General features: G+C 42.9%; 1 long non-coding RNA gene across 2 annotated transcripts; it reads right to left on the bottom strand.

Annotated features, from left to right (window-relative positions):
• Positions 1-15,619: 15,619 nt before the first annotated feature.
• On the bottom strand, positions 15,620-62,707 carry LOC125915157 (uncharacterized). Of its 2 annotated transcripts, none has more exons than XR_007455586.1 (5): positions 62,478-62,707; positions 43,884-44,014; positions 19,306-19,461; positions 16,015-16,159; positions 15,620-15,694 (listed from the first exon to the last, which is right to left on the bottom strand). It is a non-coding gene; the product is annotated as an uncharacterized LOC125915157 (long non-coding RNA). The 2 variants fall into 2 exon arrangements; XR_007455584.1 differs by lacking the exon at positions 15,620-15,694 and adding an exon at positions 15,703-15,890.
• Between the last annotated feature and the right edge of the window lie 9,382 nt (positions 62,708-72,089).

The raw sequence follows: 72,089 nt of genomic DNA, 5'->3' as shown, positions 1-72,089 counted from the left end.
CTGAACAAAAATAAAATAAAACACATCAAATTTATGGGATGCAGCTAAAGCAATGCTTAGAGATTTACAGCATTAAATGCTTATATTTAAAAGAAAGAGGGGCGCCTGGGTGGCGCAGTCGGTTAAGCGTCCGACTTCAGCCAGGTCACGATTTCGCGGTCCGTGAGTTCGAGCCCCACGTCAGGCTCTGGGCTGATGGCTCAGAGCCTGGAGCCTGTTTCCGATTCTGTGTCTCCCTCTCTCTCTGACCCTCCCCCGTTCATGCTCTGTCTCTCTCTGTCCCAAAAATAAAATAAAAAAAAAATAAAAAATAAAAGAAAGAAATGTCTCATATTAACAACATAGATCTTTAACCTTAGCAAAACTAAAGGAAAAGGGGAAAATAAAGCCAAAGCAAGTGAAAGGAAAGGGACAATGATGATGAGGGCAGAAATCAATGAAATTAAAAACAGAAAAATAGAGAAATCAATGAAAACAAAAGTTGGTTCTTAGAAAATATCAATAAAATTGACAAACCTATGGCCAGGCTCTGAAAGAAATGGAAAAGACACAAATCACCATTATTAGGAATGAAAGAGAGGTTATCAGCACAGACCACACAGCCATTAAAAGTTTAATGAGGGAAGACGGTGAACAACTCTATACACATAAATTCAACCATTTAGATGAAATTGTTTAATTCCTTAAAAGCCACAGACTACTAAACTTACCCAAGAAAAAATAGATAACCTGAATAGCCCTGCCTATAAGAAGCTTAAATTATAGTTTAAAACCTCTGAAAAGGAAAATCCCAATCCTAGAAAGTTTCTCTGTAAATTCTACCAAATATTTAGAGAAGATTCTATACAAATTCTTCCAGAGAACAGAAGACGATAGAGCCCTTCTCAACTTATTTTGTAAGGCCAACATTACCTTGATGCCAAAATCAGGAAAAGATAATACAAGACACCAGAGAGCAATACCCCTCATGAATATAGATACAGAAATCCTCATCAAAATATTAACAAATCGAGTTTGGTAATATATAAAAAAGAATTATACACCGTAACCAATGCAGTTTATCCCAGGAATGCAAAGCTGGTTCAACATTTGAATATCAGTCATTATGATATTTCATATTAACAAATCAAAGAAGAAAAATCAAATGATCAATTGATACAGAAAAAGCATTTAAAAAAATTCAACATCCTTCTGTGATAAAAAAAAACTCATTAAACTATAAATAGAAGAGAACTTTCTTAACCTGCTAAAGGGCATCCACAAAAAAAACTTACAGCTTACATCATATTTAATGGTAAACAAAAGAATGTATGTTTTCATTCTAAGATTGACGACAAGAAAATGTTCATTCACATGACTCTGATTCAACATCACACTGGAAATCCTATCCCAACTAATAAGACTAAAAACAAAAAAGTCATAGAGATTGGAAGGGAAGAAATGAAACTGCCTCCATTTGTGGATAGCATGATTGCACAGAAAATCCAAAAGGAATCTATAAAAACAAAATCTAGAATAAATAAGTGAGTTTAGCAAGGTCATAAGATTCAAGGGCAACATATTAAAAAATCAACTGCATTTCTATGTTCCAGAAATGAGCAATCAGAAACTGAAATATTACAAAATGATATATAGCTCTCAAAAAAGAAAGTAGCTAAGTAGATATAAATCTAACAAAGATGTATGTAGGATATGCATGCTGAGATCTACAAAACACTAGTGAATGAAGAACTAAAGACTGGAGATACATACTGTGTTCATGGAATGGAAGAGTCAGCATAATTAGAGATCATTTCTCTCACAAACTTATCTAGACATCCAATCTAATTCCAATCAAAATCCCAGTAGGAACTGTAGATATAAACAGATTAATTCTAAAATTTATATAGAAATGCAAAGGAGCTAGAGTAGTCAAAACAAATTTTTTCTTAAAAAAAGAACTAAGTTGGAGAATTCATACTCTGCAAGGTTAAGATTTATTATAAAGTTACAGTAATCAAGAGGGTATCATATTTATTGACCAAAGGATAGACACAGAGATCAAGAAAACAGAATGGAGAGTCTAATGGTAGAACTAATCAAATACAGTCCATTGGTCTTTGACAAAGTTGCAAAGGCGATTCAGTGAAAAACAGGAGAGTATTTTCAATGGTGTAGGAATAATTGAACATCCCTATACCAAAAGAAAGAAAGAAAGAATTAATGAATAAAAAAAGAGGAAGGAAGGGTAGAAGGAAGAGAGGGCATTGGCATATACCTCATACCTTATACAAAAATTAACTGAAAATGGACCACATGTCTAAATGTAAAATATAAAACTATAAAACTTTTTAAAAGAATATATAGGAGAAACATTTTATGACCTTGGGTTAGGCAAAGAGATCCTACACTTGACACCAAAAGCACAATCCAAAAAATAAAACAAAAAAAGATAGATTGGACTCCATGGAAATTAAAAAACTTTTCTTCTGCAGAAGACACTGTTCAGAGAATGAAAAGAAAGGTACAGACTGAAATAAAATATTTACAAATTACGTAAGTCTTTGTACCCAGAATATATAAAGAACTTGCAAAACTCAACAAAAGAAAATGACAACTCAGTTAAAAAGAGGGCAAAATATTTAGACAGATGCTTCACAAGAAATATGTGGATGGCCAACAAGCACATAAACAGAAATGCAAACTAAAACCACAATGCAATACCACTAGACTTCTAGTAGAATAGTCTAAAAATCAAAACAAAACAAAATAAACAAAACTCACTGATAATACCAAGTGCCACCAGGGATGTGTAGCAAATGGAACTCTTAAACATTGCTGGTAGGAATGCAAAGTGGTGCAGCCACTCTGGAAAATAGTTTGGCAGTTTCTTATAAACATATACTTACCATATGACACGGCAATCCTATCCCTAGGTATTTACCCTACAGAAATAAAAGCTTGTTTCAGACAAAATCTTATATATGAATATTTATAGCAGCTTTATTTGTAACTATTCCCAAATTGTAAATAAGCTACGTATTCTTCAATGGATGAATGAATAAAGACACACTGGTACATCCAAAACATGGAATACTATTCAGCAACAAAAAGAACAAGCTATTGATACATGCAATTATGTGGCTCTCACAGGCATTATCCTGAAAGAAACTAGTCCCAGAGACTGCATATCATGATGCCATTTACCTGATATGTATGTGAGAAAGCAAAACATAGGGATGGGGATGGGTCAGTGGTTACCAAGGATAAGACAGGGTGAAGATATTACCACTGCATGGAGGAATTTCTGGGTGATAAAAATGTTTGGTATATTTTTTTAAAGATTGTTTTTAATGCTTATTTATTGTTGAGAGAGGCAGAGTGCAAGCGGGGGAGGGGCAGAGAGAGAGAAAGATACAGAATCTGAAGCAGACTCCATCAAGCTCTGAGCTGTCAGCACAGAGCCAGACGCAGGGCTTGAACTCATGAACCGTGACATCATGACCTGAGCTTAGGTCAGATGCTTAACGACTGAGCCACCTAGGTGCTCCAAAATGTTCTGTACCTAGATGGTAGTGATGTCTATGTGCTAAAACTCATAGGACTGTACCCTCAGAAAAGGGAGATTGGGTTTACTGTATGCAAATTTTTACAAAGATAAGCCATTGGCTCCAGTCTTCCCACCACACTGCACTGTGTCTCTTAAGGTGGGCAGGCAACACTCGGAGCAACTCATAGCAAAGGGCTGGTCCTTCACAACTTCACTTCATAGAATATAATGCAGAACTGTTTGATTTTGCCTCCCAGAACAATTAATTACAACCGTATCTTTAATAGAGGAAATCTCGCTTTTCCATTTCGAGTGTTCTGGGTGGTGAGGCCATTAATTCTGGCCACGAGAATGTTACTTTTCTGTGTCCTGCCTATTTCTAAGTCTTGTTCTGCTACTCCTTTTCAATTAGGCCACTCCTGGTTACAAGTAATAGCCTTCTGAAAAGAATATGGAGATTTTATTATCTCACATGACCAGCCCTTCAGAGACTTAGCAGTACGAGGATTGGTTAGTCTTGTGAACACATGTCTATAATCAGGGATCTGCCATCTGGGAAAAAGGTGATGGAAGAGATTGTCCAGGCTTTGCACAACCCAGAGTGCCTGCTGCACCTCCCTTCTCTTCCACCCTCCCTAATAGCCTTCTAAATAAATTGCCCTTTGTTGGAGGTACCCAGCGTCTGTTTCTGAGGCTTGTAACAAGGAATCTCAGGTGATGTGCTGGCCTGATGCAACCCTGTACTACCACTGGAATATGAACCCCCAGAGGTCAGGGGCTGATCATTATATTTCCAGCATTGCCTGGCATAAAGTAGTGATCAATAATTTGATGGTCAACGACCAGCCAAGAAAATGACTAGAATGTAGAACGTAGAGCATAGGCTGCATGAGGGAACATATTTTTGTTTTGTTCACTGCTGAATTCCCAGTGCCCAGAAAAGGGCCTAGCACATGGCTAGCACTCCATAAATGTTTGTTGGGTCAGTGAATGAATTTCTGGAGAAAGTGGCCATGGTCCTGCACTGAAGTCTAGAAACATAACTATAAAGAAGCCAAGCAAATAAGATCTGACTTCCCAGGGATATTTGGGACACACAAATAATTAGCCTTAGGAGCTTACTTCTAACAACCACTCTCAAAAACAGAGAACAGGAGTCTGAGAATCCAAGGGCAAACCAGGCCACTTTCCATAGCATCGATCTGCCCTTTCTTATTGCCATCTGCTGCCTTCAGGATGCTCCTCGGGAAGAAAAGAAGAAACCAAATAAAATTAAAGTTGTTGCCAGATGCTCCCAGCAGAAGTAACATCTTGGGTGAAAATCCCCCAGGCCCATTGATACAATAATTGTTGCTGGGAGGTTGGAGAAGTTAGGATGAGGCAGATATAAAACATGTGTTGTTCCAGAGTCAGTCTCAGGGAGAAAGGATTGAGGATCCCAATTAGAGGTCATAGCTCGGAATATTGGCATAGTGCCTCGCCTGTCAGAAATGGCTTAGGTGACACCATCTGCCCTTCCTCACTCTGCCTTTTGGGTTTTCGAAGGACGGAACCTGTGATTCTCAAATTCCTTTTTGATAAGCCTGTCATGCAAGCTAGTTACATCCTAGATTTCCCACATCAAGATTTAGCTTGTTTTAAACTTTGGGTCAAGTTTTTCTGTAGTTTTTAACATGTTGTTTATAATGGGTAAAATCTCCTCACCTTTGAGTGCTTGCTTCCAGATAAAGAGGAGGTTAGAAAAATTGGGGAAAATCCAAATATTTGGAGCTTTGATTTTATTTTTGTATTGGCATCAATACCCTGGTTGTGATATTATTGCAAGATGTTACCATTGGAGAAACTAAGTGTACATATAACCTCTGAATGATTTCTTACAGCTTCATGTAAATCTACAATGATGTCAACAACAATTAAAATTAAGAAAAAAGAAAAACTTGGACCCAATAGCCTCCTTTCATACTGAGGGTCTACTAGGACACTGGCAGGTTGTGTGTGTGTGTGTATGTATGTATATATATTATATATAAATATGTATATAATATATATATAATATATTATATATAATATATTCATATATATACTCATATATGTATTCATATGTATGTGTGTGTATATATATGTGTGTATGTATGTATATATGAATATATATAATATATTATATATAATATATTCATATATATACTCACACATATACTCATATGTATTCACACATACATAATATATATATATGAAGAAGGGAAGAAAAAGGAAGTCTTTGACAGCTATCAGAGCATCCTTGAGCTGAAGACTCATACTCCAGGACTAATGTTTCACCTGTCAGCTCTGTGGCCCCTCCAGAGTTCTCCAAAGGGATATCAGTTGTTTTATCTGCTCAACAACATTTCCATCCTACAACTGCAACTGCTTCTACTGACGAATTTCCCCTTTCTTGCTCCACATGCTTCAGAGGGGCTGTCAATCACACTGCTTTCCCCATGGGCTAGGGAATGGGCATATGACATAGGCCTGGCTAATCATAGTCCCCCTCCCCACAAACAGCAATCAATGCCCAAGGTTGGATTCATGACCAGAGCTGGGCCAATCACAGACCATCATAGATTTCTTTTTCTTCCAATAGTGGCTGAAGAAGCACTATTTCTTTTAACAGTTGCTGAGTTACGTGATGTTAAACCTAAGTAAGGTAATGTCTACTCTTCATGAACTTTAAGAACAGAGTCCATCAGTGGTTGAGCAGACTGAGGCCAATGCATACAGAAAATTCAAGAATGAGAGAGCCAGGGAGAGATACAGACAGACAGAGAATGAGAAAAACTTTACCTGACCCTCTGGAACTCACCCTCTGGGCTCCAGTACAGACTTTGTGCTGGAGTCATCTTGAGTTGTGTTTCTGTCACTAACCCATAGCTTAACCTTTTGTGAACTAGGCCTATGAACTTCAACTTCCAGCTCATGTCCCTGGGAAGTGGATCACAGTGAAAGCCCTCCAATTCTTCCTTAAGACCCTGATACTGAAAATAGAGGCGTGTTTCTAGCAGTGACAAATCATTAGTTCCATGGATGATAAATGGGATGAGACAGCAGAAGAGCCATGCTTGGCCAAGTTGCAGCAACCAGCTCTCCCATACATGCGGGTCCTGAGCTGAGATCTTTGCAGTCCCTCTGCTGAAGTGGCTGGCTATTCCAAAAGATTAATATTGTTTACATGAGCTATTAGTCTAGATGCAGGAAAATATGAGCCAGGGAGAGGAAAGACTATGATGTAAACAACTTCATTTCTATCGCAGGATACAGGTACTGCTTTGGACACTCAATTCAGAATAGGTGCAAATACCCACTAGGTGCTGGACAAAATTCTGCACAATGTGGGAATAGAAAGATGAGCAAGACCGAGGTCTTTTTCCATGAACTTGTGCTGTTTGGGAAAATGAACACCATCTTGTTTAGGTATATTCCATGATAGATGTGGTACAATGAGGTTGCCAGCAGGGCAACCAGAATTTCTGGAATCAGAATTTCTGGGTTCAAAATCCCAGCCTGGCCTGAACTATGAGCATCCAGGAGCCAGAGGTAGAGATCAGCTGTATTTCTTTAGCAAGTGGTCTAGCTTCTGGTCTTGGTGTCTCAGTTTCTTCTCAGCAAAGTGAGGGTCACAATAGTGCCTATATCAGGGTTGTAGTGAGGACTGAATCAGATAATGCATGTGAAATTCCCAGTAGGTATCACATGCTTAGTAAGTTTTATCTGTATTGTCATCATTACCATCCTTATCACCAATCATTATTACTATCATTATCACCAGTACTACAGTGAGGACTTTGGAATAAGCCATGAAGGAAATCAAAGTTCTATAGGAATAAGAAGAAAAGAGCTTAATTGGAGATCCAGAGAGACTTTCTGGAACAGATGGCACTTGAGCTGAAGATAGCCGTGCTTGAGGGCAACCTAACCTGGTAAGCTTGCACACACACACACACACACACACACACACACACACACTTCTTAACCCAATTTAAGTTGGGTTTTCTGTCACTTGCAAGTCTTGATGACACAAATGGCAGCAGAGCCACCAGCTCATATGTCCAAGAAAACCCTGTCTCAGACCCTTGGAGATCAAAGAGCTTTAGTCCCTAGGAACTTGTCTTTTCTGCTTATTCAACAAGTATTTATTGAGCCCCTATGAAAGGTGCCGGGAATTTTTTTTAATCTCCAAAATCCTAAGTATGATTGATATACTGGTTGTCAGGGTAATCAAAAAGGGGACTTTGAGGATGTGAATTGTAAGTGAGACCCGAGGAAGTGGAGAAATGCACAGTGATCAAGTGGGACAAGAACATGTTGAGAAGCTTGGGTTCTAGATTCTGGCTCTAGCAGTCTCCAGCTGCATGATCTTCTCAGGCAGGCACCTTGGACTCTCTGACCTTCAGTTCTTCTACTTTTACAATGAGGATATGAATATCTGTACTGCTGAAGCCACCTGGTTGTTGCCAAAACAAACAAACAAACAAAAGATACTTTGAATGTTAAAAGCAATATATACTTGGATGAGAGAAAATCATTTTATAGGTTGATATGAGGCCCTTTAGCTTCTGACCAAGACAGAGGAACAGAAAAAAGATTTATCCTCCCTCCTTAAACAACTAAAACACCACACAAAATATATGGTAAAATGGTTTCTAGACATGTGTTAGAGTTGATGCAGGATTCCTGAAGAAGGGGGAAACAAATAGAGTGAGTCCTTCAATTCTGCCAGCTTACTGTCTGAATTGAGTTTCCAGAGTGCAGTGCAGAGAGGGACATCCCAGGCAGAGCCTGGTGGTGTCTCTGAGTTGAAAAGATGTAACTGGAAGTTTGAAGAGGCCAAAGGAACTGAGTTTTCAGGGTAGAGTACCACAGAGGGGAGATTTATACAGAGAGGTCTCTGTAGAGAGAGAGACAGAGAGAGAGAGAGAATATCCAAGGCTGGTAAAAGAACCATTGGAAATGAAAAGGCAGAATAATTCCTAGAGCTCAGACAGCACCGGGAATAGCTCACATTCCCAAAATCCAGAATAGAGAAATCTCATGATACACAAGGGATCAGGTAGAGTACTCAGAAAGGCATTGCCTCAGTAAGGTCAAATTAGTTCTGTACTAAAGACTGGTGTGATCCAGCCTAACAAAGCTTAAATCAAGTCTTAACAGGATCAAACTGTTTACAAGTAACTTAAATGAGCCTGAGAACAAATTTCAAGAACATTTAAAGGAATATAAAAAATCCAGCACATGAGGTAAAATTCACAATGATACTCAGCAAGAATGGTTAAACATGCAAAGAGTAAGGAAAATACAACTAATAATGAAAAGAAAAATTAACCAACAAAAACAGACCAAGAAATGATGCAGATAATGTAAATGGTAGACAAGGACATTAAAATATCTACTGTAAATATACTCCATACGTTCAAGAAGATAGAAGAAAGTCCAAACATATTAAGGACAGACATGAAAAATAGAAAAAGACCAAAATTGAACTTCTAGAGATGAAAAATACAATGTTTGAGAGAAAAAATTTTTTCTGGAGGGAATTAAATTGACATGAAGGAGATGAGGTGTACCCTAATTTAGGGTAGTTTGTAAAAGTGGAATCAAAGCATACGGGGCATGGAAGGTGAGAATTAAAGATTCAGAGCAGCTGCCAGAATGTACTGGGTCTTTTTGAAAATTATTTAAAAGTTCCTTAACTAGAGGGACTATCATAAAGAAGACTGTTTTTCAATACTACCCAAAGCTATCTACACATTCAATGCAATCCCAATCAAAATTGCACCAGCATTCTTCTCGAAACTAGGACAAGAAATCCTAAAATTCATATGGAACCAAAAAAGGCCCCGAATAGCCAAAGTAGTTTTGAAGAAGAAGACCAAAGCAGGAGGCATCACATTCCCAGACTTTAGCCTCTACTACAAAGCTGTCATCATCAAGACAGCATGGTATTGGCACAAAAACAGACACATAGACCAATGGAATAGAATAGAAACCCCAGAACTAGACCCACAAACGTATGGCCAACTAATCTTTGACAAAGCAGGAAAGAATATCCAATGGAAAAAAGACAGTCTCTTTAACAAATGGTGCTGGGAGAACTGAACAGCAACATGCAGAAGATTGAAACGAGACCACTTTCTCACACCATTCACAAAAATAAGCTCAAAATGGATAAAGGCCTGAATGTGAGACAGGAAGCCATCAAAACCCTAGAGGGGAAAGCAGGAAAAGACCTCTTTGACCTCAGCCGTAGCAATTTCTTACTTGACACATCCGCAAAGGCAAGGGAATTAAAAGCAAAAATGAACTACTGGGACCTCATGAAGATAAAAAACTTCCGCACAGCAAAGGAAACATTCAACAAAACTAAAAGGCGACCAATGGAATGGGAAAAGATATTTGCAAATGACATATCGGACAAAGGGCTACTATCCAAAATCTATAAAGAGCACACCAAACTCCACACCCGAAAAACAAATAACCCAGTGAAGAAATGGGCAGAAAACATTAATAGACACTTCTCTAAAGAAGACATCCAGATGGCCAACAGGCACATGAAAAGATGCTCAACGTCACTCCTCATCAGGGAAATACAAATCAAAACCACACTCAGATATCACCTCACGCCAGTCAGAGTGGCCAAAATGAACAAATCAGGAGACTATAGATGCTGGAGAGGATGTGGAGAAACGGGAACCCTCTTGCACTGTTGGTGGGAATGCAAATTGGTGCAGCCACTCTGGAAAACAGTGTGGAGGTTCCTCAAAAAATTAAAAATAGACCTACCCTATGACCCAGCAATAGCACTGCTAGGTATTTACCCAAGGGATACAGGAGTACTGATGCATAGGGGCACTTGTACCCCAATGTTTATAGCAGTACTCTCAACAATAGCCAAATTATGGAAAGAGCCTAAATGTCCATCAACTGATGAATGGATAAAGAAATTGTGGTTTATGTACACAATGGGGTACTAAGTGGCAATGAGAAAGAATGAAATATGGCCTTTTGTAGCAACATGGATGGAACTGGAGAGTGTGGTGCTAAGTGAAATAAGCCATACAGAGAAAGACAGATACCATATGGTTTCACTCTTATGTGGATCCTGAGAAACTTAACAGAAACCCATGGGGGAGGGGAAGGAAAAAAAAAGAGATTAGAGTGGAAGAGAGCCAAAACATAAGAGACTCTTAAAAACTGAGAATAAACTGAGTGTTGATGGGGGTGGAAGGGAGGGGAGGGTGGATGATGGGTATTGAGGAGGGCACCTGTTGGGGTGAACACTGGGTGTTGTATGGAAACCAATTTGACAATAAACTTCATATATTAAAAAAAATACTGTTTTTTATTTAATTTAAAGCTTATTTATTTATGTATTTGAAAGAGAGAGAGAGAGTGTGTGTGAAAGTATGAGTGGGGGAGGCGCAGAGACAGAGGGAGACAGATAATCCCAAGCAGGCTCCATACTGTCAGTGTGGAGTCTGACACAGGCTTCGAACTCATGAACTGTGAGAAGATGACCTGAGCTGAAATCAAGAGTTGGATGCTTAATAGACTGAGCCACCCAGGGGCCTAGGATTATTTTTTAAGGGTATTCTTTTATTAGGGCTGATACAACTCTGTGTTAGGGCTACCCAGCGTGGTGAGCAGAGCATCAGCTACATTTTGGTCCCACATGCCCATCAACCAGGTCACTATCTGTACAGCCACGGTACACACAATGGCCCAGTCTAAATCAGTGCAGATAAAAGAGAAAGAATACCACAGGCATCATGGACCAGTGCTTCCTTAAAGACCCATAAACTGAGCACAATTCCAACTCTGCTTGAGAGCTCTTTTACCTGCTTCTAAAAATCAGCAGAAAACCTACCAACTGCCCCTTCCTCTCTCTCTGCCTTCCTCCATCACTATCTGAATTCTCCTCTGCCTCTCACTGTTCCATATTCTGGGAGTTGATTTCATATTGGTCAACAACAATTATATGCACCAGCCCTCTGATGCACATAAGACATTAATGAAGGGGGCTTCCCAGTGTCTTGGTTAATCAGTGTGTGGCATCCCACACAGAGGCCACTCTCAAGATTTAAATGCTGGAACAACGTATCCAGGAAATGTCTTGATCCAGATCCCATTCTGACCAGACTCTATATAGAGTTAAAAAATTGTAAGTAGAAAAATCTTTGACCTGTTACTGGGCCAGTCAGCAACAGCAGCAAGGGGTTGTTTAGATCTTCCCTGAGAATCTACTCCACATTTGCCAAGAAGATGCCCTCGTTCCGATTCCATGCAGCCTAAGAACCCCAGGGAATATTTAGAACCCTGGAGACAGAAACAATATAAAGACAGTCATTTCTCTCTGAAACAACAATTTGTATTTTCATATCTTTGATACACAGTCTAATACTCAAATCAATAGGCCAATGGAGATTCACCCAGTGCAAGTTTAATAAGGAAAATAGTTTTTAAAAAGGGGGGGAGAGATTGGGAAAGCAAGAGAGATATTACCTGCAGGTGTGTTCGATTGTGAGGGTGGGGTTGTCAGTGCTTTCTTCTTTCCCTAGTGTAATGAAATAGAGAAGATAAACCTCTGAGTTGATTATGATCAGACAGAAATGGGAGCTTCTGGCTGTTTTCTGCTCCCTATCACCCTTCCTACGCTTGCCTCAATCAATACAACAAGTTTTATCTTCTCTGATGAAAACTCAACTTTCTGGCTGTTTTTTGTTTTTGTTGTTGTTGTTTTTGGGTGGGTTTTTTTGTTTTGGTTTGGTTTGGTTTTTTGTTTTTGTTTTTGTTTTTGTTTTTGTTTTGTTTTGTTTTGTTTTGTTTTGTTTGCAATTTAGGTTTCTTCATGCTTGGTCTGGGTTTGCAGTCAGGCATGCAGCTTCTAAATCCAAGGCATGAGTTTTGGAAGCCCCCAGCAAAGGCCTATTCCAGAAGGTGGGTAGGCAAAATTGATTTTTAAAAAAAGTCCATAAAACAGGGTTAAGAAGGCCCAGAGAGGCTGGGCAGCAGATAGAAGCTTGCTCTTGAAGACCCCTTTCCTTATCCCATGGCTGTCTTCTCCTTGATGTGTTATGATTCCCTGGTTGTTAAGGTCAAACTCAGTTCACCAACACAATGGTTTCTGGCTCCTTTAAGAATAAGAAGTGTGACCATGAAGCTCCCATATCAGTGTTTGATTGGAGCAATTACCTTCCAGGCTATATCTGTTCAATAAATATTCACTGAATGCCTATTGTGTACCAAGTACTTTTCTAGGCCCTGGGGATACAGCAGTAAACAATATAGACTAGCTCATGGAGCTTATATTCTAGTAGTTTATATTTTATTGTCTATATAAACACATAAATGAACAAGTTAATAAGATAATATCATATAGTGAACATGATATAAGGAAAATATTTAAAGGGGTACTAGAAATTGGAAAAGTACTTCTTTAAAAAAAGGTGGAGAACTTGAGCTAAGGTCTGAATGAAATGAAGGAGCCAGTTATGTAAATATCCGGGGGAAAGGTCTTTCAGGTAGTTAAAAACTGCAAATACAAAGGCCCTGTGGTAGAAACAAGCTTGGTCAGAAGAATAAAGAATTTCTGTATAGCCAGAGTATAGCATGGAGAGAGTTGTATGAGATAGTTTAAAATTTAGTCAAAATAAAGATCATCTAGAAACTTGTGGACTTTTATAAAAAGTTGTGATGGGAAATACTCTGATTTATGTTTTGGAAATATCTTTTGGCTGCTGCATGGATAATGGGCTGTTAGGGGTGGGGTGGCATGGAAGAATGAAAGTAGGGAAAACAGGGGCACCTGGGTGGCTCAGCTGGTTGGGCATCCAACTCTTGATTTCAGCTTAGGTCATGATCTCAGGGTCATCAGATCGAACCCCACATTGGGCTCTGCAGTGGTCATGTAGCCTACTTAACATTCTCTCTCTTTCCCTCTGCCCCTCTCCCCCACTCATGCTCTCTGTTTCTCTAAAAGTAAAAAAAAAAAAAAAATTAAAAGCAGAGAAAACAATTAGAAGGCTAAGGCTGTAGCCTAAACAAGGGACAATGAACAGTTGATCCAGGGTAGTAGTAGCAGAGAGAGAGAACTGGATAGAAGTGGGGAATATTCTGGAGGTAGTGTTGATGCAACTATTTAATGCATTACTATGTAGGGAGAAATACAAAGAAAAAATTCAGAGATGACCCTTAGGTTTTGACTTAAGCATCTGGTTGATTGGATGTTTGCCCACTCCTGAGTTAGGAAGACAGGAGACAATCTAAGAGTCCTGTCTTGGATGTCTAATTTTTGGGATCCTTATTTGACATCCAAGAAGAGAGGTCAGGAAGGTATTTGGATATAGGGGCCAAGAGCTCAGCTGTGGGGATTTAAATTCTCTGGACCAGCCTTTCTAACCATCAAGCTGTGGATTTCACTCTTGCAATCACCTCATTGTTCATTTATTCAACAAGCATTCATTGAGTGTCTACTGTGCTAAAGGATCTATGCTCTGTGAGTTAAGATGAAGAAAATAAGACTTGAGGCATGACCCTGCCAATAAGGACAGGACAGTCAACTCTGGATCCTTGATATATAATGGGACACTCTGAATTTTGTTTTTCTTGATGAATGGCCATCTCATTCAATATTAGTGTTCTACTCATTTATTCCAGGAATTTCCCATTTTGGGATCCCAGAAACTCATTTAGAAAGGAATCTCAGAGTTATTACTCAAATGTCCTCCAGGTGTATTCTTACATCAGATTTGAGTACCTCCAGTGATGTGCCACTCAACTACTATGCTCTTTGAAAAATTCTTTTTTTTACTGTTATTACCCTCATTTTAATTTTTTTAATATGAAATCTACTGTCAAATTTGTTTCCATACAACACCCAGTGCTCATCCCAACAGGTGCCCTCCTCAATACCCATCACCCACCTTCCCCTCCCTCCCACCCCCCATCAACCTTCAGTTTGTTCTCAGTTTTTAAGAGTCTCTTATGTTTTGGCTCCCTCCCTCTCTAACCTCTTTTTTTTCCTTCCCTTCCCCCATGGTCTTCTGTTAAGTTTCTCAGGATCCACATAAGAGTGAAAACATATGGTATCTGTCTTTCTCTGTATGACTTATTTCACTTAGCATAACACTCTCCAGTTCCATCTATGTTGCTACAAAAAGGCCATATCCATTCTTTCTCATTGCCACATAGTATTCCATTATGTATATAAACCACAATTTCTTTATCCACTCATCAGCTGATGGACATTTAGGCTCTTTCCTATGATCCAGCAATATAGCACTGGTAGGAATTTACCCAAGGGATACAGGAGTGCTGATGCATAGGGGCACTTGTACCCCAATGTTTATAGCAGCACTTTCAACAATAGGTCTTTGAAAAATTCTGATAAGTCTTTGGAATTGGGCTTCTCAGGGAGCAACAGAAAGCATGGGGTCAAACTACCAAAATTTATAGTTACATGGTAAATCTTCTTTGAGCTGCCGGAGGGCCTCTAAGGGTAGTGTGGAGGGTTTACAGATGGGTTCCAGACTTCCCCAGGAACTTAAGTGTTTTCATGTCTAGCCAGCCCACACTTAGAAGCTGAAGTATTTCTGGAAGAAGATAACACAGGCAGAATGCATAGCTTTATTTTGGAGATAATTGAGCTCATGTTCCCAGGTATCTGCAGAGATAGGTCTTGGTTAAAATTTATTACCCCCCTGAGACTGACAGAGCCACACACAAAACCCACAAGCTTTATTTATGGACTTTCTTCCATGGTCAGAGAGGAAATAGTAAAATCCCCTCTCCTCCCATTTAGAGAAGTCAATCCTTGGTACCTCCATCTTTGACTCTGCCAGGGCCTGTGTCCACCCACCCACAGATGTTAGCTGCTCTCTCACCCCCTCAACCTCCACCTCCACCTGCTGTCATGTCTCAGCTCTCCTGAGTCACCCAAGCTTTAATTTGGGCTAATCTCCACTCCTGACTCAGGTAGGTGTGGTGGTGATAAATCAAAATGAGGACACAAGCTGTCAGTAACAAAATAGGAGAGACTTGTCAGTCTAATCAACTTTATTAGCAGCGAGTCACAGGAAAGTCTCCGGCAGCTTTTTCTCCTCTTTTCCTTAATTCTTCCCTTTAACTTCCATGAAGCTGCCAGCAAAGCAGATGCAACCAAGTTAGAGCTGAATTAGCAAAGAGGAGGTGGGGGCAGGGGAAGCTTCATGTGGCTCTCCAATGGGTGGCCATAAATACCACTGTGACCAGGGAAGCCTGGTTTTCTCAGGTGGTATTCTGAGGGTCTTCTCCCCCTGTGAATGGGGAAATTGTAGAGCCTTAGAGAACCTGTCTGGAGGTGGATGGGATGGAAAGACTCTATTAAAATTAACTTTTTGCTTCGGGAAAGATCTTTAACAAACTCTCCCCAAATAAGAGGAAGACAACATGTGATAGAGAGAAGTGGCTTTTAATACCTGGTGGCTTTGCAGCCTTAGTTCTAGACTTTGCAGAGGCCATGTTTCTTGCCTTGGGGTCTCAGACCTGTGTCTTTAAGATGTGTCTTCCTTTTTTTGCTTTAGTAGCTTGAGTGGGCTTCTGTTTCTTACAACCATGGCAATCCTAATTAAGAGAGTATATTAAAGCACAGCATTTTGAAACATGAATATGCCAAACAAGTCTGCAAACTGGATTTTCTCTGAGCCTCAGAGTTGTACATCCAGCTGCCTGGTGGACTCACCCCACGGGGTCTTCCAGGCCCCTCAACTCAACAGCAGTCCTATTGTAAACATGGGAGGTAGAGCTAAAGGCCTTAACCACATTCTATGCTGTATCGCCTTTTTATATTTCAGATTATAAACAACACTTCACAGAAATTCCTTTCAAAGGCTCTTTGGGACATGTGCAAGGGCTTCTCTGGGATAGGTGCTAAGGGCTAGATTTGCCACTTCTATCTTCCTTACCTGTCATGCAGCCCAAGGAAACCATGAGCCTGCCTTCTCACTGGCAGTAGCCAGGGTCTTGCCTTCCAAACTCATTTCCTCTGTTAGTCTTCCTGGTGCCTCTCTCCTTCAGACCCACTCCCCTCCTGCCTATACCACTGTACCACTGTGACTGACCACTTCCTTATTGCCTGACCACCCCCCCTCCAAGCTCAGGCTTGGCCCCTTCTGATCCACCTCTACCCTCTGCTAAAGAGACCCACTGAGAATGGAAACATAATGGGGTTGTCCACTGCCTATCCACAGGCTGCCCAGTGCTCTAAGGGTAAGTGCAAGGCCTTTGTGATCCAAGTCAGCTCCCCAACCCAGATCATTTCCCTGTCACTTCTGCCATTAGCTCTCTAGAAACAGAGAACTGGATATAGTTCTCCACTCATTTCCAAACCACTATATTTTGACTCCTTGCTTTTGCACATGCTGTGTCTTCTGTTTGGAGCACTCTTGCCCTATCTTGGATTAATCCCTCCTCCTTCTTTAAGATGAGAGCACCAGCTCAGGTGTCCCTCCTATCTCTCTGGAGGTATGTGCTTCCCCTCTAGTGCTGTCCTTCCTACCTGTGTACCTGTTCTACCACCAGACTGAGTTCTGTGAGGTGAACACTTGGTTTCAGCCACCTCTGTGCCTGAAGAGCATAAGACAGCTCTATCCCACTCTTAGCCCATCCTTTGGAGGGATTAGGCTTTACTTCCCAACTCCAACAGGTTGCCATGCGACCCAGGCTAAAGTCAGTCAGTGGAATTGGGAATCAGGCCCAGAACTTTTGTTCAAACTATTGGGGAAGAAAGGCTCTCTTTTCAGCTGCACTTGTATGAAAGGATATAAAGCTGGTGAATCTGCAGCCATCTGGCCACCCTTGGGAATTTACCCATGTGAGAATGGAAGTCAAGAGAAGGAAAGAATAAACACTGGGTCCAAATAGCTTCATTTGAGCTCCTAGATCCAGTCATGCATACTCCACTGGACTTTCCATTTCTCAAAATCAATATATTACTTTTCACTTTAAGCTTGCTTGAATTGTTCTCTGTCACTTGCAACTGAAGGAGTCCACTGGTCATGCCAATAAAGAGCATGTATGCCTCATACTTTTGTGTAGTCCCTCCTACACTGAATAGGCTGTGACAAATAGGATACTGTAGATGTGACTATTTGTCACATCCAAGGCTAAGCCAGAAAGAGCCCTATAGTTTTCACCTCACTGCCTCTTAGATGGCACCCATGGGGGTGGGGGGGATGCCAGACACCGTACTGCGAGGGCACTCAATAGTCTTGTGGGCCAGCCCATGTGGAAAAGAACTGAGACTTCACACCAAATTGCCCACCATGTAAGAGAGACACCTTGAAACCAGGTTATTTCAGCATTGGTCAAGCCTTAAAAAGATTGCAACCTCAGGAGAGACCTCAGGCCGGCACCCCCAATTAACCCACTCCTGAATGAATGACCCACAGAAACTCGGAGAGATAATAAATAATTATTGTTGTTGGCAGTCCCTAAATTTGGGAGTAATTTGTTATGCAGCAAGAGATAAATAATTCACCCCTCCCAAATCTGCTCCAACAAGGAACCCCCAGCCCTCAAAGCTCCTCAACCTTTAAATGGTACCAGCATTTATCTAGCTTTTCAGGCTAAAAAAATATGGGAGTCGGGCGCCTGGATGGCGCAGTCGGTTAAGCGTCCGACTTCAGCCAGGTCACGATCTCGCGGTCCGTGAGTTCGAGCCCCGCGTCAGGCTCTGGGCTGATGGCTCAGAGCCTGGAGCCTGTTTCCGATTCTGTGTCTCCCTCTCTGTCTGCCCCTCCCCCGTTCATGCTCTGTCTCTCTCTGTCCCAAAAATAAATAAAAAACGTTGAAAAAAATTTAAAAAAAAAGAAAAAAAATATGGGAGTCATCATTGAATTCTATATTTTCCTCACAACCCACATCCATGCCAAGTGTTAATACTGTTGGTTTTGCTTCCAAACTATATCCTGAATCCCACCATCTCTCTTCATTTCCACCTTTATAACCTCAACCCAGCCACCATAAGCTCTCAGCTTGACTGACATAATGGTCTCCCAACTGGTCTCTTGACTTCACTTCTACACCCATATAAAAAGTTCTTTACTTACAGACCAGAATTATTGTATTAAAATTCACGACAGATCCTACCATGTGCCTGTTTTTTTCTAGTGGTTTTTCAGCCCAATTTGAATAAAACCCCAAATCCCTGCCTCAGTTCAAAGCTATGCATACTCTGACCTGGGATCCCTTACCAAAACCATCTCCTTTTGTCCTCTGCTATCTACTGTGACTTCCATCTGCCCCTCACACTGGCCAAGACTGCTGTAGATCAGGGCTCTCTGTCTGGACTACTTCTCCAGATCTTCATGTGACTGTCCCTCCTCCTTGCTCAGTTCTCCAGGAGTCATTGCTCATCTGCTTTGACAGCATCCTCTACCAGTAGCCTCTAATTAGTACTTCTCCACCTACATTTACCTCAACAATATTATTTTTTTCAAGTGTCTTCCCTGCCTCCCCCACAACTGAAATAAGCTCACTGAAGGCAGAGCCATGTTTCAGTATTCACTGCTATAGTCCTATTGCCTCAGTGAGTGTTTGGCTTATAGTGGGTGTTCAGTAAGTGTTGTCATCTGCGCAGCTGATTCTTGTTGCACAGGATAGACTTGGGGCAATACTTAGCTAAGTCATCTCAAAGGTCTGTAGCCGTTCTCAAATGATGCTTATACTTGTTCAGCCCAACTCTGCCCTTCCTTTTGCCAAATACTTACCACCATGAAAGGGGGAAAACTTGCTTTCTCTTTGCAACTGGAGCTTTCCCATCATTGAGGCAAGGTAGCCATGGCTTATCTAGGGCTGATGGCTTCCTGAAAGCTATACAACCAGTGTGGGTCAGAGCTGGGAATTTGAATTCCACTATGCCAAACCTGAGAAGACATGAGATGGAGGAGAGGGAGGACAAAAGGGCTGGCAGAGTTTGATTATTAGTGAAATTACTACAAAACAAATGGAATTCCAGGATCCTCACATGCAACAACTCCTTCCAAAGACCTGGGAAAGGCACTAACAAGGGGTTCACATGCCCAGATGTTTTTGTAAAGGTTGCAAAAGTAAGACACTTGAACTACATCAGTTAGGACTGCTGTTTCTTTCCCCTGCAATGTGCTTGTGTCAGGAGGTTTTGGAGAGTTATGGGCATTTGGGGATCTGGCTAAGAAGTTGGGTTAGAGTTACAATTAGTATGAGTATAGTGGGATATATAGAGAGCTTTCAGTTAATTTCATGTAGAGTAAAGCTATTGCCAACTGTTCTGGTGTGGAAATGGCTTCCAGGGATATTCCAGCTCTCACTCTTACTGACTTACCTAGCATTACAACATGAAGGTGTAAGGCCAGGGGTCATATCTCAAGAAGAACATGCTCAACACCAGAAGGAAGTGAGTGAATGGACAGAGCTAGAAGCAGCCTGTGGGATGTTATTCTAATCCTTAGACAATGTACCATGGGTAGTGAAGGAGTTCATCCTCATTGTTCTACCTCACCAAAATTAAAGCTTTCTTCTGCACAAAGAATCTTTCTATTCTCTCTGTAGAAGAATCATATAACCTAATCACTGATGTATAAAGAAGCAAAGAGAATATGAAGCCAATACACATAGAGAATAAAAAAGTGTTTTAGAGGTATACCAGCAGTTAATTAATACAAATATTACTGTTTTTCTGATATTTGTGCATCTTGTCAGGTTTTAACTTTTTTTGTTATTCATTATGAGTTACTCTCTTCATTCAAAATCAATATTCACTTTCATACCTAAATTTGTGTTCTTTTTTTCCTTAAAGAGGATCCCTATGTGGTACAAGCTTGTAGCCACACCTAAAACCAGCCTGGACTTGGACTTAGGTAAGGAGGTAGGAGAGGCAGTGGAAGATTGGGAGGAACCCAGGGTGGGCATCCTGGGTGGGGAAGTCTGTTGTGGCCAAGAAGAGCTAGTCCTGGTTTGTGCTGCCGGGAACAGCTGCTGTCCCCTCCTCCAACACTGAAATCCTCATCCCTGCAGCCCTCATTTTGGGCTGAAGGCCAAATGATTTCCTGTGTTTTCTCTGTTCATCAGCTCTCTATTATCATGATGGTGAGAGCCACCCACTCAATAAAACAAAGCAAACAAACTCCCACAAACCCACAAACAGCTCTGAGTGCATAGTCCCCGATTTCATTTCCTAATTAACCAGTCATTCTCAGCCAATCAGATGATTTGCTTGTCATCCCATTCAGCTTTGTGGGCAAACAAATCATCCCTGGGTCTCAGACAATAGCTCCTGGGGCCAGAGAAGGAAGGGTTTGGGAGGGGCCTCATTACTCTTCACTGTGGCTTCCTAAGTCCCTCCTCCCTACCCCTCTTCTGCCTGTCTGTACAGTTAATAGGCTTGCTGGGCTGCCTGTTTTGGTACTGCCAGAGCCAAGGCCATGGACCAGGCCCCTGGGGAAGCCCCTTTCCTCTGAAGCTCCACAGTTCTGTCTTTTTCCTTTTGCTGTACTTGTTGGTGCCTAGGCTCTAATCAGGGAGGTAGACCCACAATGACTGCTATTCATGCAGAGAACATGAAGGTAGCATCTTCATGGCAAGCAGATCAGGGACTGTGGCCTGGCCTTTCCAGAGCCTCTTGCCAACACACTGGACAAGGAAGTGCAGGAACCCCAGGGAGAGAGGGAAAGGAGTCCTGCCTTCCCAGAAGGCTCGTGGATGCTCTCAAGCACTTCCTTGCCATTCTCCTCATCACAACCCTCTACTTACCACCGGCTCTGCCTCCTTGGGCAAGCCACTCCCCATCTCTGGCCTTTGTCTTATCACCCACGAAAGGAAGAGGTAGTATTTTAGTCTCATAATGGTGGGTGTCACACCAAACCTAGCCAACAGATATATTTTGAGGGTATTGCATACTGATTTGTCTTATTTGGTTTTTTTATTTGAATTAGTTGACAAAACTTTATAAATATGAAGACACCATTTTTTCAGTGTAGATTTCAGGCTTTGTTCAAAATACTCTAGAGGTGCCTGGGTGGCTCAGTCAGTTAAACATCCAACTCTTGGTTTTAGCTCAGATCATAACCCCAGAGTTGTGGAATCTAGCCCTGAATTGGCTCCATACTGAGTGTGGAGCCTGCTTGGGATTTTTTCTCTTCCTCTCTCTCTTCCCCTACCCCACTCAGGCTCTCTCAATGAATGAATGGATGAATGAATGAATACTCTGAAGATCTGGATTTATTGGACCCACATTCCCTCCTGGAAACAATTAGCTGAAAATGAGAAGCTGCCTCTGAGAGATGTGACATGCCCTCTCCAGTTCCCACAGTTCCCACACTTTCCTATCAGATTCTACCCAACCCATTTCACTCTTCAACATTATTTGTGTGACCCTTAAAGACATGTAAGTTTGTGATGATGGACCTTCTTTTGTTTCATATTCTGTAGTTTTAATTCTGCATCCCTTCTGAACATTTATAAATCATTCTACAGGTATTTATTGACCCTCTCCCATTCTCCTGGTCCCACACTAAGCACTGAGGAATACATGGAGTAAAATGTGGCCTCTGCCTGGGAGAGCCTGAAGTTTGGTTCCAGGGGAATGGAGACTGGCTAAATAAGAATTCATGCTAATGAAAGAAGCCTTTCTCCCTGCTGTAGGGAAACACAAGACCAGTTTAGATTCTCTCTGTTATCCTTGCATAGCCATACAGCTAACATTGATGTGGTATATGAGAGTTTTCAGGACACTTTCTTATCTATTAGATCTTTGAGACCTTACTACAACCTAGAAAGGTAGATATTCCTTCCAGATGCTCACAGATGCTGCTGTGGTCTGAATGATTGTGTCCTCCCCAAATTCGTACATTGAAAACTTAAGACTCCACGTGATGGTATTAAGAGGTGGAGCCTTTGGAAGACTCCCAAGGCTATTAGATCAGGATTGCAGAGCTCTCATAGATGGGATTACTGCCCATATAAAAGAGGCCCTAGAGAGCAAGCTCAACCCTGCTGGAATACGAAGTTACAACAAGTAGTCTGCAACTCAGAAGAGAGCCCTCATCAGAACTCAACCATGCTTGGGACTCTAATCTTAGACTTCCCAGCCTCCCGAACTGTGAGAAATAAATTTCTGTTGTTTGTAAGCTACTCAGTCTCTAGTATTTTGTTATAGTTGCCTGGACAGACTAGGATAGATACCCAGTGACTTGCTCTAATCCTCCACAGGTTGTGCTTTTGATACACAGCACAGACAACTCCAGACATAATTTTAAGACTTGGCACCTGCCATTCAGAGGGCCAGGAGTGCTGTACCCACCACACTCTTCACCCTGGTCATTGGTCTTTGTGCTCTAGAAAACAGCCCTGGTTCATAGCCTAAAAAGATATTGGAGAGGTATCTCAGCCAAAGGCAGAACCAAAATCTATTCCTCTCTGCATGTCACTGACCTCTTAACTTCCCATTTTCTCCCAAATCTGCTTATATCACCAACCAGCACCTCAAAGAGCAACAGTCAGCCCCAGACTGCTTGACTTCCTATGGCCCAGTGAGCAACCTGGCCAGCCCTCTCTGATTGTGTATATGTGGAGGGATAGTTGTATTCCATTCCCATTTTGGATTGATCAGAGAATAAATGTCCAAGATCATTTTGAATGATAGTCTTTCAGTTCTAGAGAAACCATCAAAGTGATCCTAACCATCAAAGTTGTCCTAACAAACTGTAAAAGATGTGGGGGTTGGGGTCTATAGATCTAAGGGTTCTCTCTTCCTTGGAGGACATAATTCTGAATTCTCTTTCTAGGCTTCATTCCAGGGGTCAGAAGCCTGCTTCATGCTTGGCCGGTGACTGCCACAAAGGTGGGCATGAGTGGTGGTGGTGATGGATAACCCCTTGACAGGCTGCCAAGGACACTATGAGCTGGGTTCCCATCTTTGCAGGCATGTATGATGCTCCTCTTATAACAAGCTTCTCCCTGGTTGAAAGTAATACATCTCCTGTGATTTAAGTGACAAGCTGTTGGAGTTGTTTCCTTTGTCTTTGGCATAAAGAGGAAATGTGAATCCAACATGATCTGGAGTGGAAAGAGTACATCACATCCTAAGACTGGGGTTTTTACATCTGGGCAGAACTTAGGAGACAGACCCCATTAGGGACCTGAGGTTACTCACCTGGTAGACAATATGGTTAAGATACAGAAGTAGATCCTCAGACTCTGAATCAGGTGTCATTTTTCTCCTTCATGCTGTCCCATTCTTCACTTCTATCTGCATGTTTCCCTACTCCACTTAGGTGCCCAGGACCCCATGTTATTAGCACAATCTTCTCACCCAACTAAGCTGCCTTCATCAGTGTCCCAGATAGCATACTTTTTCTTTCCCACCCCCTCACCCAAGAGGATCTTCTCCAACTAAGGGGCACATGCTGACTCACTTTCTGGTGCTAATGTCTAAAGGTTACCACAAACCCTTACTCATACAGAGAGTCATATTTTCCCCAAATTCTTTCTAATTGTTCCCACATTGTGTGGACCTAGAACTGGCCAGACTTGGGCATCAGTCAAAGAGATGGACTGAGCTAAGGTGAAGTAAGAGGTTTCACTGAGCCAAGGAATGAGGGGAACCATATAGGATGCTAACGTCATGGGGACACAAAGCCAGAGCTCCTACACAGGGCTCCTACACACCCCAATAGGTGTTCAGTGCACTGTGATTAGATGAGTAAGCAAATGAACGACTGAGTAAAGACCTGAGGTGAAAACATCAGGAGGAATGCTTGGAAGTGCCAAATCTGTGAATGGTATAGCAAGCAAAGCATGGAGGGTTAGCACAAAGAAAGATATAGAAAATCAGGGTCAGTTGGTGGAGACATAATGCTGTGGCTACATAACACCATGTTCCCTTCCTCTGGTACAGACTTTGGTTTTCCCCTTTCTTCACTGCATGCAGTAGGACTGCCAATCAAGGTGATCCTGGCAATGTCTGGCATATCATCCCAACCAGGCCAATCAGTCCTTCTCTCTCATGAGAATTTGAGCCTTGAGCAGAGTGACAAAGGGACAGAAAATCCTGGTTGCTGATTCATCCCACCAGTGATGACTTGAACAGACTGCCCATCATTTCCTGCTGCTTTGTCCACCAGAACTGGCCTGGTTCTGTCTCCTCAAAGCTTTGGAGTCAAGCATTTCCTATGAACTACCTCCTGTCCTTGTAATGAATTTCTTTTTTTTTTTTAAGTTTATTTATTTTTTGAGAGAGAGGCAGTGCAAATGGAGGAGGAACAGAGAGAGAGGGAGAGAAAGAGAATCCCAAGCAGGCTCCACATTGTCAGTGCAAAGCCCAAAGAAGGGCTTGAACTCACAAAACCATGAGATCCTAACTTGAGCCGAAACCAAGAGACCAGTGCTTAACCACCTGAGCCACCCAGATGCCCCATGAATTTCTTTTTTAAATTTAGATTAGCCAGAGTGATTTCTGTCATTGGTAACCAGATAATCCTAAATAATATAAGATCAAAGGTCAAGAATGTTGGAAGTGGCAGGGTCATAGTCAGTTTCCAAGATATCTCTCTAGAAATTATGGTTTACTATGTGCCTGATGTGTGGGAGAATCTGCCTGGTTTTTGAGACCAGGAGAAATGACACCAGTAAGTCCCTCCCCGAGAATTGTTCATAAGCAATGAGTCAGTAGGGTGGAGGCAGCCAGTGAGAGCTTTCTCCAGGACATTTGTGTCTCCAGACTCAAAGCCTCAGGCCCACCTCAGATCCACTGGGCCGGGACATTCCTAAGAGGGTCCTGGGATACTCAGGGGGGCAACACCGATGGGACATAAATGCCTTCAGTGTAATAACCACAGCAAGAGATTTTCCTTCTGCTTCCACCAGAGACTGACAGCCCAGCCAGCAGGACGTGCAGGTTCATATAAGAAACTACTTGACAGGTTTCTCCAGGAAATTCTCTCTCCAGCTCTCTCTTTATCAAGTAAAATCCTCCCACACCTTTGTCAGACAGCATTTTTAAAGAGCATGGCTGCTTCATTGTCCCACTCCAAGGAGCTCTGAAGTCTCATTTGAGAGAAAGACTAAGACAGAGAAAGAGGGAAGGAGACAGGGAGCAAGAACCAGGAGGGGCAGGTGATGGGGGAGGGAGTCAGACTCTGAGCATCACATCAAGTCTCCTCTGATGATGGACCAGACAGGAAAGGAACTGGAGAAATGATTCAGTTGGACAGGGAAAAGCAGCCAGTTCACCTAATGAGCTAAAGTCATTAGCAGAGTGCAAGAGTCAAGAGGTGCATTCACTTGGCTTTTTGGCTCCCAGGGCAAGAATCCTGTTCCAGCCCCTCACCAAGATTACATAGGATTAATATTAGGATACAGGGCAGAATAGAGAAAGCTGGCCAGCTCCACTCCAAGACCCAGGATGGATACAGGGGGTTTGGGGACAACTCCGGCAGCTGGACCTTATGTTACTCCCTCACCAGGGCTACCCTTTACTCCCTAGCCCCAAGTGTCTCCCATCACATATCATGAGATATGTGATCTCATCTCTGCCCCCACCATTCCCACCGCCATCACCTCTTGTTCTTCCTATGCCTTCTGTCCCTTCATGTCTTTCACTCTTTTCTCTCTGTGGCTCACACTCCACCTTCTACCAACTTCTCAGTTGTTACAGCTTAAGTTCAAAGTCCTCAAAAGGGAAGCTATCATAGATTTATCCAATAGTCATAAGTATAGGAAACTCTGACTTGCAGAACTTGCACACCAAACTTTTTTCTGGTTTGCTGGCCTGCCTGGGGACTGGCTCCCCCCTGGCTGATCCAACCAGCTACAGCCAGGGTATCTGGGTCATGTGGTATAGGACAGGTCAGCTCACTGGAAATAACCTTCAGAAGAAGGTGAGGTGGGACTGCCTGGGGCTGTGTAACTAGAGGCCGGTGTGCTCTACCTGTCAGTCACTGTTGCAGAGACTCCCACCCGGTGGGCACCAATCAGTGACATCAAGACCCAGAAGAGCCATGGTGCTGGAGCAGCAGCCACTGGCCAGTGAACAAAAAAAGTCTGAACATGCAAAGACAGTCAGTCATCTGAGATGTCAGAACCGTAAAAGACCAAAAGGACCAGTCAGTCGAAATCTCTCCTTTTAATCAAGTGGTCATTTAAACCTGCAGATTAGGTGAGAGGGACAGCCAAGGCTGGAGCTTCTGATCTAAGCAAGCAGATGATGAGAAGAAGCTGCCCACTCTGGCTTCAGGGTCCTCGTCTATACAATGGGATGATAACAGTGCCAACCACATGGGGCTGCAGAGAGACGAGGTTAAGATCACACACAGATGGCCTGCTCAGCGTCTGGGCCACAATAAAGGCTCCATTTGGTTAGTCTTTTTAAAGCAATTTTCACCCACGTTAAAATAATTTTTATTTAAAATTTAATATTTTATGAAAATGGTGATTAATACTATTAGCCAGGCCCATCTCTCAGAGAAACAGATCTGAGCAGAGTGGGAAATAACTCAGAAAGAGACTCCACCAAGAATGCAAACCTCAGTCGGCCTCTCCATCCTTCCCTTTGTTCGCACCAAGAAATCCCCCCTGTTGGGGCATATGAAGAAGGTTATAACAAGAGTCACATTGAAAATTATTAATCCTCTGTTTTCAGCTGTTGCAAGGTAATGTTCTTCTTACCGAGTTGCCTGAAGCCAAGTTGGCTGACCTCCGGGGTAGGACTTTTCCACTGCAGTGACAGTGGCATTCTCCTGGAAGAGGAGCAGCCTCAAGCTACAAAAATGGGGCCAGGGGTCCCTCCCACTGGGCTACATTGTGTTTCCTCCTCACTGTGTCCTGACCAGATGACAGCCACTGACAGGTGCTGGAGGTGGGGATGGTAGGTGGCAGCAGGAATGTTGCTAAAAAACTAGCAGCTCCTGGTAGTGGAGGAGCTTTCTAGAAGCTATGTTGGCATTGCAGACATGGAGGATGGTCAATCTGCCCCCTTCCCTATAGCACCAGAGGCTGTTAGAAGAGGGGATCTTAGATTCTTTACTGCTAACCCTAACCGGTTGCAAAGAAAACAGTCTTCTTCAGCATGTTTTTTGTATGAAGCCAGGTCCCTTTCTTTTCTATGTCTTCTTTCCTTCAATCATTCTCTTCCCCTATTTCCCTGTCCCTTTATGTCCTCTGGTTTTTAACTGAGTTGACTTGTCTGCAGTCCCAAGAGAGGCATAGAATCCAAGAGCGGAACCTCTTCATGCACAAGAGAAGCCTGAGGCCCAGAGAGAGGAAGGAACTTGCCAAGGTTACACAGTAAGTAGTGACAGAGATGAGGTCTTCAGGTAAGGCCCTGATCTCAGGTGCATCCCCCAGCAGGAAATGTGCCTCATCTGAGTTCTACCTAACACTACTTCTGCCCAATGCTAATAGGGATGAAGTCCAAGTGAAGAGGTCTGTGGCCAATTATCATGGGTAGCCCTGGGGTTGGACAAGTTTAAACATGCTTGCTTGGTGCAGGATTTCTCAGAGCCTTTGATATGTTATGGTATGTAGGACATTAGGGTAGTGTAAGGAGGGAGGTATTCTAGGACATACAGTATTTTCCAAACTTATTTGACCTTTCCCTTTTCCAGTGACCATCTTGCAGCCCAACATCCAGCAAACCACATTGAAATACAGCATGCCACAATGATGGTGCTTCATGACCCAGCCCCAAGAATGGATACCCCTTTCGAAGTGTCTACCCAGAGGAGAAGCAGCTCCATCCACACCAAGAGACTGGGCTGTGTTCCTGGAAACATGAGCCTTTAAAAGTGAAGCTATAGTGTAAAACAAATTCAAACATAAAAAAGCTTTTTCTTTCACCTGATTTTTGTTCTGGAGCTCTACATTTAATGAAATATTTAATGAAATATCAGGGTGGAAGGGGCAAAGAGAGGAAAGGTTGTGCTGCTCCCAAGATTGCACCACATTTCAGTCCAAAGCAAATTAAGTCAGGGGCTCTTTAGACTCAAGTCCCAGGATGAGAAGCAGAGAGTAGGCTAACGGGTTCTGGGCTGAGCCCCAGCCAACTGTGGTAATAAAACACAGCGCATAGACACAGAGGCTTTGGAACAAAAATACCTTGTAGCTATTATCTTCACGAGTCTCTCTGCCCATCTGCACACCCCCTCTTCCATTCTTTTAATCTGGAGCTACTGAGAATCGGTATTTTTCTCACCTTTGTAATATGAGAAACAAGTTAATTAAAATCAATCCCAACTCCAGTCTCAGAGCGTCCCTGCTTTGGCTGCAGATCCATCAACAGTGTGTTTTGATAGCAGTGCATGAAGGTGGTTATTCGGAGACACTGATAATTGCATTAATTTAGGAGGCATTAGCTAAGCCCTACAATTAATTACACAGGGAGCAGACAGAGCTGTAACCCACCAGATCGCTGAATGAATAAGATAGAAACATCAGCTCCTTTTTATCCAGATCCAAACACTCAGAACACTCAAATAAACCTATTTTCACTGCTCACAGATGTTTTAACAGTGACCTTGAGACACTGAGGCCTTGAAGGTCTTTCTGAATCCTGAAAGAGAGATTAGAGGGCTATTTGAATAATGTTCATTTTAAGGGAATTTTATTGGACTCCATCTTTTTGAAAGCTGGTCATTTATGAGGGATATTTGTGACACATCTCGTGGAATCAGAATCTCTAGTTAATTAGTTTTGATCCCATTTCTTCATTCCTTAACAAATCTGAGATGAATAGAAATTAGAAATCCTCTCTCCCCCCACCTCTCTCTTTCTAACCCCTCCCCACTTTTCACAATACACACACACACACAGAGATTAATGTATATGCACATACCTTTCCTATTAATATAAAAATTACATACATGTACAGTTAACCCCTGAACAATGTAAGAGTTAAGAGCTCTGACCTCCTGCACAGTCAAAATCTGTGTATAATTTTGAATCCCCAAAACTTAACTACTAAGAACCTATTGTTCACCAAAAGCCTTACTGATCACATAAACAGTCAATTAACACATATTTTGGATGTTACATGTTTTATACATCATATTCTTATAAAAAAGTAAGATAGAGAAAAGAAAATGTTATTTAAATAATCATAAGGAAGGTAAAATACATTTACAGTACTGTCCTGTATTTATAAAAAAAAAAAGTCTGTATATAAGTGGACTCATGCAGTTCAAGGCCAGTTGTTCAAGGGTCAACTGTATATACATACATAAATAGTAAAAAAGAAAAAATGAGAAAATAAGTGAATACTTTGAGCAAAATAATTTTAAATATAGAGAAGGCAGAGGACTATGTGGGGAGGTGGGAGGAGTGTTTCTGCTGCTGTCAGAGTCCTATAGTCCCTTCTCCTCACCTACTAAATTCTACACATTTCTTAGGGCCCAAAACTCAAGAGCCTTGCTTTTTCTTGAAGAGTTCACAAATGCCTGCTTGGAATGCCAGAGGTATGGGCTTCAGGTAAATTTTAGGCATATTTTCTGGCCCATAAGTGAAATGTGAGCTAATACTAACATAAGCAACTGGCCAGGGTGTGGCGTCAGAAGGGACCCCTTGAGATGGGTGTTAACCTGGTCTTGCAGATGGGAAACCAAGACTTAGAGCTGCGTCATAACTTGTGCAGCACTCACGACTGCCCAACTCCAAAGCCCAGGCTCTTGGCCATACTGCTGCCCAGCCCTCCAGGCACAGACTGTCAGTGCCCAGTAGGCAGAGAATGACTCAACCCTTGCTCAGGCTCTGAGAACTGCTTTCTCCATGGAGCCATGGAGACCCTCTGGGGACCATGTCATTTAAGACATACATTCTTTGGGTGCAGTCTCACCACTGGGTGTGGAAAGGAAACAAATTTTATGTGTATTACTCAAGTACTATATGAGTGCATTCTCATTATAAAAGCTTCAAATGATCAGAAGTGTGCCAGGAAACCCCAGATGGCCCTTTGTCCACCCTTACTCCCTCTCTTCTCCCCAGAGCCTACCGCTGTTAACAGTTTGGATCGTGCATCCTTCTGATCATCTCTATGGACATCTACAAAAATCAGAGTTATGTTCTGTTTTATGAGCACACTGCATTTTATAAGATGCTTCTTTATTTAATAATATACCTTGGAAATCAGTTCACAGTAGCATATATAGATCTACCTCCTTCTTCTTTAATGCAGCGCATTCCAATATTGCTTTTACCAAACCATCTTATAAAATACCTGTTTGTGAACACATGCAAGTAGATTGGCAGGGTGGCTTCCTAGAAGTGAAATTTCTAGGTGCTACAGATTGAAATATGTCCCACACCCCAGTTTCTCATGTTGTAGTCCTAACCCTCAGTACCTCAAAATGTGAATTTATTTGGAAATGGGGTCATTGAGAGTGTAAGGAGTTAAGATGAAGTCATTAGGGTGGGGCCTAATCCAATGGGGCTGATATTCCTTATAAAGGGGAAATTGGGACATAGAGACAAGCCCACAGGGCTTATGCCATGTGAAGATGATGTCAGAGATTGGGCTGGTATCTCTGCAAGCCACACAAAGCCAAAGATTGCCTGCACGCCACAAGAGGCTAGGAGAGAGGCTCGGAGCAGATTCCCTCTCACAACCTTCAGAAGGAGCAAACTCTGCCAACACCCTGATCTTGCACTTTCAACCTGCAGACAGGTAAGACAATAAATTTCTGTTGTTTAAACCACCCAGTTGTTGGTGCTTTATTATGGCAGCCTTAGCAAATATGCCATGTATGTACGTTCAAGTTTGGTGTATAGTGCCAAAGGCTCCCCACACCAAAAAATTGTTGTCATTTCACAGTCCCAAATAGAGTATGAGATGGTGAGAGGCTTCAGACCCAGCAGGTACCATATGCATATGCATCACCAGTCGTAAAAGCCCTTTTCACCTTTGTGAACTGCATGAGTCCTGCTTAGTACTGGCACTGAGTCTGTTCTGATTTCACTCCCACCAATTTGAGCCTTCTTAGGAATATTATCACAACCTTTTGGGTGGTAAGGTGAAGAAAAGTGCTTCGCTACAAATCTGTATAGGCTAAGACCAAAGAAGCAATAAAGGCAGGTAATGCTCAAGGTTCAGAAGACGGAGAACTCACTCCTTGCTGGCATGACCTATGGAGAAATGGACCCCAGAGCTTGGGAGGATGGAAGTATTCTCTGCCCACTGGGCACCAAGAATCTGTGCCCAGAAGGCGGCACTATGGCCAAGAGCCTGGGCTTTGGAGCTGGGCAGTCCTGAGTGCTGCACAAGTTATGAAACAGCTCTGAGCCTCGGTTTCTCATCTGCAAGACCAGGTTAATACCCATCTCAGGAGGCCCCTTCAGAAACCACACCATGGCCATACAAATGTGAAGACTTCCCTCCATCATATCCTTGGGTTTATATTTGCCATGTATCTGACATGACTGTTTTCTTTAAAAAGAAAAAAAGAAAACCCAGAAGATGATGACAGTCGGGGCCAGACTGACACCGCCCTCTCTTCTCTGGCCCACAGTGAGGTTTAGTGATGGGTCAAGGGGAGTGGTGAGGCACCTTTCTGATGTGTTTTGAGAGAATAATAGAAATGATAAGTGGCTCCAGAATCGTGTAAAATATGCTGAAGGGGCCACATTTGCATTAAGTTTTGCGATTATTACATGAAAGTACACTGAATCCACTTAACAGATAGGGTTCAAACTTGTCCTTATAGGACATCTAGGGCCATAGAAGTATCTGTGGAACTTGATGTGTATGGTAAATATAGACAATATCAGGAGCAGGGTGTGATGGGGGTCCCATCAGCAAGTTCAGGGGCTTTTCTGCCAAACTGTTAGAGAGGGAAGTATTGCATAACCAAGGTTGTCTGGTTGCAAGTGACAAAGATCAGCTCATGTTGGCTCAAGCAGGAGAGGAGATTTATGGTCACTGTCATTTGGTCTCTGTCCCCTTCCATCTTCCAACTCTGCTTACTTTGGTTTCAATTCTATTCAGGCAGGCTCTTCTGTGATGGAAAAAAAACTCACTCAATGAGTCTTGGTTTATACGCTCCTCTAAATAACTCGAGTGGAAATCACAACTATCCACGAATCTTATTGGGTCAGCTTGGATCATGTGCCCATCCTGAACCAGTCAGTGTGACCAAAGGGATAGGGAATATGCTCACTGACTGCAGTGAGGCTCTGACTCACTGACATGGCAGTTCAGGCTTAGGAAGTAGGACTGAGAGTTTGAGAGGTTTTGGGGAGTGGAGGGGACCTAATAAACAACACTCCTTCTTTTTTCTGCCTGAGTTCAGAACACTTGAGAGATGGATTCAGGATCAGGCAGACAGAGCTCAAAACATCACAATTATTACTGGTAAAACTAGACACATGGAATGTTGCTTCAGTGTTCAACAACAGGCTTCTAAATACTAAAATCCCAGAAAGAGCCAGCCTATCACAGGCAGAACTGGATAACTGCAAGTGTTCCCCCTTGGTGTCCTAAGAATCATGGACACCTAAGCTTATAGAATCATGGCTTAGAAGAGAAAGAGCTATGTATTCCCTGAGAGAGAAGTGGGGGTGCCCTTCCCTCAATGTACCAAACAGGTAAGTCTCTCCCTCTCCCAGGGGAGGGATGAAGAATAAGGGGGAGGTCAAGAGAGTTACTGTGGTGGAAGCCCCTCTCCTTGGAAACAAGAAGAGTGAGGATTAAAAGCCCTGCCCCTTGCCCCATAATAGATGGGGTTCCACCACAAGAAAACTGGGCAATTTTACAAAGGAATTAGAATGGTCTCAGAGCCAATAACAGCAGCAGTTCTGTGACAGGCATAAAAGAAGAAATGTCTTCACCCATTCTCTTTCTTAAGGATGTGAATTAATAGTCACACCAAGGTGTATACTCAACATGTCTACGTTTATAAATGGAGTGACATAGTCCAATCTGACTTTGACATAATCAAAATCTCAGATTGTTTATAGAATCCTTTTTATGTGAAAAATTCAAAGGAAAACAGAATCAGTCACCAGTGTGGTCTGGGGTCAGTCCTAAAAATCACAGGTGGCCTCACCCAGAGTTCCAGAAATGGACTCAAAAGAACTGGGCTCTGGCTCAGCACCTGGACCTGCAGGGTGCTCTAGGACAAAGACCCTCCCCCTCCAGAACTTCTGTTGCCTCCTATGAAGAGGATTCTAACCCTGGCGGCCCAGTTGACCTCATAGTGTGGTTAGGGTCACATAGGACAAAAGGAAAAGCACTTCTAATGATAATAATAGTTAGCATTGGAAGCATTTATCATGTGCCAAATACTGTTCTAACAGCTCCACAAGTGTTAACCCCTCTAATCTTTAAAACAGCCCTATAAAGTAGATGCTCTTAGTGTAATTGCCATCTTATAGATGAGGACACCGAGATACAGAGCAGTTGGGAAGTTTGCCCAAGGCCTTGCAGGCTATAAAGGATGCTGCTGCTGCGGTCACAAACAAGGTAGTCACTGTTGACAGGAGAGCCCAGGGTAGTAGCCAAAAGAATGGTCAGACAGATGGGGTCAGTGGCCATGCTGGCTTTATGTCTTCTCACAGAGGAGAGGTTTCTGAGCAAGGAGGGAATCTTTATTTTTTTATTTTTTCAATATATGAAGTTTATTGTCAAATTGGTTTCCAAACAACACCCAGTGCTCATCCCAAAAGGTGCCAAGGAGGGAATCTTAAGACTTGGTCATGGGTCCACAATGGGGCAGGGTATACAGAGCCAGGTGGGGGCTTTATCCATGTCTCATCAGAAGGACCCAGTACCAGTCATGGATGCTTCTAAGCCCTCTGCTCACAAGTTAGCCCCTCCCTGGATACCTCCTCTTCTTGAAGTATGGAGACAAAGCTAGGTGACTTTATTCAGGCCTTTGAGGAGGTAAGAAAGCACGCCACTCAGGATTGGTCCTAGGCCAGTGATACCTTCCCTACCACATAGCCCTTGCTTACAATCTCTTAGAAAGCCTAGCTCTCCTTTTAACCAAACAGATCTCAGAGTTTACTCAGCAAATTTAATATTCCTTCTGAAGCAATCTGTCTCTTGTAGCCTGTGCTTTCTAGAGAGAAGGAAGAACATTCTTTACCAAGGCCTCCCATTTCCCCAAAGACAGGAGGATATAGATGTTCCCTCTGGCTAAGAGAGAATGAGAAGAAATCATTTTTTACCACCTGGCCAAATTGTGGTATACTGTATTAGATGATTTAACTTTGTTTTTTAGCCTACGTTTGATTTTGTTTGAAGATTTATAGTAAAGCTGCAAAAAGATGTCACAGTGTTTCCTTTGCCCAAATAAGAATGGCAAATGGCTACCACACATAGCCCTACCTTCCTCTCCCATGTCAGTGGCAGGCATTGCCAATCAATCATGATGCTCTGCCCCACCAACCCCAGACATGGCCTTAGAAGCCTCAATGTAGCTCTCCAGGCTATCTGAGCTGGCACAAGCAATGAAAACCATTTGCTATCCCTGCCAAAGAAGGAGGAGAAGCTGAGGAGAAAAAAAAAAAAAACAGTAGAAGAGACAGGCATAATATCAGGTGACTGGGAAAAAAAAATACTGAGAAGGAACCAAGAGCTTTGCCAAGTGGATGGTTCCGGGAGACAAGTGATAGAAAACAGGCGTGGAGAATTTAAACTGTGTTGATAAGCTGTAACTCTGGTAACCAAGAAGAAAGTGTAAATGTAACACTTAACACATGGACTGTAACTCTTTAAGAGTTGAAAATAAGCTGGGCAAAGAGTCAGAGCTATAAAGGAGGCCAAAGACAGTCAGTAGTATTTGTAGGATAAACACAATAATTATTTAACCCTGAACTTCATGGCTGTTAAATGAGTATAAAAATAGATACCGGTATAGATAGGCATACATGGAAACAAAGCTTCCTATTAATACTGACAATAGCTAACATGTGAGTGTCTGCCATGTGTCAGGCACTGTGCCAAGGCTTTTTCACACACTGTGATATAGGGACTATTTTCCCATTTTACACATACAGAAACTGAAACTCAGGCAAGCGAAATAACCTACAAGATCAAATGGTTAGAATATAGTCGAATCAGAATCTGACTTTAAGCAGTATTATACCAGCTCCTTCCTAAATACACAAATTCATATCTATATAAGAACTACAAAGCAGGGAGGAGAATCTAGTCCAGGTGTTCTTATGTCTGTAAATTGTTGTTCTTATGTATGTATTGTATACTCATTCATTCATTCATTCACTCACTCATTTACTCTTCCACAAATATTTATTGTGTGCCACTATGTGCCAGATACTGTGTAGGCACTGGAGATGCCAAAGGAATAAGACAGTTGAGGAACCTGAACTCACATGACTTTACTGGCCTTTCCAGTAAAATTACTGGCTTTTCTAGTAATCAAAGAACTGTGCAGCTGCTACAATAAGTTAGACCAAGACCTTCATGTTATAGTTGGGGAAATGGAATTGGTATTTGGGATGGGAGGAACTGGAGGGAGCCCAGGTTCACCATATGCAGTTCTGGGCTTAACAGACCTGTTGAGCCCACCTCCCACCCAGCTCTTGGCTTGGCCGGGTTCAGTGGGAGGTGTAGTCTCTTCTGGGTTGGGCTGGGACAACAAATATCCTCTCTGGTCAGAAGGGTTCTTTGCTTCTGTATGATTCTGATGTGTAGCTGAGGTTGAGAACTACTGGGATGGAAGAGGACCCAACAAATGCACCAGTCTGAGGTACAGAAGACAGGATGGCCCTGACTTCTCTGGACCTCCTGGCCCCAACTGTAGCATGAAGAAGGTGGCATAGGGTGCCCAAGGGTCTCGACCTATGATATTCTCCAGTACGGACCAGCTTAGGATTGGTGCTGTGACGATCCAGCCCCTCACTGTTCCTTGGAAAGCTTTGCAAAGCAACACTTGCAAAACGCACAGGCAGCAGGCAAAGGGCACAGGATCAGCAGTGACGCTAGTAAACCAGTCTGGGCAGCCCAGCGGCAGTGGTTGTTTGGATTCATTTCAGAGAGTATTTTGAGAATCTGATCCAAAAGCTTCAGACAATTTTAAGTTCATTTTAAGTTCAAACTGGCTCAATGGGTATTAGGGTCTTTTCCTGATGTTAGAAAGAATAAAATTACCTTGGCACAGTACATAAATCTATAAAGAGAAAAAAAATCTGACTTGGTTGGATACAGTTTGGGCTTTTGCAGATAAATCGATGTTTTTAGCTCATGGTTTCACACATTCAAACCCCTGAGTACAATCTTACTGGGCAACATCAGTCTGATTGTCCTAACCGGAGTGGGGTTGGAGGGATGGGAGACTGCAGCATCCATTAACTTGGACCCACAGAGTGAAGAACATTTTGTGGAAGGTTGGGAAGTTTCTGTAAAGGAGAATTCATTTCTCCCCTGTGTCTCGCCTTTACTACTCATACAGAACACTACATTTCTGACACTTCTGGTCACCAGTTGGCAGTGAGGGGTGGGGGGGGGTCCCCCACTAAGCAATTGTCACCAGCTGAGTATCCTACAATTCAATTCAATTCAGACATTAACTGAAGTTCGTGCAGAGCAGACCCTACGGGCTAAGGATTCAGTCCCACAAGGATGCCCCTGACTTCAGATGCAAATGACCAGTGATATGTCCCTAGATTACCCACAACCTCTGTCCAATTTGGCTACTAATTCGAAGTCCCATAAACCAAACCCCTCACCTTGGATTCAATTATTTACTAGAACAACTCACAGAACTCACGGAAACACTTACATTTGCCAGTTTATAATATAATAAAGGATATGATAAAGGACATAGCTGAACAGCCAGATGAAGAGATACATAGGGCAAAGTCTAGGAGGGTCCTGAACATGGGAGCTTTCATTTCTGTATAGTTGAGGTACATCACCCTCCAGGCAGGAAAATGGTCCACCAACACATGAGCTCTCTGAACCCCATACTGTTGGGATTTTTATGGAGGCTTCAACATGTAGGCATGCCTGATCATTAACTCTGTTTTCAGCCCTCCTTTCCTCTGTCCTCACTGGAGAATTGGGAATGGGGTGTGTGGGGGAAGATTGAACATTTCAAGCTTCTAATCATGGCTTACTTCTGACCCCTTACATCCAGGAGTTCACCAAGAGTCACCTATTAGAACAAATGACTCTCTTATCGCTCAGGAAGTTCCAAGGGATTTAGGAGCTCTGTGTCAGGAACTGGAGCCAAAGACTAAATGTAAGAACAAAAGATTTTCCTAACATCTCTCTTTGCAAGGGTTTAGGAGTCCTGTGTCAGAAGCTGGGGACAGAGGCCAATATATATGCATATCTCATTTTATTGGCCTCACTTTATCGCTCTTTGGAAATACTGCATTTTTTACTAATGGAAGCTTTGTGGCATTGTGCAAGTCTATCAGCACCATTTTTCCAACAGCATTTGCTCACCTAATGTCTCTGTGTCACATTTTGGTAATTGTCACAATATTCCAAACGTTTTTATTGTTATTATGTTTGCTATGGTGATCTGTGGTCAGTGATCTTTGATGTTACTATTGTAATTGTTTTGGGGCATCCGTGTAAGACCATGAATTTAAGCAATGAATTTTGTGTGTGTTCTGACTGATCTACCAGCTGACCATTCCTGTATCTCTTCCTGTTCCTGGGGCTTCCTGTTCCCGAACACAATATCATTGAAATTAGGCCAATTTAATAACCCTACAATGGCATCTAAGTGTTCAAATGAAAGGAAAAGTCACATGTCTCTCACTTTAAGTCTAAAATTAAAAATGATTAAGCTTAGTGAGGGAGGTGTGTCTAAAGCCAAGACAGGCTGAAACCTGGGCCTCTTGTCCAGTTAGCCAAATTGTAAATGAATGCAAAGGAAAAGTTCTTGGAGGAAATGAAAAGTGCTACCCCAGTGGACGCATGAACGATCAGAAAGAGAAACAGCTGTATTGCTGATATGAGGTAAGTTTTCTTAGTCTGGATAGAAGATCAAACAAGTTACAACATTCCCTGAAGCCAAAGCCTAATCCAGAGCAAAACCCTGACTCTCTTCAATTCTGTGAAGGCTGAGAGAGGTGAGGAAGCTGCAAAAGAAATGTTAGAAGCTAGCAGAGGCTGGTTCATATGGTTTAAGGAAAGAGGCCGTCTCCATAATATCAAAGGACAAGGTGAAGCAGCAAGTGCTAATATAGAAGCTGCAGCAAGTTGTCCAGAAGATCTAAGATAATTAATGAAGGTGGGTACAGTAAACAACAGGTTTTCAATGTAGACAAAACAGCCTTCTATTGGAAGAAGATGCCATCTAGAACTTTCATAGCTAGAGAGGATAAGTCAATGCCTGGCTTTAAAGCTTCAAGGACAGGCTGACTCTCTTGTTAGAAGCTAATGCAGCTGGTGACTATAAGTTGAAGTCAGTGCTCATTTATCATTTCAAAAATCCTAGGGCCCTTAAGAATTATGCTGAATCTACTCTGCCTGTGCTGTATAAATGCAGCAACAAAGCCTGGATGACAGCACATCTGTTTACAACATGGTTTACTGAATATTTTAAGCCCTCTGTTGAGAACTGATGCTCAGGAAAAAGGATTCCTTTTCAAATATAACTGCTTTTTGACCATGCATCTGGTCATCCAAGAGCTTTGGTGTAGATGGACAATGAAATTAATGTTGTTTTCATGTCTGCTAACACAACATCCGTTCTGCAGCCCATGGATCAAAGAGTAATTTCAACTTCCAAGCCTTATTATTTAAGGAATACAGGGGCACCTGGGTGGCTCAGTCAAGCGTCCAACTTCAGCTCAGGTCATGATCTCACGGTTTGTGAGTTCGAGCCCCGCATCGGGTTCTCTGCTGACAGCTCAGAGCCTGGTGCCTGCTTCAGATTCTATGTCTCTCCTACTCTCTCTGTCCCTCCCTTGCTCATACTCTGTGTCTCTCTGCCTCTCAATAATAAATAAATGTTAAAAAAAATACATTTCTTAAGGCTATAGATGCCATAGATAGTGATTCCTCTGATGGGTCTGGGCAAAGTATGTTGAAAACCTTCTGGAAAAGATTCACCATTCTAAATGCCATCAAGAGCATTCATGATTCATGGGAAGAGGTCAAAATATCAACATTAACAGGTGTTTGGAAGCAGTTGATTCCAACCCTCACAGATAACTTTGAGGGGTTCAAGACTTCAGGGGAGGAAGTATCTGCAGATGTGGTGGAAACAGTGAGAGAACTAGAATCAGAAGTGGAGCTCAGGGTCACCTGGGTGGCTCAGTCGGTTAAGTGTCTGACTTCGGCTCAGGCCATGATCTCATGCAGTTCATGAGTTTGAGCCCCGCGTCAGGCTCTGTGCTGACAGCTCAGAGCCTGGAGCCTGCTTTGGATTCTGTGTCTCCCTCTCTCTCTCTCTCTCTCTCTGACCCTCCCCCACTCACACTCTGTCTCTCTTTCTCTCTCTCTTTCTCAAGAATAAATAAACATTAAAGAGAAAAAGAAGTGGAGTTCAGAGGTGGGACTGAATCACTGAAATTTCATGATCAATCTTTAATGGATGAGGAGTTGCTTCTTAAATGAGCAAGAAAGTGGTTTCTTGAGATAGCATCTACTCCTGGCAAAGATCCTGTGAATATTGATTGTTGAAATGACAACAGAGGATTCAGAATATTACATAAACTTAGTTGATAAAGCAACACCAGAGTTTGAGAGAATTGACTCCAACTCTGAAAGAAGTTCTACTGTGGGTAAAATGCTACCAATCAGCATCACAGGTTACAGAGAAATCATTTGTGAAAGGAAGAGTTAAACAATGTGGCAAATTCATTCTTGTCTTCTTTTAAGAAGTTATCACAGTCACCTCAACCTTCAGTAGCCACCACCCTGATCAGTCAGCAGCCATCAACACCGAGGCAAAATCTACCAGAAAAATAATTACAACTTGCTGAAAGTGTTTTCATTTTCTTTGGGTAAATACCCAGTAGTGAATTTTTTGGATCATATAGTATTTCTAATTTTTATTATTGACGAACCTCCATACTGTTCTCCCCAGTGATTTCACCAATTTACATTCTCACCAATAGAGCACAAGTGTTCCTTTTTCTCTACATTCTTGTCAACACTTTTTATTTCTTGTCTCTTTCAGTTTAGCCATTCTGACAGGTGTAAGGTGATATGTCATTGTAGTTTTTATGATCATTTCCCTGGTGATTAGTGATGTTGAGCATCTTCTCATGTGTCTGTTGGCCATCTGCATGCCTTCTTTGGAAAAATGTCTATTCATATCCTTTGCCCATTTTTTAATCAGATTGATTTTTTGGTGTTGAGTTATATAAGTGCTTTATATAAAGTATTCTTGAATTCAAGAATATATATTGTTATTTTAGACATAATGCTATTTCACACTTAATAGGCTACTATATAGTGTAAATGTAACTTTTATGTGAGCTGGAAAACCAAAAAATTCATTTGGCTTACTTTATTGTGATATTTACTTTATTGTGGTGTCTGGAACTGAACCCACAATATCTCCAAAGTATGCCTGTATTCATTTCTTATTATTTCACAGGCTTCCAAAAAAGGTAAAATCAACAAGAACCCCAGAGAACTTCCCTTTGTGACAGAGCCACCCCCAAATCCCTTTGGATCCCAGGGCCCCAGGGGATAAACAAAATGTGCTCACAAATACATCCTAGTAAAAGGTCAGCAGAGACAGTTACAAAATGAGGCCTGGAAACAAAAGATGAGTGGCTCAGTTAAACGTCCAACTCTTGACTTCCACTCAGGTCATGATCTCATGGTTTGTGTGTTTGAGCCTGTGTTAGGCTCTCTGCTGTCAGTGTAGAGCCTGCTGCAGATCCTCTGTCCCCTCTCTCTGCCCCTCCCCTGCTCTTTCTCTCTCACTCTCTTTCAAAAACAAATATACAGTAAAAAAAAAAAAAAAAAAAAGAAACACATAGATGAACCTCGGGGGAAGGAGAGGTATGAGGCTCACTTGGACAAGTGACACAATGAAGTTGGAGGCTAATCTTTTGCTTCATTGACAAGAGACCTGGTAGGCAGGTGCCAAGGACAATTTCTGGAACCAGAGAGAAAGGTCCCCCAGGAAGGGTAGGATGAGCCAGCGCTCCATCCTGGACAGGAACAGATGGAGCTAAATTAGCAGCCTTGCCTATTCCACTAGGTTTTACTAAGCCTGGCTGCTAACTCCCTTCCTAAGGATTCCTGACTGACAGACCTAAGGGAGAAAGAAGTGTCTGCAGGGCAGAAGCACCCAGGAAACTCATACCATACTTGGGCCCCATTAGTGTGGCACCAGAAGTCCATTCAGCCCCCTAAAACCAAGTCATCCCACAGAAAGATGTAGCCCAGTCTTGCTGTCTAAAGTTGCCCTTACCTCCTCCATGTCCTCCTGCTGGGACTGTCCGTGAAGACACTTGCCATAGTCTTGCTTATTTATCTTTTTCATTTATTTGTAGTCTTGTCCATTATCTGCCACCCAAAATTGTGTTAAAGAAGGCAGGGACTCTAGTCTATGTGTTTTTGTGTTTCCAAGACATGGAACGGTGCCTGATCCATTAAAGGTGCTCAAAATTTGTTCAACTGAATGAGTGGATGGATGGATGGATGAGTCAAGAATCCAGAATTCTATCCAGGGGTGTTACAAAGCAGATGAGGAGAGGGAACTGTAGTCAGTGGCTCAGGCAGGAGAGAAGGGATGTGACAAAACTGAGGGTCTTCAAGGGCCTGAACTGTTTTGCTCTAGTTTCTTGTTTGGGCCACCCAGTGACAATGGGGTTGTGGGATAGAGAGGTGGGAGGTGGCTCAGGGTACATGTAGTAGGGAGTGTCTGGGATTGTTAGGAGCACAAGCAGAAGGAAGATCCAAGAGGAAGGGAATCAGTGAACCAGGAAAGAAAAGTAAATTCTCCAAAATGAAGATTGGGGGCAGGTTCCATCTCTTTGGGGTTAGACTCACCACCTCAAGTTCCAGCTCTACTTCTGGGGCAATAAATCAAGTTTTTTGAGCCTCATTTTCCACATCTGTGAGACAGGGTAACAACAGTTCTACCTCTTAGGGCTGGGCTGAGGATTTAGAGAGATGGCGTAGGTAAGAGCATGGCACAGGGCCTGGCAGGTAGTTGTTTTTCTTGTGGCAGAAGCTGCGATTCTACAGCAGCTTCTCTGGAGTCTTTCTGAGCCCCTGGCATAAAAAAAGATCTACCTTGGGAAGATGCTGGGGAAAGAAATCGCTTTAGCACTCTTGGGCTTATCATAGAGACACAGAACCCATTCTAGTCCACTCAAATAGTTCACAGGATTATTCTTGCACAAAGGCAACCATTAGGTGCCAGCGACCCCCTGTATTCTTTACTGGTTTGCAACACTAATGGGCATTTCCAAAATGCACTGACCATAAACCTAAGTAAGTCTTCCTAGCAGGCAAGCCTCTTAACTTCCACCAGATTGAGATACTGAACTTGGATCCTTCTTTCAAAGGAGCATACTATGAGAAATCTTTTCTGTCTGACCTTCTGTGTCATGGAAACCACCTTCCTTCCAGGTCCAGAAGGATCCTAAGTCACAGGTCAGAGGATCAAGTTATGAGAGAGACACAAAGTCTTTTTCTTCTGTTGAACAGAGTGTGCTGGGGAGAGGAGTCGATTGGCTACATTCTCAAACTGCCTTGGGAAGGGACAGCAGCATGGACAATCCCACAATACCTCAGATGGCACTTGGCTGGGCTCCCAGCAAGTAGTCTGGGACTTGCTCTTTCTGGAGGCAGGTGGGGGTTAGTGACCTTGCTTTCTCTACCAAGGGTATGGGTAGAAGCAAGGTCTTGATTTTTCAAAAACATGGTAAGTACCTGTAAATTTTCACCAAACAAAAATGCCTTTGCCAAGAGGATATTTTGAGAGCTGTTTCACAGTCAAAGATGCTTAAAACATTCTATGATTCTCCCTTGTGGGGTTTCCAGGAATCTTGGGGTGCCTTGTTTCCTACCCTCTTGTTGGTTTGCTCTAGACTTGGGTACAGAGAAGACACTGTTGACTCCCCTGGGCAGAAGTGTACATTGTGGAAGAGTTGTCAGTAAGGAAAGCAGAGATGAGAAACAGGTTCATTCAAACTAGCTCAGGTAATGGGGAACTGGGAAGGATATGACTGGCCAAGGACAGAAAACAGAGGACAGCTGGGCCACATGGGGCCTGGCACTGGGTGGCCAGTGTCCAAAGCTGTGCTTCTCTCTCATACCTCCTCTCCTCAAGCATCCGCTCCATCTTCTAGTTGCTTACATGCCATTTTATGCTGGCATGTGACCTCTCTGCTCTTCCAAAATGTTGGCTACAAGGGTGGATTGGCTTACCTGTCAGTTTAAGTTCTGTGCCACCATAACTGAGATAATGCAGACTCAGAAGCAGACTACCTGTTTCAGATTCCAGCTCTATTGTGTACCGCATGTGTAACTTTGGACATGTTCTGTCTCAGGTTCCTCCTCTGTAAAAGTGGAATAAAAATTGTTTCTATCTCATAAAAATGGTGCAAGTATTATATGAGTTGACTGATGAAAAAAACTCAGAAGTAGTGCCTGGAAAATAAGTGCTTAAAAACATTAGCTACTGTAAACCCCCATGAGGGATACAAACTCAAATGCCCACCCAGCAAGGAGATTCCTGAAGACATCTGCAAAGTAAAACTGGCCCATGATTACCAAAAGAAGGAAAGGATAGAACTGAGAAACAAAAATGGCAATTATCCATCCCAGTAAGATCACTGTTTCTAAAGAACACTGCTAGAAAACTCTGTTTAAAACAATAACAACACAAGAGAAGTTCTCCCTGATATTTACCCAAGTTTTGCCTGATTTTTCTATCTATTCTACCCACTCCTTTTAACATGTCCTCAATGAGTCAAAAAGAAGCATTCAGCATGGGTTTGAGAGTCAAAAAAATTTGGGTTTGAACCAGCTTTGCCCTCTTATAATGTGACTTTGTGCAAACTACTCAATTTTTGTGATTATTAGTCTCCTCATCAATAAAATGGGGATAATAACCCTACCTCCATGACAGCATTATAAGGAAGGAGAAAAATATTTTTTTCAAGCACTCTTCAAGAATTCAAAGCTGAATTCCAATACCAAATCTTCTTGTCTCTAGGCTAATGGGCTTCAACTCCTCCAGCCACTCTTTGGGTGGCCTAGTATCCAAATCCCTCCCAATTTTACCAGACTTGTGTTGACTTTGCCTGCCTTCCTAGATGTGTTCCTTCTTCTTTAGACAATGACATCCTATACTGTTTGAGGGAAACCACCTCTCCCATTGTACACAGTCTGATGGGACTGTCAATAAAAGTGCCCTGGCTTCTGCTTCTTAGGCTTAGCCAATCAGATGTTCTCCCCTCAAGCTTCCATGTTAAGCTGAGTGATACAAAAGTTGGTGCTCATTTGCCTTGACTGGAGAGATGGTCCAGCTTTCTTGCCACCTCAGTGCCTTACTTTTCCACTTTCTCAACCTATGTCTTCAGCTTTTCAATGACAATGTGTCACTAACAAATTCTTTTTCTGCTTGTTAGACAGAGTACATTCCCATTACTTATAACCAAGGAACACTAATGTAACACATTCCAGATGGAAAATTGGGGGTTTTGGAGGAGGTTGTGAGTATTCCTGTGGGAAAGTTTAGGATGAACTCTGAGTCTGATGAGATGGGAAGTATTAGAAGCAAACATCAGAATGAGAGTGTCATTTGGGAGAAAGACTCATTAAATGGAGAAAACTTCACACCTGCATGTGGTCCAAGGAAGAAGTTGGATGTGGTAGGATTTTAGGAAATATCTGTCCAGGTCAACTAGTTGGGAGATGTCACCAGAGCACCCCTGCCCTTTCTGCCTGCTACCAATGTAACACTACACCTAGAATTGAGAGGACACAGGAAGGTTTTTCTAACTGGCACAACTCCCAAGCTTTGAGGGAGAAAGGGAGAAGTGTTAAAATTTGTTTCTTCCAAATGTTCTGGAATGCATCCAGGTGCACCCATAAAAGAAAGTTGGCACCCACCTCACCAATAAGGAGATATATTTCTCTAAACTGCAGTCATAATTCCTAATTGAATGTCTCTCTCAAAAATTCATGACACGAAAGACTGAATTATTAAGTAAATAAAATCATAAATGAGGATCATAACAGAGCTAATGGCTGCACTACACAGCTTTCCATTGTGCAGGAGCTTGCCAACAGCTCCCGATGGTCCAGTGTAGCTGTATCCCTGCAAACTTACACAACTGTCCCTTCACCCAGCAAAAAAAAATAGTGTGCCCTGCCCTTCAAATCTTGTTCGCAGATTGAGTTTTTCTACCAATTAACACAACTTAGAAGCACAACTTTTTTCCCCCGAAGATGATCTCAAACTTGGAGGCAGCCCCAGTTTGCCTGTTTCTCATTGAGCTGTCACTCACATTCTCTCACATCAAGTTCTGCATCCCTGATAGCCTTTGACAGCTACAAGTCAATGTACCATTTAGACCCCCAAATCTGATTTTGATTTCTAGCTACTTTGATCAATATTTTAGAAAGTTCAGCAGTTTTCTTCCATAACCTTTGTATTTAAAGTCTGAACTCCAAAAACTAGTGGTAAAGATGGAGATTTTTAAGTGACTCATGTTCAGCCCATTCTGACCATCCATCATTCAACAAATGTCTGGTGAGCTCTGCTTTGTGCCCGACACTGTGCTGGTGAGAAGTGTTCTATAGTGGACAAAATAGCCATTCCACTAACCTCCATTACTTCATCATTCAGCAGAGGGGAGGAGTTCAGCAAATAGGCCCCCAAATAAAATTAAATTCTCAAATTGGGATATGTGCTATGAAGAAACAAAATGATCCCATTTGAGGAGGAGAGGTTAGAAAAAATGTATTTGAGCAAGACATGTAAGCTGAGACCTGAGGATGTGCAGGAGATGGACAGGCAGGGCGGGAGGAGAGGGATGTGCATGGTGAGGAGATCTTTCCAGAGGGGGACACGTGTGAAATCCCTGAGGAAAGACAGATCTTGGTCTGTTCAAGGCCCTGGGAGCCAGCCAGTGTGGCTGGAGTAGAGAAGACACCAGAAGGAAGGGTGGCCAGCTGCCTCTGATGGACAAGGAATGTTGGTTAAGCAGGGTCTCCTCTGAGGTGGGGGTGGAGCAGCCCCATGCCCATAAGCAGCAGTTGTTAGGGAGTCACTAAGGTACAATGTGAACCATCCTAATCTGGATGTCATGATGCCAGGTTCTGAGGAAAACCACTTAGCACTATGGCAGGGGTTAAATGAGAGAAGGAGGGAGAACACAGAGCAAAGGTCTTGCATATAGGAAGCACTCAATAAATGGTGGCCTCAGCTCTCTCGTGCAGAGTAATGGTAAGTTCCTTCCTTTTCTTGGGTCACAGAGTCTATAATTAAAGAAATGGAGCAAATGTCTTGAAAGGTCCCTTCCTGTAGAATTTGGGTGGGGAGTTTGCACACTTGGAGGGAGGCAGCCCATCTGGATTTCAGGGTCTCTTCCTGGGTGGAGATGGTACATGCTTCAGACTCCTAAACCCAGGCCTGTCTGTCCCATCTCTTCTCCCAAGCACCACAGGTCCAGATGCCTGGCTGACTTGCTGGATGCTGGCTGGGCCCTGACTTGATCCAGGGGTCTCAGTAGTTAGCAAAGCATTAGTGACAGGACCCTGCTAGGTCAACAAAACTGCCCTGGGACCTTTGTCACTGGTGCCCATCAAAGCATCCTCAAATTAAGAATAAGTAACATGTACCTGACTTCCCCTCAATCCACCCTGACCTCTCACTTCACTCCCCACTGCAAGACTGTCTCCAAATTTCTAACCCCAAGTAGCTAAGTATAGTGGCTAAGAGCTACCACACAGTCCAAAGGACTTGGGTTTGAATCTCACATGTGATCTGGGGTAAGTTTCTTCTCTGAGTCCATTTCCTCATCTGGAAAGTGGGGATTACAATATCACCAGTGTTTTTGGGGGGGTCGCCTGAGATAAAACACACAGACTGTGTAGCATGGTGCCCGACTTACTGAACATTTTCAATATGGGCTAGTTGTTAACATCATTGAATTATTATTTGAAAAATTATTGTCATAGTCAGTAACAGAATGACTTCATATAAGAACAGTGAAACTAAGGGGCACCTAGATGGCTCAGTCAGTTGAGCAATTGACTTGGACTCAGGTCATGAACTTGCAGTTGTGGGTTCGAGCCCCACAACAGGCTCTGTGCTGGCAGCTCAGAGCCTGGAACCTGCTTTGGATTCAGTGTCTTCCTCTCCCTCTGTTCCTCTCCTGCTCACACTCTGTCTCTTTCTCTCTCTTTCTCAAAAATAAGTAAAGACTAAAAAAAATTAAGGGGTGCCTGGGTGGCTTAGTTGGTTAAGCATCTGACTTCAGGTTATGATCTCCTGGTTTGTGAGTTCGAGCCCTGCGTCAGGCTCTGTGTTGATAGCTTGCTCAGAGCCTGGAGGCTGCTCCGGATTCTGTCTCCTTTTCACTCTGCCTCTCCCCCACTCACACTGTCTGTCTCTCTCAAAAATAAACAAACATTAAAAAATTTTTTTAAATTAAAAAAAAAGAACAGTGAAACGGAGAGCAAAGTAGGGGCTCAAGTCAGATACTCAGCTCGTCCCAGGTCCCCAAAGTTTAGATCATCAAAGACAGAAAGAAAAGCAGAAAGAGCCTCAGGCTGGCTGGGCAGGAGGAAGCAGCAAGGCAAAGGCATCCTGGCAGCACCTGGGAAATGTCATAGGTGCCTCCCACAGTTTGGGGAGTGGGTCAGAGCCCCACCATGGCCTCCTGAGTCTCAGGCATGGCTCAGGAGCAGGAGGAACACTCTGGAAGCCCAGTCTCCTGTGTGAGCTGACTGCATGGCTGCAAGGCTACCGTTTGTCTGTAGCCTCCCTCTGACCACACTCCAACCCTCTCCAACAAGAAGCCCTTTACACAATCAAGCTGGACATGTCAACTAAGCTTAAGGAATGACTTTTAAGCTGTCCCAAAATTGGAAAACTAGGGAATTCATAGATTTCCATATGATAAGTAATGTTGACAGGTTTGGGCACCAGATTTTTTTCTAAGTACTTGATAAGAATAGACTAGTTTAATTTTCATCCCCTCTGAGGCAGGGCTGTATCAGTAGACCTATGTTACAGATGATGGCTGGATGTGGAGACACCTGCCCCACGTCACTCAGCTGGTACCTGCAAGTCAGATCTGCTTGACTGAAACCTACCACACTAGAGTAAATAAAATAGCTTATGGCCTCTGTGCCAGCCCATTTGGGCTTTATGCCACCACACTCAGACCCAGGAATGCTCAGCTGGCACAGTCAGGACTTCCACACCACCAGCTTGGCTCCAGACCCCACACATGGTGCCAGGCTGCCTCTCAAAGGGACCCACATAACAAAAACCAAATCTTCTTTGATGTCCCTTCTGATTCAAGAGTCAGGGAATCCCAGCCAGAACTGAGTTCTCCTGGGGCTGTACTTAGCAGCATAGGCTTTGAAAATATACAGAGCTGAGTTCCAATCCTGCCTCCTCCATCTCCTGAGACAAATCACCCAGCCTAGTTTTCAGTAAGAGTACCTACTTCCTATTGCTTAACCAATGCCTGACACATAGTAAGTGCTCAGAGCTCTGCCCATTGCCAAGAAAGCCAGGAGCAACAACCTTCTCACCCAAGCCTAAGCCGCAGGCAGCTTTCCAAAAGTGACCTCCAACAGGTTTCCTTGGCAATATGACCACATTATCCCAACTTACTAGCCATCCATGGCTAAGAGTTTGCATCTTGTGACCAGTAGGCTCAGATCTATGTCCTGAAGACATCCACTGTTTTTGCCTTAATTGACTGAAATACATTTATTTGAGCCACATCCATCCACATCCAGGCCAGGAGTCTATCCCAAAAACTGAAGGAAACAGAAAGGATTCACCCAGGAGCCACAACCAGGGACCCGAGCAAACAGCCTGACCCTCAAGCAAATTACAAGACCCTTTCCTTCCCTTGTGTCTTCATAACTGTTTAAGTGCATCAGTAATGGAAGAAACGTTCGTTCCTGGCTCAGGTAAAAGCAAAGCCTGAGAAAACCCTTGAATTATCCAAGTGGCCTGGGGCATTCTTCTGGCTCTCTGTCCATTTTGTTCTGGGCTCCCCACTGTCTTCGGTAGAGGCAACACCTGTCCCTTTACACTTAACTTACAGTTACCATTCACTTAGCATTTCTTCCAGAGTGTCAGAGTTATGAACTCCTGACACTCAGGGTGTAAGGAAAGCCTCTTCTCATAAAAAAAAAAAAAAAAAAAAAAAAAAGACTGAAAATCTTAGGATGGCTCACATGGAACAGTGTGAGCAGCAGAAGGGAACATTGCTTCAGACTGAGAATTCTCCCAGATGTGGTGCAGGGACAATGTCTTACTGAGATTACTTGTTTTGAAAAACAGCTTTGGCCCTATGCATCAGCACTTCTGTATCTCTTGGGTAAATTCCTAGCAGTGCTATTGCTGGGTCATAGGGTAGATCTATTTTTAATTTTTTGAGGAATCTGCACACTGTTTTCCAGAGCAGCTGGTACCGCAATGTTTATAGCAGCACTTTCAACAATAGCTAAATTATGGAAAGAGCCTAAATGTCCATCAACTGATGAATGGATAAAGAAGATGTGGTTTATATATACAATGGAATACAACCTGGCAATGAGAAAGAATGAAATCTGGCCATTTGCAGCAACATAGGTGGAACTGGATGGTATTATGCTAAGTGAAACAAGTCAGGCAGAGAAAGACAGTTACCATATGTTTTCACTCATATGTGGATCCTGAGAAACTTAACAGAATACCATGGGGGAGGGGAAGGGGGGAAAAGTTACAGAGAGGGAGGGAGGCAAACCATAAGAGACTTAAATACTGAGAAAAAACTGAGGGTTGATGGGGGGAGGGGAGAGGGGAAAGTGGATAATGGGCATTGAGGAAGGCATCTGTTGGGATAAGCATTGGGTATTGTATAGAAACCAATCTGACAATAAATTATATTTAATATAAGGATAAATAAGTAAATAAATAAATAAAATATTGGACACGCCAAAAAAAAAAAAACAAATTAACAAAAAAAAAAAAAAAAAGAAAAAGAAAAACAGCTTTTAGATGGGGTGACTGGGTGACTCAGTAGGTTTAGTGTCTGATTCCTGATTTTGGCTCAGGTCATGATCTCATGTTTCATGAGTGTGAGTCCTCCATTGGGTTCTATGCTGACAGTGTGGAGCATGCTTGGGATTTTCTCTTTTTCCCTCTCTCTCTGCCCCTCTCCCATTCTCTCTCTGTCTCTCTCTGTCTCTCTCTGTCTCTGTCTCTCTCTCTTTCTAAATAAATAAATAAATAAATAAACTTAAAAATTTTAAAATTAAAAAAAAAAATAACTTTGGGGCACCTGGGTGGCTCAGTCAGTTAAGTAACTGACTCTTGATTTCAGCTCAGGTCATGATCTGAAGGTCGTGAGATTCAGCCTCACAATGGGCTCCATACTGGGCATGGAGTTTGCTTAAAATTCTCTCTCTCCTTCTCCATCCCTCACTCTCGTGCTCTCTCTTTCACTCTCTGTTTAAAAAAAAGGCTATATTGAGGTATAATTGTTTTACAAAGAGCCACACATATTTAATATGCACAATTTGATGAGTTTGTAAATATGCAAACATCTATGTTACCGCCACCACAATGAAGGGAATAGGCATATCCAATACCTCCAAAGTGTCCTTTTGTCCTTTTGTGGGTTTATTTTTGTTTTTGTGTTTGATTTGTGGTATGAACATTTAACATGAGATCTACCCTTTCAACAAATTTTGAAGTGCATCATATTGTATTATTACCTATAGACATTGTGTTGTACAACAGATATCTAGAACTTATTCATCTTGCTTAACTCAAATTTTATAGTCATTGAACATCTCCCCATTTCCCCTTGTCTGCAGCCTCTGGCAATCACCATTCTGTTCTCTGCTTTTATGAATTTGACTATGTTAGATATCCCTTATGTATAAGTGAAACCATGCAGGATTTGTCCTTCTGTGACTGGTTTATTTCACTGCCACTTTTGAAAGGTCCATCAAGATATTGGCAGTCATACAAATAAAATAATTTAATAGTCTTTTTTTAAGACTTCCATAGACTAATACTGAAGATTACCTTTTCAAAGTTCTTTGAGAGCTATTGAAACTTCCACTGACTCCTTCAGGCAAGCACCTCCCCAAAGGGAGATGCCTCTGGTGCCTCTGTCCTAACAATTTCTGCATGTATGACATTGCATCTCAGCTGCTCCTGTGTGTCCTTTCTCTCCATTAGAGCAGAGCTAAGAACAGAGGCTGTGTCTTTTTGCAGATGGCACCAGGCACGTAGGTGCTCAGAAAATGTTTGTGGGGACAGGGATAAACTACAACCACCATATGCACATTATCTCTAGCACACAAGAGGTCTGCAGTTGGTATTGTTTTTAGCCAGTTTATGGAAAAGTAAACAGGAAGGGAGAGACTAAGTGGCTTTGTGGGGACACAAAACTGAAATGTGTTACTGGGGCTGAAACACATGTGTGTCTAAGCTCCTGCTTTATGTTCCCTCCAGGGTATTGATCTACTCTCATAATGAAGTCAGAGAAGGCCTGCTCTCTTCAAGTGTGCCCATTCTTCAGGTTAATAATGAGAGGTCCAGAGATATGCAAATTAATAGCTAATAAGAAACATGATCAGGAAATGGCACCCAGGGTAATGACACCTTCCCATGCTGGCAACATCAGGACTCTACACCTTTCTTCCTGAACCCTGCACCTGCTGCTCCCTCTTCCCAGACCTCACTCACTAGCTCATGTGCATACACACTCACCTGGCCCTAGCTGCATCCTTATGACCTGTTATGAGCTAAATGTTTGTGACCTCTCCAAATCTATATATTAAATCTTATATCTCCAGTGTGATAGATTTTGGAGATGAAGTTTTGGGGAAGTAATTAGGTCATGAGATGAAGCCCCCACATGAGATTAGTGCCCTTATGAGAAGACACACAAGATATCTTATTCTCTCTCTCTCTCTCCTTATGCCATGAGAGGATACAAGAGAGATGGCCATCTGAAAACCAGAAAGAGGGTTCTTGTTAAGAACCTGAACATGATGGCATCTTGACCTCAGACTTCCAGCCTCAGAACTGTGAAAGAGAGATGTTTGTTGTTTTCAAAATGTTTAAGGCACACATGCTATGGTATTCTCTCTTAGTAGCTGCAACTGATCAAGATATGACCAAGAATTATCTTAAGCCCCCCCTTTTGGTCCCTCCTGGGTCACCTCAATCACACTCCTGAATGACTTAGGTCTCCTCTGCAATTGTTGGAGCACTGTCATCCTCCCCACCTTGCCATGAGCCAGAGGGCAGGGCCTATGCCACATATGTCTTTTGTGGAGTCCCATGAATGACCAACTTGCTATTGCAGATGACTGACCCAGAGCACAATGTTCCTCCAGTAGGTCTACCTTCTCACTCTCTTCTTGACCCTTGGCTTAACTAAACCAACATATTAAATTGAAACACTGGTCGATTGTTTTTATAGCTTAGCCCAAACTTAAGAGAACCTAGCATTCTCATACACCAGTCTTGGGAATGAATACTGGCCTGGCTTTTCTGAAGGAGAATTTGATGCTTCAGCTACACCTGCCTTGGAAATGTACATGACTTTGACTATGATTTTTCTTCTAGAAATGTATTTGCACATTAATTGATGCTGTCCCCCAAGATTTATGTTTGAGGACAGTCTAGGCAGTATTGTTTCCAACAATAACAAAAAAGAATTATGGTAAAATAATTTTCCAACAATAGTAGAATTAAGTCAAACAATTGTGGTTGATCTACATAAGGAAACCCTCTACATACAACCTTGTGTGCTGTGTTATAGAGGTATACCTATGGATGTGGGAAAATTCTCATTATACAGCGTGAATTGTTCTTTTGAGTATATCATAGTGCATAATACATATTTAAAAAGCAAATACAAAGAAAAAGAGCAAGTTAAAATATACCAAGCTTTTAACAATGCTAATTTCTGCACTGTGGCACTATTGAGTGTTTTTTTCTTTTCTTTCTACTTTTCTGTATGTTCTAAATTTACTACAAGGAAATATTTGGGGGTGCATGGGAAATGACATCTATTGTACTTTACCTAAAAGTTACCTAAAAAGAGGCTTTCCTTTGAATAATTTTTGGATAATCTGTCTTTATAAAAACATGTAATTGAGGCAGAACAAAAAGACACAGAGACAGAAACAAAAGCAGCCATGATCTGCCTGCCCAGACAAGCCCTGTTGACCACAGTAAACTTTTATAATCAGAAATCCAAAAGTTACTTCCTTCCGTCCTAAACTCCTATCTCCATGTGGTCAGCTGACCTAGTCAGGGCTGGTCTAGGTTGTGGCACAGATGGCCAGTTGCCCACCCAATATCTATTCTCCCTCTGCCTTAGTAGGAGACTCCAATTTTATTCTGGAGTCAATGTGCCCAGCCAGCAGGACCCTTATTTCCTAACCTTCCTTGCAAATCGCAATGGCCAGTGGGCTTCCCACAGACATGTCATATGGGGTGTAGAGACACCCCCCCCTCCTTTGAGCAGGTGACAGCTGACAAAATGCCCTTTTGCCACCCTCCCCTTCTGCTTCCTGGTGGTAATGTAGCTGTGATAGTGGGGGCCCTGGGGCCCTTCTGGACTGAAGGCAATCTTGATGAAAACCACACTGCAGAGGCTGGTGGAAGGGAAAGAGCCCAGAGTCTGGTACCTTAGTGATGGCACAGCCGCCACACTAGCCCTAGACTGCCCATGTCCAGACTCCTTTCATAAGTGAGGGAAACACTTGCTCTGCCTTGCTCCAGAGCTATTAAGTCTGTGCCCTGTTACAAGTCTCAGAAAGTGCCCTTCAGAAACTCACTCAGCTGTTAATGAAATAAGACCACACAGTCGGTCCAGCATTGTTCCTGTGTGCACACCTCCCTCCTGCAGGAACCCCAGTGAGCAGAAGTGTTGTTGTGGGGCGAGGACACCTCCAGCTCCCCAGCACTGTCTAGTAAACATTGTTACAGGAGGGAGAATCTTATCTGACTCTGGGTGGGACGGGGGAAGGGGATGGGAAGATAGCTTCCAAGGGGAGTCAAATACGCATACACATCTTTATATTCTTCTGTGGTCTGCTTGCCATTTTAATAATATTTTTCAAATGCTAATTTGGTGTAAGTCGTGCTGGTACATGTAGCTCACAACTACTGACCAATTAATCTAGGCAGACAGGAGGTTGAGTACTTATGAGGGGACTTGTCAGACCTTATGAAAGCAACACCACAGTAACTAGAGGCACCATGGCACCCCTCCCTCATGACGAAGTCTGGCACAGCCCACAGAGCTGCACCTCACAGCCAATGGCCTTTGCAAAGCTCTGGGGTTCTGAATGCAGCCCAGACGGTGGTCTCCAGGAGATCGTAGGGCCCTGAAAACTTGTCACAGACATGCTGTCGCATGACACCTTTCTGAGATCTGGCACCTCAAATGTTCTGCCCTGTGGCATTTTCAGACCTCTGCTCCATGAGCAAGCACCACAGTCCTCCGCACCTGGCCCTAGGGGAATGGGCACAGAGAATCTTGCAATGCCAGGGTTTGGGGAAGGACCTTCATGTGCATATGAGTTTGCTAGAGCTGCCACAACAGAGGACCACAGACTGGGTGGTTTCGACAACAGAAATGTATTGTCTCACAATTCTGGGAGCTGGAAGTCTGATGTCAAGGTGTCCCCTGGGCTGTTTCCTTCTGAGCACCATGAGGGAAGGGTCTGCTCCTGACCTCTGTCTTTGATTTGTAGATGGCCTTCTCCCCATGTCTTCCTCTGTGTGTGTCTGTTTCCAAGTTTCCCATTTTTATAAGGTCACCAGTCATGATGATGTCATCTTAACTTGGTTACCACAATAAAGACCCTATCACCAAATAAGGTCATATTCTGAGGGGGTTAAGATATATGAGTTCTGGGGAAAAATAATTCAACCTGTAACTCCATTCTTCAAGTTTGTGGGGGGGTGGGTCACAACAGGAGCTATGAAGGTAACATAAATGAGTGATCCCCACACAGGTGGGAACTTGTGTCAAAAAAACATCAGACAGGCACAGTGTCAGCCCCAGGCAAAGGTAACTGTTGGGCACCTTCTGTTTGCCCCTCCAGCCCCCTCCTCACCTTTCTCCACTCTATTCTGTGTCCAGCAGGCTAGCTTTTATGGGCTGCACCTGAAGGCTCCCTGGCCCTGTTTCTTTCAGAAGGTTCGGCCAATGCTGTAGAACACAGCAACCACTGTGTTGCATATTAGAGTCCTCCAGAGAAAAAGAACCAGCAGGATATATACAGATATACATAAGCAGAGATTTATTATAGGAATTGGCTCACACAGTTATGGAGGCCAAGAAATCCTATGATCTGCCATCTGCAAGCTGGAGACCCAGGAAAGATAGTGGTGCAGTTCAGTCCAAGTCCAAAGGCCTGAGAACGAGGGGAGCCAATGGTGTAAGTTCTAGACGAAGTCCAAAAGCCAGGCACATCAATATCCAAGGGCATAAGATGGATGCCCCATCACATGCAGAGAGTGAATTCACTCTTTCTCTGCCTTTTTGTTCTATTCAAGCTCACCTGCACAGGGTGGGAGGTGGTATTCTCTACTCAGGATACTGATTCAAAGGTTAATCTCTTTGGAAACACTCTCATTGACACACCCAGAAATAATGTTTTACCAGCTATCAGGGCATCTCTTAGCCTGGTCAAGCTGACTCAAAATTAAGCATCACAAGTAGCTATTTAAATTTAATTTCAAATTACTTGAAATTAAAATTTTACATTTCAGTTCCTCTGTCACGCTAGTCACATTTCAAGTGCTCGATAGCCACAAGTGATTGGTTGCTATGGTTTTGAACAGTGCAGATATATAGTGTTACCATCATCACAGACAGGTCTATTGGGCAGCACTGGTTCAGACATGAGAAGCCCCAGGAGTCGATATAGAAGTTGGGAGGGGAATAGACAAGATGTCTGTTCCCCAGCTTCTTTCCTGCCAGGTTGCCTGAGGCTGGCTGTGATTCTGTTGAGGCCACATCCCTTACCAGGGAGCACTTTCCTACAACTATTCTCTCTGGCTTGCCGTTACTGCTCCCTCCCTTTGTGCCTTCAACCTTGGGGTGCTTATAGCTCCCCACTGCCCTGGAGTGCAGTACCGCCCCTTGCTGGTTTCCCTGACACTAGACCCATGCCTTTACCTGAATCTATCTATATACCCTGTCTAATCAGTTACCTGTTCCTGTAACAAGGCCACACCCTATTGTATTGCCCAGAACAGTGTTGTCGATTCTTCTCATTTTGCAAGAAAAGCTGTAAATCTAGATTTTTATATGAAATCTACAACTTGAACATAGCAACCATCTCAAAAACAATTTCCAAACATTATGTATGCAAAGCAAAACTCATCTACTTCTGAGTGTGGTCCATAATTAGCCACCTAAGCTGGTGGTTACCCACTGTGTTTGAGCAAGCCCCCTCCCCACTGGTTTTAGGATGTCTTGTGATGTCCTCTGGGTAACTACCATTTTCCTATCTCTCTTTTTCTCTCTGTGTGTCTGAAAGGAATATCACTTTCCGATCTCCAACTGTGATGTGCTCTCTGCCTTTCCTTGGTATGGTAGCTACCTATTATCATAGTGGCTTGAAACACAAACATTTCTTATCCCACAGTCTGTGGGTCAGGAATCACACACAGCTGTGTTGAGTCTGGCTCAGGGCCTCTCATAATCTGACATCCAGGTGTCAGTCCAGGACTGTGGTCATCTCAAGGTTCTATTTGGAAGGATCCACTTCCAAGTTCACCCATGTAGTTGTTGGCAGGATTCTGCTAGGCTGTTGGACCAGGGGCTTTGGTTTCTTGTTGCCTGCCCACCAGCATGTGAACCTCTACCCAGGGAGGCTCACAATATAGCAGCTGGTTTTGCCAGAGCAACGAGCAGGAAGAGCCAAGCAGAGAGTGAGAGTGTGGTATCAACCCTAATCTTGGAAGTGACATCCAATCACATTTGCTGTATTCTATTGATTAAGAAGTCCCTAGGTTCAGCCAACACTCTAGAGTGGGGGATGACACAAGATTGTACAATCTAGGAGGGGATCACTGAGGACACTCTCAGAAAGCTGCCTGGGATATGTATTCTGCAGGTGAGGAAATAAAACTGGGTTATAATTTAAAAGTGAATTGGGGTAAGATAGGACCACCAGAAACTGGGGAACCCCAAGATATCTAAGCCAGGCCTGCCAGAAAATAATTCCCGAGATCTTCATAAAATTTCTTTCTATGTTGCCAAATATCCCTGTCTTTTTGTTCACTCTATTCTCTGCCTAAAATTAATCTCTACTTCTCAACATATTCTTTTTCAAGACCCAACTCAGATGCCTCCTTCTGTGAAAGCCTTCCTGACCCTCCCAGACAGAAAGGTTGACTCATCTGGTTTCCCCTAACATCACTGACATAAAGCATGTTCACATCTATCATCTTATCTTGCCTCATTTGAGCCTTACAACAACCCAGTAAATGGCTAAATATTGTTATCCCCATTTACATCAAGGAAAACTGAGGCACAGAAAGATCAAGACTCAAGATCAAGATCACACAGGTAGTAAGTAGAAGATTTAGGACTTGAACTAAGGTCTTCAGACTTCAAGGTCTATTTTTTTTTCTGTTTTCTCTGTAGCATTTAACATGTCTGTAGCTTTATTCATTTGTTTATTCAAAAATAATTTACTGAGGTGATCTGGGCTGCCCCGCACAGAACACAGGCTGGGTCCTCCCTCTAATCCACTCTACCCAGATATCTTCCCTCATTCCTTTGCTTTGCTTAGCCAAACTCTGGCAATCCTTTAGGCCAAATTCAAGTCATTCCTCCTCCATGAAGCCTTCGCTGACTCCTTCAACCCACAGAATGCTGGACTTGGAAGTAACTTCAGACCAACACTTTCATTTTATCTTAGGGAAGCTATGGTCTCCAAAAGGAACACAGTATGTCACACAGAAGGTCCCTTTTATGCTGAGTACACTCTACGTGCCTAGCCCAGATCCCATTGTTGGGACAGACACATCCAACTCTTGACTGCTGGGAATCCCAGCTTCTGCAGACTCCTGGTGTACCCTTTTGGGGATCATCCTCAACTGCAGAGAACTGCCTCACCCAGGGTTAAGCCTGTTCCATGTCCAGTGACTGGCTGATGCAGTGGTACAAAGGCACCTCCTTGCCTCTAATTGGACAACTCTGAAGCATCACCCTACTCCAGAGCTCCCTATAGGACCAGCTTTACCCCTGCCCCCTCCTGTTTCCCTCACCTCCTTATAGGTATTATCTCCTAAGAACACTGCCCAAAGATCCTTCCACACACATTTCTCCAACTTTTTAGGGGCCCAGTCTCTTAAAGACACAATTATTATTACTAATATAAATAAGAATGGTAATAAGTTACTGAACAATACTGTAAAAAAAAGCTAACATTTGTTGAGTGCCAGGACCTCTATTTCTTCCTCACGTAAACGTAAAAGAAAGGTTTTATTATTATACTCATTTACCAGATAGAGAGGTGAAAGTTTTTGTTATGTTTTTCACATCTTATAAGTAAAAGGTGGGGTTGGGATTCTTATTCAGGGCTTCAAGTTCTGGAGCCAAGCTCTTAACCACCTCACTGTCACTTGGTGATTATTCTATATACACATCACCTTTCTTAGCTGTAAGATCTTTGAAGACACATATCAGGTGAAGACTGTGTCACCAGGCAGACAGCAGGTACTCAATAAATGCTTGTTGGTAAGTGTCCATTGATGGATGAATGGATAAAGAAGTTGTAGTGTTTATATACAATAGAATAATACTCAGCTGTAAGGAAGAAGGAAATCCTGCCATTTGCAACAATGCGGATGGAACTTAAGGGCATTTTGCTAAATGAAATAAGTCAGACAGAGAAACACAAAGACTGTATAATCTCACTTATATATTAGATGTAAAAAAGGAAAAAAAAACAACAAAGCCATAGAAAAGGTGATCAAATTTGTGGTTACCAAAGGCAGGAGTTGCAGGGAGAAAGAATAAGAGGAATGTGGTGTAAAAGAACAAACTTCCAGTTATAAGATAAATAAGTATGAGGAGGTCATGTACAACACAACAACTATAGTTATCACAGCTGTATGGTATATATGAAAATTGTTAGGAGAGTAAATCCTAAGAGCCCTCATCACAAGGAATATTTTTTCTTCTTCTTGCTTTTTCTTTTTATTATGTCTATTTGAGGTGATGGATGTTAACTAAATGTATGGTGGTAATAATTTAAAAACATATGTAAGTCAAACCATTGTGCTGTACACCTTAAGCTTATACACTGATGTATGTTAATTATATCTCAATAAAACTGGAAAAAATTAAAATTAAAACATTAAAAAACATTTTTAAATGCTGGTCAGCTAAATGGCTGGTAGGTTGCTTTGTGAACATGCCAAAATCAGGTCAGTAGCACAATGTGCAGGGACAGTCTTCAGGACTTCAAAATTATGGCTGAGGGTTCCCGCTCTTACACCTGCCTCTCTGCTATTTACTTGCAGACATTTAAAGGTCAGGGTGGTAATGTTCAGCCATGAACTTTTCACTTCTACCAGGATCATAGGCATTAAAGAAGCAGGTGTGTGTGTGTGCATGTGTGTGTGCATGTGTGTATGTGTGATCACGCATGTGTGATGGGGGCAGCTGGCTCTGAGTGAGGCAGCTGCTATCACACCCTCTTCTGGGTTTACTCCAGAGTATCTGTTCTCTCCAAGCAGGTTTGGCAGGACTACAGTGTATTTGGGAATCTTCTGTCAAGGGAGCTAGCTGCTTTGGGTCTCTGTGGGAACTCTAAATCCATGTCTGCTACATCACCAGGTCTCTGAGCTCCGATAGCCATTAGCTGCCTATAAGCCATCCAATCTGACAGCGAATTTTGATCTTTCTTTAAACCACTTAATTAATTATTTCAGGCAAGTCTTAACTTCATAACTAGACCAAACTCCCTCTAGCAGGCAGCAGTGACTTCATTGTCTACACATCATCTACCCAGCCTCCAGCTGGGTGCTGGACACATGAGAGCTGCTCAAGGGAAAGTTGAGGACTGAGGAAGGAGTCAGATGCCTACATCCCCAGGGCAGCTCACAAGACCCAGCCCTGGCAATGGCCCCATGATCCTGCCTCTGGACCATGGCATGGGGTGGTGAAGGGAAAGAGGGAACACAGGAGAAAGGCTACTCCTCAGGAGCATTCTCTATTAGTGGTGAATTTGTAACAAATTTAAGGTATGGGGTTGTCATGACTAATTGTTAAGAATGTGACAAAAAGACATGAGAGGAAGCAACATGAACATCATAGTCTGGCCCATCAGATATGTCAATGTCCTGCCTCTTAGCCCTCCAGAGCATTTGCGTCACAGCACTAGAGTCTGAACTCCTCACTCTGGTCTAAAAAGGTGGGGTTTCCAGTCCTTTACATGTTACCTACCTCTCATTCCAAAAATAAAACACTTTGAAAAAAGAAATAAAAATGAGAAAACTCAAAATCAGGTAGTGGAGACAGACTAGTAATCATACATTAGTGAATAACAGTAAATGCAATGATAAAATGTTGATGTAGCTTTTTGGGCTCTTGAAGAAGTGTACCTAGCTTGGGTGGAAAGGTCAGGACAAACTTATTGGAGGAAGAGATATCTTGATTGACTCTTAAAAGAAGAGTAGAATTGAGGGCTGCTGTCTTCCACATCATTTAGCTGTCCAAAAAGAAGATCCAGAAAAAGAGTTTATAGGTCTATTGTGGCCTCTTGGGACACTTAAAGGCTGATGCCATATGCTCACAGCAGAAGTGGCACATCCCCATATACCCCACGGGTGTTTAGTTATAAGGGGAAATAGTAGGACAGTTACAAAGCTAGTCCAAGCTGGGTGCAGTTAAAAGGGGCATTTGCAGAAATCATTTCTTAATTAACATCATGGCCTTCCTGCCCATTTCAGATCTCCAGCGATGTACAAAGCTGGGTAAGGCCTCCCAGGCTTTGATTCCTCAAGTTTATCTTTTAAGCCCCTCATTTCTGTTGGGTGAGATGAAATCTCTAAATTCCAACTTCACAGAGACCCACCAATCCCCTCCCCACCCCCATTCCTTAGCAACCTCTCAGAATGAGTGTTCTTTTAAAAGAGACAAGGTCCTTGCTGACATCTCTCTTTAGAGAGCTCCATCAAAATCCTGCATTTGCCCAGTGTCCTTTCCTTGGCCACTGGTAACCAAGGAAACAAGATACTATGGTAACACTGGGAGGAGAGAAAGGGAGGCATCCAGAGTTCTTGCTCACTCTCTCTCCTCTCTCCTGGAATCAAGGCAGTTACCAGGGCAGAGAGAACATCTGTTCTCAGCTTCCTGGGAGAGAGCACCAGGACACCCACATTGGTGGCTTAATAGCTGACACTCAGAGCTTCCCATTCCCCAACTTGAAGACTGGTGCCCCAGGGCCCCCCAAAACAATGTGCTTTCCCAGGACTGAGGCTCAGCCCTCTCTAGAACTTATAATATAATGCGTAAAATACCAGATGTAAGGGATGCATAAATGTTTATTCAAGTGAGTGAGCAAAATAGAGATCGGGATCATGTATAAGCAAAGCCCTAAACATATTTGAAATTATGATGTATAACAAAATTACCAAGTGTTTGCACAATTTTTAACAGTGTTGGATTTATCTCTTGATTTCACCCTGCTTTTCTGCCTCCTTGTTCAGTGCCTCCCACCCCACCGACTCTATCTCTGCTTCTCAGATGCCCTATCCCTGTATTTTTCTCTGGTTACCTGCCTCTCCCTCTGAGGCTGCAGTCCTGCTTCTTTCTGTCTCACTCTCCCTCCTCCTTCCTTCTGACCTGCAGTTCACTTGTCACTCTCAGGATGGAGTGGCTTACAGAGAAAGATGCCCTGTGTTCTGGTGCCGGCTCAGCCCCTGCCAGTCCACTCTGTATAGAACGCTGTGTTCACTCTCGGACCTCACCATAGACAGGCCTTATGTGGGGCACCTTGGGGTGAGGCTTGAAGGAGGCCCAAACATTACAAACTGTGATATGTGCGATGATGTCATAATCCCAGTGCAGTCCTCAGGAGCAATAGAGAAACCTACCTTTTTGCCTCCAATCCTTTGCTGATTGAATCTTATTTTACAACCTTAAGAATTCTCCATAGAATTTTAAAATCTTTTCTTCTGATTCCTATGTTAAATCCTGCTCCACAGGAACTGCTTTTATAATTTTTCAGCATTGACTCCCTTCCTTAGAACAGTGTGGTGTCTGAACTGCTTTGATCACACACCCCTATCGATCAAAATATTTCAAACGTGTACCTCCTAGTATAAGTGCACGTATGTATTTATAAAGCACATGCATGTACTACTGTACTAATATTTTGTGCATGATAAATATACACCAAAAGGGGAATTTGAAAGGAAGTAAAAAAAATAAAAGGAAGTGATATATCTAAAAGGAAATAATATGTTATATCTTCTTGGGCCACCCTAAGGGACTGTCTGTACACCCCATGTTGCCTACTCAGTCCCTTTTGATAACTGAGAACCTTGCTTTGCCTCTTATGTCAGTGATTTAGGGTTCCCAGAGAACCTAGGGAAGATTGTTGAAGGACCAGAACATGATAGAATTTCTTTGTCAGGGAGGGTATTCATTTCCTGAGGCTGCTGTGACAAAGGACCACAGACTGGGCAGCTGTAACAACAGAAATGCTTTGTTTCATGGTTTTGGAGCCTGGAAGTCTGAGGTCAAGGTGTTGGAAGGTTTGATTTCCTCTGATGGCTGAGATGTATAACCTGTTACATGCCTCTTTCCCAGCTTCTGGTGGTTTGTGGGCCAGTTTTGGCATTCCCTGACTTGTGGGTGCATCACCCTGAGCTCTGCCTCCCATCCTCACATGGCATTCTCTCTGGGTACATGCCTGTCTCTATGTCCAAATCTTCCTTTTTTATAAGGATGCAGGTATACTGGAGGAGAGCCTACTTTAATGATCTCCTCTTAACTTTATGATCCTGACTTACGTCTAATTTCCAAATAAGCTTACTGTTGTAGAATAGATTATGTCCTTTTGAAAATCTGCATGTTGAACCCCTAACTCCCAATGTGACTGTATTGAAGATATGGACTTTAAATAAGTAAGGTTAAGCGAGGCTATGATTAGTTGGGCACTCGTCCAGTATGACGGGTGTCCTCACAAGAAGAGGAAGAGACGCCAAGAGTGTAGATACAGAGGAAAGGCTATGTGAGGACACAGTGAGAAGGTGGTCACCTGCAAGCTAAAGAGAGAAGCCTCAGAAGGAACCAGTCCTGCTAACCCCTTGATCTTGGACTTGTAGCCTCCAGAAACATGAGGATAAATTCCTCTTGTTTAGTTCTGCCAGTCTGTGCTATTTCATTGCATCAGCCCTAGCAGACTAACACAGGCACAGTGAGGAGGGGGACACAATTTAATCCATGACAAGGGGCTAATGGTACATTGGATAACAAGCCAGGGCCTTTACACTGAGTTGTGGGCATGAAGCTTCTCCAGGGTGGGCAAGTTGGGACAGCCATGAGAAGCAGGAAAGAGTACTCTTTGCCAAGCTGCCTTCTACCAGTGGGCAGGATGGCCTATATCTGAGAGTTGAGATCACCAGGCTGCAGGTCTACTCATGGGCATGGGGCTCTGGTCAGCCACTACTTCTGCAAAAGTCTCCATTCACCAAAGCAGCCTCATGCTATCTTCTATTCTGAGGTTCCCAACACAGTTAGTAGCTGTTATTTGTAGAAGAGACTGTGCTCTGAAAATCTATAGTGTCTGCATTTGAAACAGCGACACGGCCCGGCTGCTCCTAAAGGAACAAGGACACACCCTCCCAACTCCTGATTGAAAGGAAGCCAGATCGTGGTGTTTGTTTCCTAAACAAGAATTGAACGTTTGTCACTTGTGCTATTTAATTATGACCCAAGAGGTTTGCTAACATGCACATTCTGTCTGCGGTGCCTGTTTAATTTTGGTATTAAAGACACGGTCTCTATTAGTTACCAAGTAACAAGTGTTTAAACCTCAATAAATAACATTTTTAATAATAAGGTTCTGAAATGCATAGATCACATCTCCCTGTTCATTCTCTAAGAAAAACATTTTAATTATCTATTGACACATATTGCACATGGAACAACCTTCTTTTTAAAAGATAAATGGGTTTATAGGCGAGTCGGGTTAATTAAAAGCCAGTGGAGTATTACAAGTGTATTTACGGGGGAATATTCACTGTAGGAGAGGAATGGCTCCTACACAGTTGTCAGAATTCTGTAAATGTATTGTTTAATAACCACTCGGCCTTAATTATAGTGAGATGGTGAGAGTTTAAATCTAAGCTAAGTGTGCATCCCAGTTATCTCTTCTAAATGGCTTCTCCTCCGTGTCATAGATTCTCCAGGTCAGGCCACGCTGAGGCACGAGCTGATGACCTGGGTAATTGCTGACCGGAAACTTCCCAGGACCACAGACCTGTCATGAACAAGTGCCCACTGTGATCCTGGACACCAAGAGGAAAGGTTCAGATTCAATCCCAAGGCGAGACCAGTTCTGAGAAAGGCCTAGAAGTTGAAGTGCAACGTCCTTATCATGCTACTCAAGGGTTTTCACCTTTGAGATGCTACCAGCTTTTCACCCCCCACACCACTCACCTCTAACCCTAAACTCCAGAGTGTGTCTTACCAGCTCCATTTCCCCCTGCCACAGAGAACAGCTGTTCTCTCAGCTTGATCCCATGGGAAGGATGAACAGTCTGATCTACAGTGATAACACAGCATGAACAAGAAAAACACTTTGTTGTTCAAGTCATGAAGATTGGGGACTGTTTGTTATTCCAGCATAACATACCCCATTCTGACTCATACACTTCCCTTCACCAATCCCAGAGTCTGGCCTGGAGAAGACACTCTCCAAATGCTTGACAGTGAATAAATATATGAGTCTTCCAATAAATCTTCCCTTTCTTCTCTGGAGTATTATCTGATTATCTGATCCTGGAGAATCACCTCCAGACTTCTGAGGGACTTTAAGGATCTCTCCTGTGTGGTGTGAGCATGAAGAGCCAGCCCTGAGCTGAGAAGCTTGAATTCTGGATCATACTCATAACCTACTGAAATGCAATGATCCAGGGGTGCCTGGGTGGCTTAGTCACTTGAGTATCTGACTCTTGATTTTGGCTCAGGTCATGTTCTCACAGTTTGTGGGATTGAGCTCTGCATTGGGCTCTGTGCTGACAGAGAGTGGAGACTGGTTTGGATTTTCTCTTTCCCTGTTTCTCTGCCCCTCCCCTGCTCTCTCTCTCTCTCTCTCTCTCTCTCTCAAAATAAATAAATCAGCATTTAAAAACACACAAAAAAAATAAAATAAAATGTACCAATTCATGGTTATTACTATAAGCAAATTGGCAATTATGAAGGGTTTGGGGAAAAAATTACAGGAAGAAATGTACCACTGAAACAAATATCCACGTTTTTGTGCTTGTGTCTGTGTGTATGTGCTTGTGTGTGTCTGTATGTGTGTGTGTATGTATGTATTTATGTGTGTGTGTGCATGTATGTTGGCCTTCTCATGACCCATTCTCTTGTTTCTGGTAATGGCTCTCCAATTTTTCTTTGGGGGACCAGCTCCCAACCCCACTCTCAGGTGTTGTGGTTTGGGTGGCATCAACCATACTCCAAGTTCTAGGAGTAGCTATAATGGGCCTAGGTCACAAAACAAGGTAATGATAAAGTCAGACCCAGACCAAAGTCTCCTAATCTTGGGCATGATTCACTCACTTTACATCTGTCTGGTGAACCTGTGCTGTGAGCCAGGGCTAGGTTCTGGGAATACAGCAGTGAGAAAACCAGATGAACACTCTGCTTTCAGAGGGCTCAGATACAATCCAGTGCTCTTTCTATCATGACACTCTCCCTCTTTCTCTACCTAAAAACCATCCTCCCATCCTCCCCCTGACCCATCCAGATGCCCCCTCTTCCCAAATACCTCTGCTGACTACTCCAACCATCACTGACTTTCCTCTGTATCCTGAATTCCTTCTGCCACAGAACCCAGCACATGAATAGAAGTTGGACAAGTCACCCATGGGAGTGGCCAGCTAGGGACAAGGGATACATGGCTCAGAAGAGGAGGGACTAGGAGATGACTGGCAGGATGCTCCTTCATGGCACCCCACAAATCCCACTGAAGCTGGAGCTGCCTCACTCATGGATGGCCCAGGGCAGTTGATGAACTAACCCCTTCTGACCCTAGATTGGGGAGTTTCTAGCTTGCCCCTCCAACCATTCAACCTCTGAGCTAACATCTGGCTCCCCACCTTCAGGGAAGGAAAACAGAGAGATCTAGAAGTGACAGGGCCTTAACCACTCAGTTGGAAACAAAGTCATTGGGAGCCACAGGAAGAAGGAATGGGCCCAGAAGCTGATTGCATTGCCCCTGGCAACCACACGTCCCAGCAGGTCGAGCCAATACCGCAACGCTCACTGGGATGTGGTTTCCTGAAGCTCACAAAAGAAATCTATATCATTCTCAGGAGCAACCAACCTTTCTGCAGGCAGCATGTCCCCAGCAGTCTGTGGGAAGCTTAAAGGGACACAGAAATCCAACCCAGAAAGTAGCTAAGCCTCAGTCTGTAAACTATTAACCTAAAGGGAATATGGCATTTCATCTCTCACTGTCCCTCCCCCTCCCCCTCACCACCAACACCTCTCAGCCCCACAGCTGCAATGGCCTCCCAACTGAGATGTGATATTTGTTTTAGTCTCTCTCCTTTCTAATCCAGTCTAATAATAGTAACTGATGTTTATGGGGCACTCATTATATGCTAGACTATATACAAGATACTTTACAAGTATTAACTCATTTTATCCTCAGAAAACCCAGGCTTATGGGGTAGATATTATTAGTATCTCCATTTTTAAGCTGAAGAATCTGAAGGACAGAGCAGTTAAATAACTGGCCCAAAGTCACACAGTTCATCAGAGGTAGAAGTAGGCATTCTGGCCACCATCTTATACCACCCCTCACAGAGAACCCTCCCCATAGTTCCAATGGCTAAAGGCAAGAGCTTTGGAAATAGATCAATCAAGATCAAATTTTAATTCTAGCTCTGTGTCTTGGACAAGCTACCCAGCCTCTCTGATCCTCATTTTCCTCCTCTGTCATATGGAGATGAGGACAATAGTGCATATCTTATAAGATACTTGAGGGTTCAATTAGATGATCCCAGTGCTTTCAACTCCCAGTGACCATCCTACTCTGAGTTCCAGTAACACCAAATTATCCTGTTTCCCACATGTGCTTTGTATATCTCTGTTTCCTCTGACTGGTGTGTTATTTACCCTTTGAATCTGGCCAGCTCCTTCTCACCTCTCCAGTCTCAGATAAGTGTTGTCTCCTCTAAGAAGACTTCCCAGCTTTCCCATTCTGCACTGTCTCTTTAGAGCTCTCCCATAGCCTGCACCTTCGTACCATGTTCCTTATCATACTCGACTGTAACTGTCCATGGACATGTCTTCCTCTAGCCTGGATGATCTGCAAGGGTCATGACAGTGAGCTCCTCTCATCTTGAATGCACAGTGTCTTGCAAGGTACCTGGAATAAGTCAATAAATATTTTCTGTATGAACAAACGAAAATTTCTTTTTATTGATGCTTATATTCTTGCCTTGTCCCTTCTAATAGATGGCAAGTGTCTTGAAAGCGATAGCCATGCCTTATTATTTGTCTCTGAATTCCCCACTATGCCTGGTCCATAAAAGCTGACCTAGGACTAGGGTGATCCAAGTGAGGTGTCTAGGGGCAAGATGTAAGGAGCCTTCAACTCAGGTTGGTGTAAGTTCAGGGTGGGCTCAGAAAGTTCTCCATTCATGATATGTGACATAAATTGATGGTTAGTCCAACACTTGGGTTATAAATCTCCATCTCTGTCCTCAAGGAGCTCTCAGACTCATGATGATTTATATTCATCATCAAGGACTGACAGAGCCACACCTATCAGCTTTCTTTGGGCGCCTCTCTGGGGCCACTCCCATCATCTGACACTATGACATCTGGCCACCAATGAGCGAGGCTGTGAGAGGAAAGGGTGCTCTTGATGACCAAGGAAGTGTAATGGGCAACCCGTTGGGGGTGGGTTGACATCAGATAAGCAGAGAGGGAGACAAGAATATTCCAGGAAGAGAAGTGAATGAAGAAAACCAGAATTCCCAGTTCATCAGAAACTCATCTGATTAGAAACCAGCCTGTACATCAATGAGCACCACCAAAGAGATAACAATAACCCCTTGCCTTTGCATAAAGTCTGTTAAGTATTTTCCCATCTTTGCTTCACTTGACCTCTACAGAAGAAAAAAAACTTATAATTACTCCCATTTTAATAATGAAGGAACTAAGGCTAAGAAATCAAGTGGCTTGCTCAAGGCACACAGATAGTAAGGTTGGATTTGAGACCTTGCTTGTCTACTTGGCATTTCCCACCCTCATAACCTGGTAGTGATACCCATTGTCCAAGTATCCTACACCTTGTGTCACATTACACCTCCCATGGAGCATTAATGGGACTGGAGCTTCTTGTGACCTGGATTTGAGAGGCTTAAAGTATCTGGAATTGAAATCCTTCTCTCAAGCAACTGGAAAGAGTTCTAGGGGGACCAGGAGGAAAGTGGCTTGTTCCATTACTCTTGGCTTCTTGCCCAGTCTGGCAAATGGAATAACTAAGGCCTCCAAGGCAGTGTTTCGGCTTAAGTGAAAACAGCAATTCAAGGACTCTCTGACAAACAATGCAGCCAGCGTGTCATTGCTCTCTGATGTGTCATCCAGACCTCCATCCATTCAGCCCAGGGAGGATTGTGCCTGCTGCCTTTGCTGGTATGGATGGAAGAACAAAACAGGATGGATTAGCTAATCCCCTGCTGGTGGTGAGATGGGAGGATGAAATTCAGCTCTGTGGACTCCTTGATTCCGGGGGTCAAGAAGTTTGCAGTGTCCAGAGCCAGCCCTGCATGGCTCCCACCACTGACTGCTAGCTGAATGACCCACATGGGCTGGCGGGAGACCACAGCAGGGGAGTTTCCATTTTAACCCCATTGTTTAGCCAAATCAAGCCAAGATGCTCCTGCTCCCCACTGGAGAAGTCAGCCCAGCTTCAATAATTTCTGAGTGCTGACAGATAATTCAGAGATATTGGATATTTCACCACCTGGGGACTGCCCTTCACTACTACAGCAATCAGTTACTGCCTGCCAACCAGGGGCCATGCGGAGGCCCTGGGCCCCCTCACGCCTTTACGATCAGGCTCCAGCGTCTTGGAAAATATTGCTTGAATTTATTTATATAATCACGTTAGGAAGGCGGTGAGTTATTGTGAAGTCAGCATTCTTCCATTTTCCTTCCTGCTAATCCTTTGTTTGAGATTCTGCTCGAAGGACTCCGATTACTAATGCAATTACACGCTACCTGGTAAAGGGTAATCCAAAAAAAATTAAACCTCTTCCCATATTGTATTTTTCACTCAGAGCCACCCTTTTTCAAAACTGAGTGCTAACATAAATCAATTAGATACTGATTTTATGACTACCCACATTTAAGAACACATGGGCTTTTGACACCACCCTTCCAAGTAGTTAAGTCATCGTAAAGGTAAATGCTGCCTCTCATTGGGAGCACCAGCCCTTCAGAAGTTTCTCAGTAAAAGCAAACACTCTGAACTGGTGCTGCTAACAACAGAACACAAGACCACCACCAACCTGAAAATCTGTATGTGTTGTATGCTGGTATCACTAAAACCAAAGTCTTCAGGCTGTCTCTTTGACATTCATAGGCCCCTAATATCATGCTCTCTCTCTCTTCAATTCATCATGGAATAAATGTGAGCATAAGTAATATGGCACTGCAGAGTCTGGAAATATTCTTCTTAAAGTGGTTCAGGAGGCATGACATTGAACCTGTGGAGAAGGATTATAATCTTAGGGCACAGAGTGATTCTGCAATAAACAATATTGCAAAAATCACCTAAATACTATTTATTGGGCTTCAAATGTCCCATCAATCCATAGACAAACCACATAGGCTTAGCTATGGTTACAGAATAAAATATAAATGTTACCCAAAATAATAATATAAAAGTAGATACAACACACCTGGGTGAGTGGAGGGGCTAGAGGGAATGGAAATCTTAGAATGTGGCCAAAGTTGCATAGATGTCCAGTAAGTGAAGGAAGTGATTTAATTATATGTGGGGAGCTGGGATAGGGAAGCCCAGTCTTTTATTATGGGAGGAAGTCAAAAAACAATGTTTAGAATGGATCAATCAAAAAACTCTGTATAATTATATTATTTAGACATATGGAAGAAACTACCAGAAGAAATAAAAATAAAAACGATTAAAGTGTTTGCTTCAATTTATTCTCTGGTGTTAGAAGTCAAGGTAGTTACTATCCCTGGAGAAAGATGGATAGTGGCTTTTGGGGTGCTGATCATTTTCTATTTCTTGATCTGGGTGCCAGTTCCAAGAGGGTTCATTTCATGAAAAACGTTAGATACTTATAATATGTGTGATTTTTTTTCTGTTTGTAGAGTCTATTTCAACTAAAATGTTCCTTAATAAAAATGGCTGCCTCTGGGGAGCAGGACTAAGTGAAGTGAGGGGAGGGACAGTGTGTTACTCATTCTCATGATCAGCCCAGATGATGGTTCAATTATTGTTAGCTATGCAGATATTATTTGGGTAAAGATTAATTATTTTTATGCTATTTCATTCTGGGCCCTCAGATGACTTCTTACATATAAAAAGTTGCATGACCCCTAAAGGCAAAACTCTGAGCAATGTACATAAACTCCTGGGGGATGAGTATCAGCAGATTTGGGGAAGTACTTCCTAAACATCAGAGCCCCTAACAGTTTGGGTAGTGAGTTCACTGTCACTGGGGTTCTCAAGTCAAAGAGATCAAGAAGGAGCTTTCTGCAGGTGACTAGGGAGACAGCTGGGTTCTTGCTGAGACTCTGTAGCTCTGGGACACCTTCTGGGGGGCTGCATACAGCTTGGTCTCAGGTGCCTGCATTTTTTTCTGTACTTTTTCCTGTTTTATTTTTGTTTTTGTTTTTGTTTTTTTTTTTTTACCTTTTTGATCCCAAAAGAACTCAGAAGGTCAAGAATTCCAATGAAAAAAAAAATACCCCTTATAAATTGGGACAAGATCAAAACTGGAAAGATGAGGGTCAAAGAGAGCCTTCTTCATATTGAAGGTGAATCACCAGTGGGGTGACCCTGGGGAAGAGAATACACCAGCTGGAACTAGGAGAGTATGGGCATTCACCACCTGGGAACTGCACTTCACTGCTACAAAAGGCAATTGCTACCTGCCAAGCAGGGGCC

Source organism: Panthera uncia (assembly GCF_023721935.1).
Source record: "Panthera uncia isolate 11264 chromosome E2 unlocalized genomic scaffold, Puncia_PCG_1.0 HiC_scaffold_19, whole genome shotgun sequence".
NCBI classification, from domain to species: domain Eukaryota; kingdom Metazoa; phylum Chordata; class Mammalia; order Carnivora; family Felidae; genus Panthera; species Panthera uncia.
Note: the sequence above shows the minus strand (reverse complement) of the source record. Positions and strands in the feature narration are given on the sequence as shown.